General features: G+C 44.5%; 10 protein-coding genes across 13 annotated transcripts; 8 read left to right on the forward strand and 2 right to left on the reverse strand.

The window, feature by feature from the left end:
• Positions 1–331: 331 nt before the first annotated feature.
• LOC108093756 (putative phosphatidate phosphatase) lies at positions 332–3,708 on the reverse strand. The gene is made up of 6 exons (XM_017194024.2): positions 2,706–3,708; positions 1,364–1,515; positions 1,079–1,303; positions 842–1,021; positions 608–784; positions 332–547 (listed from the first exon to the last, which is right to left on the reverse strand). Exons 1-6 carry the CDS (start codon positions 3,031–3,033, stop codon positions 530–532), a joined length of 1,080 nt encoding a protein of 359 aa, XP_017049513.1. The 5' UTR covers positions 3,034–3,708; the 3' UTR covers positions 332–529.
• A 636-nt stretch (positions 3,709–4,344) lies between these two features.
• Positions 4,345–16,565, forward strand: LOC108093755 (putative phosphatidate phosphatase). Of its 2 annotated transcripts, none has more exons than XM_017194023.2 (7): positions 4,345–4,558; positions 8,027–8,507; positions 13,203–13,354; positions 13,715–13,933; positions 14,798–14,977; positions 15,047–15,223; positions 15,406–15,552. In XM_017194023.2, the coding sequence occupies exons 2-7, from the start codon at positions 8,225–8,227 to the stop codon at positions 15,472–15,474; spliced, it is 1,080 nt and encodes a 359-aa protein (XP_017049512.1). In that variant the 5' UTR covers positions 4,345–4,558; positions 8,027–8,224; the 3' UTR covers positions 15,475–15,552. The 2 variants fall into 2 exon arrangements, with proteins under 2 accessions (XP_017049512.1, XP_017049511.1); XM_017194022.2 differs by lacking the exon at positions 15,406–15,552 and adding an exon at positions 16,004–16,565 and having other exon boundaries at positions 4,346–4,558.
• Positions 16,566–17,088: 523 nt separating this feature from the next.
• Positions 17,089–18,014, forward strand: LOC108093757 (probable elongation factor 1-beta). The gene is made up of 2 exons (XM_017194025.2): positions 17,089–17,264; positions 17,374–18,014. Exons 1-2 carry the CDS (start codon positions 17,185–17,187, stop codon positions 17,960–17,962), a joined length of 669 nt encoding a protein of 222 aa, XP_017049514.1. The 5' UTR covers positions 17,089–17,184; the 3' UTR covers positions 17,963–18,014.
• Positions 18,015–18,289: 275 nt separating this feature from the next.
• LOC108093759 (lysozyme) lies at positions 18,290–20,878 on the forward strand. Its single transcript, XM_017194028.1, has 3 exons — positions 18,290–18,496; positions 20,248–20,418; positions 20,497–20,878. Exons 1-3 carry the CDS (start codon positions 18,415–18,417, stop codon positions 20,727–20,729), a joined length of 486 nt encoding a protein of 161 aa, XP_017049517.1. The 5' UTR covers positions 18,290–18,414; the 3' UTR covers positions 20,730–20,878.
• Positions 20,879–21,300: 422 nt separating this feature from the next.
• Positions 21,301–22,014, forward strand: LOC108093760 (lysozyme). The gene is made up of 2 exons (XM_017194029.2): positions 21,301–21,435; positions 21,490–22,014. The coding sequence occupies exons 1-2, from the start codon at positions 21,366–21,368 to the stop codon at positions 21,864–21,866; spliced, it is 447 nt and encodes a 148-aa protein (XP_017049518.2). The 5' UTR covers positions 21,301–21,365; the 3' UTR covers positions 21,867–22,014.
• Positions 22,015–22,067: 53 nt separating this feature from the next.
• LOC108093761 (lysozyme) lies at positions 22,068–22,863 on the forward strand. Its single transcript, XM_017194030.1, has 2 exons — positions 22,068–22,414; positions 22,480–22,863. The coding sequence occupies exons 1-2, from the start codon at positions 22,177–22,179 to the stop codon at positions 22,713–22,715; spliced, it is 474 nt and encodes a 157-aa protein (XP_017049519.1). The 5' UTR covers positions 22,068–22,176; the 3' UTR covers positions 22,716–22,863.
• LOC108093758 (lysozyme) lies at positions 22,864–24,193 on the forward strand. Its single transcript, XM_017194027.2, has 3 exons — positions 22,864–23,008; positions 23,377–23,553; positions 23,610–24,193. The coding sequence occupies exons 1-3, from the start codon at positions 22,942–22,944 to the stop codon at positions 23,864–23,866; spliced, it is 501 nt and encodes a 166-aa protein (XP_017049516.1). The 5' UTR covers positions 22,864–22,941; the 3' UTR covers positions 23,867–24,193.
• On the reverse strand, positions 23,854–45,598 carry LOC108093752 (protein lingerer). 3 transcript variants are annotated; one of them, XM_043208295.1, is made up of 6 exons: positions 45,521–45,598; positions 43,954–44,465; positions 26,270–27,393; positions 25,785–26,206; positions 25,511–25,602; positions 23,854–25,086 (listed from the first exon to the last, which is right to left on the reverse strand). In XM_043208295.1, the coding sequence occupies exons 2-6, from the start codon at positions 44,101–44,103 to the stop codon at positions 24,961–24,963; spliced, it is 1,914 nt and encodes a 637-aa protein (XP_043064230.1). In that variant the 5' UTR covers positions 44,104–44,465; positions 45,521–45,598; the 3' UTR covers positions 23,854–24,960. The 3 variants fall into 3 exon arrangements, with proteins under 3 accessions (XP_043064230.1, XP_017049508.1, XP_017049509.1); XM_017194019.1 differs by having other exon boundaries at positions 45,005–45,585; XM_017194020.1 differs by having other exon boundaries at positions 44,807–45,585.
• Positions 29,934–33,834, forward strand: LOC108093753 (pancreatic lipase-related protein 2). The gene is made up of 6 exons (XM_017194021.2): positions 29,934–30,201; positions 32,142–32,241; positions 32,320–32,474; positions 32,537–33,007; positions 33,151–33,307; positions 33,363–33,834. Exons 1-6 carry the CDS (start codon positions 30,150–30,152, stop codon positions 33,607–33,609), a joined length of 1,182 nt encoding a protein of 393 aa, XP_017049510.1. The 5' UTR covers positions 29,934–30,149; the 3' UTR covers positions 33,610–33,834.
• Positions 45,599–47,947: 2,349 nt separating the features above from the next.
• On the forward strand, positions 47,948–51,326 carry LOC108094050 (protein kinase C, eye isozyme). Its single transcript, XM_017194485.2, has 11 exons — positions 47,948–48,686; positions 48,848–48,879; positions 48,939–49,133; positions 49,193–49,321; positions 49,383–49,539; positions 49,601–49,829; positions 49,885–50,282; positions 50,348–50,549; positions 50,610–50,798; positions 50,854–50,994; positions 51,056–51,326. Exons 1-11 carry the CDS (start codon positions 48,400–48,402, stop codon positions 51,206–51,208), a joined length of 2,112 nt encoding a protein of 703 aa, XP_017049974.1. The 5' UTR covers positions 47,948–48,399; the 3' UTR covers positions 51,209–51,326.
• The last annotated feature ends 451 nt before the right edge of the window (positions 51,327–51,777 follow it).

Here is a 51,777-nt window from a genome sequence, read left to right on the forward strand (position 1 = left end):
GTGTAATTTGATTTAAATTGCTTGTTTTGCTCACATAATTTCGTCATTTCTTACACAGATCATATCAATTGATTTGCATTGGCGCGATCGGCGAGGCCATTAATCGCTGGACCCCCCGATTTCGACATTTGCCAAAGAAACTTGATTCGGGGAGTGTCCTCTCATGAATAATTTGCCATGCAGTTAGGTGCAAAGATTGTGATTTGGAATGCCAACGGTTTTTGTTTACAGATAAGAGTGGCATGTGCAATGCATTTCTCAATATTAGTCTTATGAAATATTACGAGGGAACTCCATGACCCAAATAAAGTGTTGCAATCAACACGGAATGTTAGGGGGAAAACACATTAAACTGAAATTTATTAAGTAAAATCTTTCACACATAGATAAATATATACTTCTTTGCAGACGTGGTCAAAGTTAAAACTAGGATAAAACTGAAAGTTCAGCAGACGAGACATCTTAAAGCGAAAGCAGCTCAGCGCGGTGGGTTGAGGGGTTTACAACCCCTTGAAGTCGGGGATCCCCATTACCACATAGTCGAGGTCTGCAAGGGAAACGCATTAGTTTAAGGGATTTCTTCACAGAGTAAATATTCGAAACCCACCACAATAACCGCGTAGGTGAGCCCGATGCCAGATCCTGCCAAGACATCGGACCAATGGTGTTTGTAGTCGGAGACTCGGGAAAGAGCCGTGTACCAGGCGAACATGAGCAGCAGGAACTGGAAGAGGTGCCGCAGCATTCGCAGGCGATTCCAGTGCATCCTGCGCTGTAAGTAGATCTGGAAGAGATCGGTTGAGTTAGGAGTTCTATTCAAGGCAAGTAGATGCAAACCCACCACTAAGTAGAGCATGGAATAGCAGGCGAAACTAGCATGTCCGCTGGGAAACGAGAGGCGCATGTCCTTCAGTTGCTTCGAAGTTATGTCCATTGCCGCACAGGTGAAATCCTCGATGTAACGTCCAGCATTTATGGGATCACTGCAATTGGTGCTGCCTGGCATAACAGGCTGACAGAGCTGCAATCCGAATTGGAGAAGTTATTTCAAATACTTCAGAGACTTTCAAAGGCTTACAGTGTAGAAGTGCGGCCTTAGTCTGCCAACCGAATACTTTGCTATATTGGTGGTCAGCTGCTCCACGCCCAAGCCGAAGATGAAGATTCCTATTCTGTGATAGCATTCCAGCAGCCAAGTGGGCAACTCGAGATGGCAGAGATGATAGCCACTGCCCAGTCTGTGCTTCTTAAATGGGTCATGCGAACGCTTGTCCTGGGCTCTGAAGAACTCCACCACGAGCATCTAGCGAGGGAAAACCAATTAGTTATTGGAAAAGCAAGCCGAAAAGTAGTGCAAACTTACCACTGAGAAGGGCAGAGCGCCACAGATCAAGTAGAGGACCCAGCTGGGCATGGTGGACTCCTTGTAGGGATGCTTCAGCGAAGAATCATTGCAGAAGAAGCCGCGCCTGAAGGCTTCGCCCCACAGCGAGAAGCCCAGCATAGGAAGGCCCACTGGAAGTGCAGGAAAGTGAGTTACAATGGCAAAGGCTTATCATCTGTGCCCCAGTTTTTTTTCTATTGCAACTCGAGTCGGGCCTTTTGGGTGGCCCAGAACCGCAACGGTGTCCGATTCACATATATATAGTAGGCAAGGTCTGCTGATCCAGCCTAATTGGACTTGTATAAACACAACAATAACAATGGGCAGGCTGAGGCTGCTGGGGAAATGAGTTCAGCACAATCAAATGGAATATTCTCCCCTAACAAAAAGAACTGGCCACAAATTGAATAAAATAAATCAGTCCGAACTCGATGATGCGCGAATAAATATATTTTTGTGTACCATCTCTTTTGGGTGAGAAGTGCTTGTTCATTATTGAAACATTGAAACGCACAACAAAAAGCCACAAAGACCCTGTACATAAACACTGTTGGAAACGTTTTATGGCAATTTGGAAATGTTTTTGTTTGAAAACGAGGCGGGAAAGAGGTGATAGCTCACCTCAGCTAGAAATAAGCAGATATATGTATAGCATTGTATTCACTGCATAGTGGTACCCCCTTTGGAGCACACGATCACAACTGGGCGATGGATCCAGAAGCAGAATGAGCTCACGACTGGCAAGTACAAGAGATCAATTGCTGGCACATGATAACAGATCACAAAACGTGTGAAAGGCCGCCGGGGAAAGTGATAATACTTTTTCCAAACTTTAAAGTGGGGTTGGAAAGGCAACAAGCTCTAAGAAGTGAAGTTGATTTAGATGCATGACTTATTTCGGAATTTGATTAGAAGAGCTACTCTCTACGGTTGAGTGCTGTGAAAATGATAACATTTCCAAAAAATATTCTATTGTTTCATGTTTTTAATAAAAGCATGATACATGTTTTGTTATGAAACTCTCTATTAAAGTTTTGAATTTTTTTATAAAAATTGCCAAACAAAAAACATGTGCTAGTTTTGGTACACGAAATATAAACATTCATCGTTTGTAATAATAACAATTCAAACACATTTTTTTTTTTGGAAATAATACGATTTTGCCTAATCATTTGTGAGGGATTTGAATACTATACGTTTTTATAATTTTAGTTTTGTTGCCTTGTTAGAGTTCAAGTTTTACTAAGTGTAAAACCCAAAGTGATTCACTTGAACTTTGCGGGTCTCCAGTTGCGGATCTAATTGACTTAGCATTACTCACCGCAGCTGAGCAAACAGAGGTCCATGAGAATCCTTCCGAGGATTTGTCGGGGGCCCCGCAACGAGGGCTTGTTGTTGGGGACAATGTACGGGGCTCCGTGGCTCGCGGAGTTGCCAACGAAGGTGGGCAGCTGAAGGTCCAGCTTCACATTGTTGTTGTTGTGGTGGGGATCTTTGTTGGAGGAGGCGGCAGCAGAAGCAGCGGCGGCGGTGGCGGCCAAGATGCAAGAAGCCGTCGGCGAAGAGGGCTCCTCGCCACTGCTGCTCTGGCTCTCGAATCTCTGGAGCGGCGTGGTATCGCAAACGCTGCCCGGCCGAAGGGAGCTCATCGCGGATAAGGGGATAAGGGGACAAGGGGGAACCTCTACGATTTATCTAATGGGGCTTAGTGGTCCGAGCGGACCTGGTCTCAATTTATGGCACTGTTGCACCTGGATGCCACTCGGGTGGTCATCTTATCTGACAGCCGAAACGCACACACAAATATTTGAATAATCCTCGGCAGGGTTTATTTCCTTCTTTTTTAGAATGTGCTAATGGGCGCTCCCTCTTGCGAGGCACTGTGATAAGGCCGCATGTAAATAAGGCCAACAAATCGATACTGCAGTAAAATCACTCGGCGTCGGCGTTTTGTGGGCGGTTCGAAATTGGGTGAGGTAAACGCTATTGCGTAAGCGATAAGCGATCGGCTAAGTCCGAGTCAAAATGTTGCCCGAATACTGCTGGCGACGCACAAAGGTAAATACGAGGTAAAAATCTCTGCCATTATTTGGAATGCATTTTCCACTGCACTTAGTTGTGTTTGTTTTCTTTTCTTTTCGTCACCCCGAAGGTAGTGTTATTATCGTTCTTGCTCTAGTTACTTTCGCACTTCGTTCTGCTTTTCTATTTGCTTCGCATGCGCAGCGCCTGCGAATATGGTAAGAGCCCAAAACCCGGAAAGATCAGCCCCAACCGACGACGACCATCCGCACCGTACGACGCCGAACGAAGAATTGAACGCAGCGTTTAAGAGCAGCATGGCCAAATTTACAGCAACGAATGTGAACAGCTGCGCTCTCTCTCGCTTTTCACTTGAACTCTCACTCGCATTCTCTCTCCCTAGATCTCTATTACTGGATATGGGAACGGAACACGGTTTGATTAGAGATCCCTAAATAGAACATTTCAAATATTGTGCACATTTATTTTAATACAAGAATCAAAAATCAAGAATTTAATAACAAAACATTTAGTTTATGATGTTATCTAAGACCATAAAATAAATTTTACTATTTAAGATAAAGAGGGCAGACCTTTCATACATTTCCAACTACTAAGGCAGCACCATTCTAAATGTCCTTCTGTGAACGCCAAAAAGTAGGCAATTATTTAACAAGCAAGGGATTAAACAGGGGAATAAAACGTATGTGTTTTATTTAATGCCTAAAAATTATTAAAATGCTGAAATAATTATTATAGAAAGCTTTCTGTCTTTGTTGTTTATTTGTTTTTAACTTTTACCGTTAGACGGTCCTTGCTGTGGTCCGATTCCACATTCCCATTCACTCATAGATAACAGAGAGAACTTAATTCTCTCTATATAATTTCGCTCTTTTCAACCGACTCGACTCACAAGCTACATACGTATCTCCTCAGTTGACTTTTTTCAGCAACTGCGTTCGGTTCAGATTCTCGGCGGCGCTCCCTCGGTAGACCAAAACAAAAGTGCGAGTACGGGAATCGGGCGTATATATAGTATAACCCTTACTGTGGAAAGAAGCGTATTTTGCGTAAAAAAAAACAAAGCTATAACAATGACGAAGCAATCAAGGCTTGCCTAAAAAACTTTCGCAACGCCACTACACGGTAAAGGTAAATTAATTAAACAAAGATCGTGTTTATTTGTACTAAAGCAGTGAGCTAATAGCTGTGAACGTATCTTTGCGATTTTATTGATTTGCTTGGCCGGCAAACACAAAGTGTCTGTGGAGCCTCAGCAATTGATGGTCACATAAACAAATGCGAAAAGGCTGCGAGTGTGAATATGTGGGAAAATTCATAAATTATGCAGGTGGAAAGGGAAATTGCGTGGGTGTATTCTGTTTGGTTTAAAATCGATTTCCAATGTGCTCTTCCATGGTCAAGGTTGTTGTTATTGCAGTTGCTGTTACTGGTGCCAAAATTAATTTCTTGGACTTGTCTGAAAAATCAGTCAACGAAGTGGGGTACGCAGCACTCCAACCGATAGCTTATCATTTATTGAAACGTAAAAAGCCGCGCGTTTTGATGGGGGCATTCGTCGGAAACGGAGCATTTGGCTTTTCATGGTTATTGAGCTTTATTGGTTGATCCCACTGTATGGCCCAAGTCCGATATTGCCATTCACGGTAAGAGTTTTCCGCCATTTTCATATATGCCATCCCGGAATTCTGGCTTCTGGCCAAGTTTAGAGCGCTTACAAGACGTTTCCGTGGCCGGCAGTCTTACACATTTGCCGTATTAAATACTTAGCGTTGCTCCTGCCGCATATAAAGTCCATCAATCAACCGCCGACTATTATTCATAGAATTCTGGATGCTTTCGGCGTATAATTTTGCACACATCTTAGGTTGGTTTGTGAATATTTATTGTGCGAATCGTTGTTCTTGAATAGCTTTTTAAAAACGAGCATTTTCAGAGATCCATATACGTTTGTACACTGTACATATTAAAAAAAATTAAATACTTTTCCCAGAACTTTAATCAAAGATACAATTTACAATAGTAGAGTACTTAATAACAGTCTGTACTTAACTTTCTTTTGTGCCCTCTTGCCACTTCGATTTGCCAACACTTTCAGCCAACTCGTATTGGATTTCGTTGTCGAGCGCGTGTAAATGTTGACAAACTTCTGCTGATCTCAGCCGGAATGGAAATGCATTCAATAATAATCGTTAGCAAAGCAAATAACAAGCATTTTACATACACCGCTGGGTTGGTTGAACTGGAGAACCCTGGCAGCGATTCAGGTGTCGACTTTCCTTCCTTTGCGCCGACAAGTTGTCTGCAAGGTGGTTCCCTTGAAACCGAACCCCCACCTTGTATAACGAAATTCGCGCTCCTTTACGAAGTAATGTTTTTCGTTTCTGGAGGGAATCTTTCTCTTTCCATGTTCAAACCGAAATTCTTTGCGTGCACTTGCTGGATTTTTAATGAGGCGGCCTGGCGCCTGTTGTTTATGTAAATTGTAAAGCATTTCATTTACCGATATGCATATTTCGGAATTTTAAATTATTTTTCCATCTCGCATGACCTTAATTCGCGTTGAGATATTCCGAAAATGACATTCGATTGGCGGGGAGGGCGGGCTGCTCAGCTTGTGGTCGTTGCCCGACAAAAGTTAATCGTTCGAGTCTGAAATTAAAGGGATTGGAAGGAGGATTTGGGGGAGATTCATTCAGCTGCCTCGGAGTATCATGATTCCATAATTACTGGTAATGCCGGGGTAAAATGACACGTCCTGTGACATGACAAACTTTTTGAATTAATGGGTTTGCGATGTGTGGTTAGTAATGAGCTCGAGATTAAAAACAAAACTGCAAACTTATTTATATGAGGGGTTAAAAACAAAAATAAATCTTTTTTTTATTTATTCATAAAATTTATTTATGAGTTTTATTTTTAGATGGAATTATAAGTACAAATATTTCAAATGAGTCAAAGAAAATAAAGTTGAAAATTAGGTTGTTTCAACTACAAAGTAACCCATTGTGCCTCAAAAAAAAAACACATTTGTTATGTTGTCAAATCAAGTCACACCTTATGACTAAAGTGTTTCCCAATCGAATAAAATTTGTTAGTCATAAATTCTTTTGTCACTTTATATGGCGCTGCGATATCAACGCTGGCCATCTATATCTTTTTATCGCATTCACAGCTAAATGCTCGCGATAAGATAATGCAAAGATTTGCAGATACGAAAGCAAGATTAATCGTTCATTAATGGGTCAACATGTTCGACGCCCCTGCAACATGCAGGCTATATTTAGCTTGATTAATGCGCTTTTTATTTCCGGGAGCAGACAATTAAAAATAATCTCAGACCAAACAATCTCAAGTGCGTGGAAGCACGCTCTTCAATCCACATTCGATAATATCGCCGTGTTCTGCACTCGTTTTATTTTTTAATTAAGACGCTGCCTGCTGCGTTGTCATTCGCTGAAAAGGGGGATTTGGGGCTAGAAACGAGGTAAATAACATTCATCAGGAGAGTCGGAATCTCTTGGATTGGGACTCTAGTCCCAGGCAGGCAGTAAACTGCGACGAAGGAGTCGAGGATGGCTCGCTATCTATAAATAGTCTTGGCCCGATCGAATGCATTGGCCCGGTTGCCTTGGCCTGGCCATAATCGAAGCAGACAACTGCAATTTCCTCTCTCTCCTCTGCTTTTTATGTTCCCTGCTCCTTGAGCTCCATCGCTGGTGAAGAATGGCTGAAGTACTGACTGACGTTTGCCACTTCTCGAGTTGTGGCTTTGTCAAATTAAGGCCTTGTTGAACCGCGAGCTGCTTGCCGAATGGCCATACTTGGTCATTATAACGCCCCGTTGATGGTCAAGTTGATTGCACAAAATTATAGAAATTCAACGAGCTCTAGATGGAGTTGCGGCATAAAAGAATTTATGCAAGGATAGATCTACAGTGGAGTTTCTATAGGAAAAACCTAATACAACTTAAGCTGTTTGTAGCCATAATAATAAAGCAATTTAGTTATTACAAATATTTTATATTATGTACTTGTATTTAATGAATAAGTATTTCTCTACGTATGACAAATATTTTAATGATAACACTTACATAGGATTAAACATTACGAATGCCAAAAATATAATATGATATGAATATGAAGTATATTATTACTTAGTTCTCAAAAATTCTGTCTTATTTTGCTTTCTTATTTTAAACAAAATATCAAAGTCACTCCCAATTTATGGTTCATACGAAGTCAGTGTCCAAGCCCAACAAAATAGCGCAGTTGAAGCTACAGAGATTCAACTGTAGATTGTTCATTTAAATGCCATCCAAGGGTAAAACTGGAAAGTTTATTGTTCATTTCAAACGACGTCACTTAACCCGTTTGAGAGTCGTCCGCTATTCACTGCCACTTGAGTGCTAATAAATCATGAGTTCTTCAATCAGCCATTTACGCATCTTCATGAATCAGGGGAAAGGGGAGGGGGATGGCGATACGTCACTACCTTTGTCGGCGTTAATCGGCAGGGAATCCTCAGCTTATTACTCACCCCGAGCATTATTCAACAATTTCTTTTATTAATTTATCTCCCTTGATGTCTCCCCACAGAAGAAGAAGCAGCACGAGCGAAGAGAGGCAATGACGTAGAGAACACACCAAACCAGATTTTCACCTAGCTCAAAAGCTTAGTGCCAAGTTCAGTGCCAAGCACCCAAAAGAGAAAGAAGAGCGAGCGAGCGAAAGCTTGAGATTGGACGTGGAGCTTTTCGCAAAGGCACCTAAAAACGCGGAGACGAGAAATAAATAATGAGAAACGAAACATCAGCCAGTGAAACAACACCGCTGCGGCGGCCGGAGACCGAATCACCCGATAACGTGGCCCAAAACAACCGACAGACAACCGTTAACTTGGTTAACAGCAACAGTAGCAACCACAATAACAACAATAACTACGGGGATTCGGTGGAGGTGCGTTTGCAAGAGGGAGACAGCACACATCAGCAACAACAACAAGAACTTCCTGCCACCATGGATACCAATAAACGAATTCTTTGCCGCGTGGGCTTGGATGTTTTAATATTGCTTTGTGGTAAGTAAAATTTTCAGTGTTCCCCCTTCGAAAAGTACACCTGCTCACCTCCAAATTCAATGCGAAATTTCAATCGCATCATGTTATTTACCTTGCGCTGCGTGTTTATTTTCTGTCGCAATGTTTATTGTTTCTTTTCTGGGCCTCTGTCTCGCTCACTCACACCCCCGGTTTATGTAATTGCGAAAGCTCGTTGGCCTCGGGCTCTTTCTCTCTCTCTTAGACTCTCTTAGAATCTGTATTTGTTTTGAAACAGCATAACTTATGGGTTATGGGTAGTAAGCAAAAAAAAAAACGATTTCCAAAGGCTGACTCAAGCCAATACTACTTTCCGGTTGTTAAAAATAAATTTGTTTATTATTTGTCATGGTACTAAATTTATACAGTTTAAAAAATATTTAACAATTCAACTATTTCAAATGTTGTTGTTAGTATATTCGCTTTTCGTACTTTTTTCCCTTGTCTTATCAAAACATCCCATAATCTCATAATAAGAGTTATAAAGTTATAAAGCTCTTAATCTATCTTATTAGTATTTGCATTATAAAATACAATGTAGTGGATATAAAAATATTTCTCTGTGTAACGCTTTTCACTTTCCTGTTCGCCCTACCTTTATTTTATTTGCTGTGCAAACAAAAGCGGAGACAGTTGAATTGTGTCAGGTAAAGGTGGACAACCTGCAGCGGCTGACTGTTGCATTCGATTGGGGGAGTTGCACAATACTCACAATCAGCATTTTTTCCCCTTTATCAGCATTTCGCTTCTACTACTATAAAGTTCGGAAACAAACAATTGGGAAAAAGCAACATTAAATATGAAAAGAGTTTGGAGCTTAACAGGAGAAAATGTCATTTATATTATTTTCCTGGCAATGTATTTTGACCTTGTACTTATTCCCATCTAATTTCGAGAACACAATTCAGTATACTATATGCAGTATATAGCTGATAGTGAGCTATTTTTTCAGTTTCCGCAGACGTTCTTGATTTAAGAACCTTTATCTGGCTTTTTCCCCCGCAAGTTCAAAAACAACCGTCAATAGCTTGCATTGTAGCGGAACCGGTTTACTTGAGAGTGTTCATTATTAAGCTTTGCCAATCAGATTACCTGGGTGACTCATGGCACCACCTTATTTTACCAGTGGCATTTGTGGATTTTTGCAATTCTCACTGCTGGAAAAACAATCTTGAGTCGCCGTGTTTGATCAACAGATATGTGCTAATGCCATAAATAGTTGAGTGTTTAGTTTTGCCAATCATCCAAAGACGTCGAACGGAGCTTACTACTACCATTTCAGTTTCTTATTATGAACATGGTGCCATTTTCCCGAGGAGACATGCTATCGGGATATTTTCACTTCCTTAGCATAAAAGTGTGACACATAATTAAAGCCAGGTAGTCAACTTTCGCATTGAGTCACGAAAGGCACCTTTAAAATCCAGGTATTAAATCCAAAACCCCATATGAATCACCGGCAAAAGCCCCTTTAATAAAAACAATAAAAATCAGATGAGAATAGATTAAACCACAAGAAGTACTCCTGATATAAACAGATAAGAGAAAATAATAAATATGAAAAACTCGTGGCGTGCGCACATTGCAAGTTCCCATAATGAAAAAGTTTGTATCGATTTGTCAACAAAATATAGTGAAAGCCTCTTTGGAGTTCCTTGAATATATTAAATCGCCCAGACAAAATATCGATCTGTTCCCCGAATAATTTCCAATTAGTTAAATCTGTTACAAAATGCCGTAGGAGAGTATCTGACAAAGGAATCGTAGAATGCGTTTTGAAAGCCATTTAAGATTCTTGTTTTTAGTGGGTCGCGATTAGTTTACCCGACTGCATCTATCGGATGCATCTGATGGCCTTTCCGCCGTGTGAGCTCGTCTGTCGTCGACTAATTTTTGGGTGTAAATTACTCTTGACGCTAGACAAACGCTGATAAAGTGATTTCGGGGCAGAAGGGGGTGACGAGAGTGTCGGTGGCACTTAACCAAACGAATGCCCCGACCTCCGAGGAAACCACAACTTCAGGCTGAAACTCCGTTTGACGTTAATTGAATGCGAAGGAGCTGCGGCACAGACTTCTGACTTCTTCTGCGTTCCTCCGCTTCTTTCACCTTTCTCCTTGAGGTGGAGTCATTAAACCCATAAAAGATATACAGAAATGCATATCGGGGGTCGTCTCCCAGATACTTCCCCGCCACGCCAGCTCTCCAATAATTTATCGAGCGTGATTGCGTGCGCGTGTTTGCTTTTGGGGGAAGGAACTCTGCCATTCAGTTTGACCAAAACTAAGTAGAAAGAACAATATTTATGCAATGCATTTTGGGCATGAGGCAATTGTTGGCTCATTGTTGTTGTTTACCTTCCACCCAACAACAAACATCGACCGAAAACAGATATAGCTACAGATACAGATACAGCTACAGATATGTGGCCACAATAGATGGAAGCGAAAAAGATACATCTTCTGGCAAGATGGATGTTGATTTTCCATGTGTTTTTTGCGCTACAATTCCTGGGACAAAAGTAATGAACATTTAATTGCCAGCAGCTCATGACTCATGACCTGTCAGAGAAAGGTTCGAATCGGATTGGGAATCGAAATCAGAATCGTTACCTGTGCGACACCTTTGTTTTTTTGAAAAATCTAGATGCGGGCGACCTGGGAGGATTCCTGGTAATAATTTTCGATTTCTGGGCAGGCATGAAATTGCCAAAACCCACATCAATAATCTTCGTTTTTTAACGGACTGTGTCTGATCGTGTGGCCTCTGTCCTTCGTCGATCGATTCAATTGAAGAGGTTCAAAGTTTGCCTTGGTCGGCCAGTCATCCTTAATCTCCGCCGAACGGCGGAGTTGTCTTTTAGTTCGCTTCTCGGCACTAATTGCCTTTAATTTGACTTCCGTCATGTGTAATTAATGCGGCAAGTGCAAGTCAGACGCTTTTAATTAGACGCTGGCCCGTATTTGAGGTCAGATTTGAGAAGAGACTCTTCTGTTCTTTCAGCCCGGCAAATAGACACTCGGATAACAAGAGATAAACTGCTAAAGGCAAACATTTGGTCACTTGAAAGCACCCGAAAGATACAAAGATACATCTGCCGCGTATGCCGGTGGCTTTGAGCCGGGGAAATGGCCGAAGAAAGCGGCGGCGGCAAGGCAGTGATCTTCCCGAGAAATCTGATTGTTGAGGGGGCTGAAGTGGGCGCGTTTACCTCTTTGTTTAACAAACAATTTGTTTATGTTGCCCTCTTCGCTGTTGGTTCCATTTCACTACGGCTACAGTGAGCATCTGGCGGCGTCTTTATTATTGAAATGAACTTGACACCAAACGGACAGCTTTTCGTTCGCTATGAAAGTGCGGCATAGGTGCGTTACAATTCGCTCGAATGCAGTCCCCTCCTAAACATTAAATTAAACATTTCCGCCGCTGGCACAGTAATTTTTAAACTGCTTATGTCACCCCCATGAAAAGACAGAAACACGCACAAAATCATCAACAGAATGGTTAAATTTCGTGCTGCCATTTAACACAGTTTTTCCATATTCACTTTGTCCATTTTTCCATTTTCCCATTTCACTTTATCACCGTGAAGTTCGCTGTAGTTAATCTCTTGCTTATGAAGATCAGACTAAATCTTTCCATAGGGGAGACACTTTCGTTTTCCATGCCGCAAAGTCATAAAAACATTTTAGTGCTACCGGGTGGCTGGCAGGGGATTAGGATCGAAAAAAGAGAGGACTCCGACGACCAACAATGGGCCACTTGCTGTTTGTAATATGACGCTAATCTCAGCCAGAATTCCCTCTCTATAACTTTCCCAGCCTCAAACGAACCAGTCGGCGATCGTTAAACATCGCCAGACAATGCCACTGATCTAGATTTTGGGACCTGATGCAGCTGCAGCCCGAAGGAAAGAAAGGAATACCCAGGGAGAGAGGTCTTGGGATCGAAAGACGCGGCATTGTGTCACCCACCTTTGTGGGATCCGAAGATCACCCTATTCACTCTGCAAAAAATGTAATTACTCTAGGGAGACAAGTCGCCATCGAGTGCTGGCTATGCACTTCACTTTCAGATACACACACTCTCCATTTTTCTAGCCTAATGAGCACTCCAGAACTCAGAACTCAAAACTTTCCCAATTCTCCACGGCTCGCTGACTTGGGCCAGTTCATCGACATGCAGAGTTCCTTTCCGCCTGCAGGTAGCACGGCTCATTGCAGAACGGCAATTAGGCAAACTGGAGCGTTGGAGCCAGGGCTAATGCAGTTTTAATTATCCACTAGATAAATGTGCTGCACAGCAAAACAAATAAGGGGACAGGCAATCCATCAGCGCGTACGCATCACAATTCCCATTCGTTATTCGTTATTATTAATGGCAGCGAATTTTTAATTAGACAGCGAAGACAGCGAAGAAGTCGCTGACAGATTTCCCTGGGCGGAATTACTTTATGAGCCCCAATTGAGACCCCGCACACGTTCGCCTGTCGGTGGAAATCTTATCGGCGGCTTAGACATATCATAAGTCAATAGGGAGGGTTCTGTCATTCCCCTCGCAGATAATGTCACAGCCCCCCGATGACCCACTAAGATGAGGGGGGAACCACATAGAGTATATATTGATAAATGAGTGCTTTCTATAATGCCCCTTCTAATTCGAATTCTCTGCTTTCAGCTGGCTTTCCCATACTGCTCTTCTTCCTGCTCGGCGATCCCTACAAGCGGGGGTTCTTCTGCGACGACGAGAGTCTGAAGCACCCGTTTCACGACTCCACGGTCCGGAATTGGATGCTGTACTTCATTGGAGCGGTGATTCCAGTTGGCGTGGTAAGTGGGTGGAGTGGGTGTAATGGGTGGGTGGTTTGATGGACAGCCAGAAATTGTGTCAAGCAGCTGTTGGATACTCGAGCGAAGATTGCGCAATCGCCTCAAGTTCAGTTGTCGCCACTTTGGGCTGTGAGGCAAGACGGCATTCCACATGCGTGTTCCACTGTCCACATGTCGGCAATTAAAACTAGAGCAGCATGTGTCTGTCTGTCCCTAATGGGCCTAGAAAAGACGTTCGGCCCATTTGGGATACTCTAAATATTTGCATGCGGGGCCCTAATTGCTTCCAGAGAAAAGGGTTTTACGAGCTGCGAACTCACGGAACTCACTCCCATTTCCCTCCTGTTTTCCCACCCTCAGATCGTCGCCGTAGAGGTGATAATTTCCCAGAACAAGGCCAAGCAGGACAACGGCAATGCCACCAGCCGGAGGTACGTCTTCATGAACTACGACCTGCCCGACTGGCTGATCGAGTGCTACAAGAAGGTCGGCATCTACGCATTCGGCGCGGTGGTCAGCCAGTTGACCACGGACATAGCCAAGTACTCCATCGGCCGGCTGCGTCCCCATTTCATCGCGGTAAGTGAATGTCTGCGTGTTCGCGGTCGTGGTCGGCGGTATCCCCGTTCTGACATTGCCAATTAATTTTAATCTGCAACATGTGCAGCAAGACAGGCGACACTGACAGCGACAACGAAGACAAATCCAAAGTCGAAGTAGGAGACGCAGACTGGGGCGGAATTGTGCATTGGAGACAATGTCAAAAACACAAACGATGTGGGGATAGGTTATTAATAGTATCGGGCCGAAAGCAATGCTTGGTTGGCAGTTGGTTGCAAGGCGAGTTCACTTTCCAGAGATGAATTGATCTGGAGACAATAATATTCATATTCATAAATAAGTGCAAAGGTTATTAGGAACTTTAAAACTATTTTTTACCACTTAACAATGAACTTAAATCCAAATCCATTAGACAAGAAGGCTGCTTTCTATTCCAAGCAAAGCAAAACTATTTGTTTGTTTACAGTTTGTGAGGGTATTTCGGATTCCAATCAACCCCGAATTCCCAGACCAGTTGCTTTGTTTATTTATGATATTTTGACTGGATGTCAGACAATTTCATAAATATTCGCGGCGGCAAGTGGCTTGTTAGCTGGTTATCGTGCGCATCATTTGGGGAGATGGAATAGGGATCGGCACGGCTATAGGGATCACTTTCGAAGGGGAGCCGGAGCACAGAGTCGCCCCATTGTTTAGTGAAGCTGCTGAAGTGCGGCAACGGGGCAGAGGAGGCAATGCAACTGCAGCTGTTGCAACTCCTCTAATTTGCGCCCATGTGGCGGGGATGCCAGCGGAAGCTCAAGAAACAAGCCCTAAGCGGCTTAAGACCAAGTCATCGTGTTGCTCATGGCACCATCTCAATACCTTCTTTACCGCCCACAGGTGTGCCAGCCCCAGATGCCGGACGGCACCACCTGCGACGATGCCAGCAACCTGGGCAAGTACATCATGGACTTCAAGTGCAAGGGAGAGGGCTCGTCGGCGCGCATGCTCAAAGAAATGCGCCTCTCCTTCCCCAGCGGCCACTCCAGCTTCACCTTCTTCGCCATGGTCTATCTGGCGGTAAGTCCATTGTTATGTCCCCCCAATCCGATCAATGTCTCATTGTCTTGCTTCCTCCTTCCTTCACAGCTCTACCTGCAGGCACGCATGACCTGGCGTGGCTCCAAGCTGCTGCGTCACCTTCTCCAGTTCTTGTTCATCATGGTGGCCTGGTACACGGCTCTTTCCCGAGTGTCCGACTACAAACACCATTGGTCCGACGTGCTGGCAGGATCGCTCATTGGCTCCATCTGCGCCTTGGTGGTGGTGAGTAAAGCCTTTTGTAATATCTATCAGGTTTTTAGTTACTGTTCCTTTAGCTGAAGTATTAGAAAGCATTAGAAAGCTATCCCAATCTACCTGCTTTTTACGCATGCTTTGTCACTTGAGTAGGATTTGATTCTTGTTTGTCAGACATTCATATGCAACCCATTCCATCGTCTTTTTAGAGCCACGGTTTGCCTAAGAGTTGGTTCAATTTTCAAACAGTTTGGCCCGCCAAAAGCAAGGCCAAGTGACTGAGGAGCACACGGGTATCACTATCGGCTAATAACATTGTAAAGAAGATTAGCAATTAAAGCGCCACAAACTCTGCATACCCCGACTATTCATTATTAACCTGGTGGTGGCCATTAGCCTTAATTGAACTGCGGGATCCGCTCTCCGGATTGGCAGAACTCAACACCTAGACGCGGTGCCTCTGTCGTTGCGTGTGGTGCCAATCAATGCCGCTCCGCAGCACGGAACCTTGTTTCCAGGTCGGGCTGGCTCTTTTCACCCAGCTGGCCATGCAGCTGGCCAGTTGCAATTTCACGCTTCACTTGGGCGAGGGGCTATTTTTTGAGGGGGAGACCCATCATATTCCTCGGCGATTCAATTAGAAAGATATGAAGGGGGTAAGGAAACACCGACGCATACTTTTAGGAGCAGCTGTTAATCGTTGCAAGTGCGGCATGTTGATCGGAGTCGATAGTTACCTTAGAAACATTTAATGGAATTTCCATCCCATGTGCATTTAATAAACAAAACATTTTCTTTCCTTTGCAGGCCAACTACGTCTCTGACTTGTTTCAAAAGGACAACAAAAAGCCCTACTTGGCGCGAACAGTGCAAGACATGAATGCACCACCGGCGCAGGGAATTACGATTACCACAAACTAACCCGGAGGAGGAGTGCTCCATGGTTACCACAAGCTCCACAATTTATAGTCGAAGCTGGAACCTTCAGCTGAGAATTCTTTCTGATTTCTTGATCGAGACAATGAAGCAAAGCTTCGCGTGACTCATTTTAATTTATTCCTGTACTTGCATTTTATGAGCTCTGTTTGAGTTTGTGTGCGTGTTAGTTGCAAGTGCACTTAAGTGTCTTTCTTAGTTCTAAGCTAGAGCAATTGAGCGATGTCTTTAGGATGTCAATTAGTGTATTATATACTACGATTTTAAGGTGACGTTACTATTTCCGCAAAATAAGTGACCTTCGAAACAGAGATGCACAAAAGAGAATGGCAGCAATAAGTATTATGTAGCTTAAGGATAAGCCTTGGATACGAAGAGATATTTAATTACTTTTTAAGAAGACCATTAAATACAAATTCAAATTGTATCAGAATTCCTTGAGAGTTTTTTTTACGCTGAACGTTTTTAATGCAAATCAAACACAAAAACTTTTGAATTTGTTTTATATAAGTACTATCTAATTTAAGCTAATAAAAAAAAATAAAATTGACGATAAAAAGGCTTTAAATCTGAAAATAAAAAAGATGTTGCTTAAACTATTTCGGGGAAAATGTTATATATGGACATAATACATTTCATTCAAATGTATTTAACGGGTTTGTATTAATTCAAATCTGGCGCCAAAAATCGAATGTTTTGCAACACTACATTGAGATACTATATTTCAAGAAAGCATTACCACTACTATTAGCGGTGCCACCTCTGGCTCTTCAGATCTTAGGTTTTCCATTTGAATATATTTACATTTATAATAATAATAAAATTTCATTTTATTTTAAGAGACTTTATCAAGCGTATTGTTTAAATACCAGTTTTTGGCTATTTCTAGCTTTTTTCAACGACCCAAAGAAGCAACACTCATTAGCGCTGCCAACTTTTCCGCTAGTTTCAAGAATCGACTTTTGTTCCATCTCTTTTTCGTCGGCAACGTTGCGCAGCGCACGGCTTTAGATTGTTTAAACGCGAATTTACCCCAGGAAAACGCATTTAAAATGGCTTTCGGTGATGTTAAGACCCCGCAGGGACTCAAGGAGTTGAACAACTTCCTGGCCGACAACAGCTACATCAGCGGGTAAGCACGCGGCGTCAAAGTGAGGTTAAGCACGGCCCCACCACGTCGGCAGACTACAAAATTTCAAATTGCTGCAGTGATTAATTAAAACTTTTATTCAAACCTGTAGATATACGCCCAGCAAGGCCGATCTGTCCGTGTTCGAGGCTCTGGGCAAGGCCCCATCCGCCGACAATGTGAACGTTGCCCGTTGGTACCGCCACATCGCTTCCTTCGAGGCCTCGGAGCGCGCCGCCTGGGGAGGTGCTCCTCTGCCCCAGTTGGCCGGCGGTAAGCCCACCGTGGCTGCTCCCGCCAAGCCCGCCGCCGATGATGATGATGATGTGGATCTTTTCGGATCCGACGAGGAGGAGGACGCCGAGGCCGAGCGCATCAAGCAGGAGCGTGTTGCCGCCTACGCCGCCAAGAAGTCGAAGAAGCCCGCCCTCATTGCCAAGTCATCGGTGCTTTTGGACGTGAAGCCCTGGGACGACGAGACCGACATGAAGGAGATGGAGAACAACGTGCGCACCATCGAGATGGACGGTCTGCTGTGGGGCGCCTCCAAACTGGTCCCTGTGGGCTACGGCATCAACAAGCTGCAGATCATGTGCGTCATCGAGGATGACAAGGTGTCCATCGATCTGCTCCAGGAGAAGATCGAGGAGTTCGAGGACTTTGTTCAGTCCGTCGACATTGCTGCCTTCAACAAGATCTAAACATCTGAGATTTTAATATTCTAAATAAACTCGAGCAAAGTGAAATAACAAAGACATCGACGTTGATTTTAGTAACACAATAATCTTTTTAGACTGCCGAACATTTTTTCAGCAAAAAACATAGAAATACATAGCTCTAATTTGTAGTGCCGGCAACGCAAATCTTGTTGATGTTGCATAGTGTCACTGGAGCGCCTGAATGTATACTTTAAAAATTAACTCAATACTTATAAAATAATGACATCGCTCACCGGAGTTCTCAGCTTAAGTCTTTCGTTTTTGAGCTTTGGGTGAGCTTTAGTCAACAAAAAAGCGAAGCTCATCGCAGTCCCAGCTCAGTTGATCGGGCAGCTCCAAAGACTTCGGTTCTATATACTATCTTGAAATACTGCTGTGCGGTTTTTGAATTGCATTTCAAAACAAATATTTTTCGGACAAAAGTACTTCTAATAATGGCTGCCAACAAATTGTGCTGCACCTTGGCCATTTCGGCTCTATTGTGTCTGGGATTCGCTGCTCTTATTCAAGCCAACGGTGAGTTAAATAATTTTGAAATATATTATCTACATGGGAACAATTTCGTTCTTGTTATTTTGTTCGCGAAACGAATTAGTTACGCATTGGTTGAGCTTAGCCTTTAACACGAAATACAAATACCTGATCGTCTGCATTCATTAACATTAATTAGCAATTGTATAGATAGATATTTGCTTCTTTTGTTCTGCGCCAAGACATGTTTCGTTCTTAAACGGATTTCCCAGATACATTTATCCATATTGTTTGTCCGACGTTGTCATTTGCATACAACAAGTATCTGGAATTTGACAAACGTCCATTAATGCTCGGGGGTTTCGGATCAGCCTTAGATTCGATAATCGCGCATCTGTCAATTTGAGACACGGGCCGTTGACTGCGTTGCTTTTCAATAACGCAACATTGCCAATGAAATTACTTCCGATTTTATTTGCTCATTACATAAAGCGGAAATTAATTGGTAGTGTCTTTGAAAATTATCTATTAATAACTGGCAGTTACTTGTGACCAGTGAGCTCATAGGATTTCTGTTTAATAAACTAATTGCTTAAATAGGTAATTAACCAATTCGTTATATTTGCTTTCTTCATGAAAAGGATGTAGTTTTATTAAAAATTTCCCCGAATCCGGAATCGAATTTTGTTGGCCAATTCGGTAATCCATTGTTTAGCTTAGCAAAAATCCCACCTTCGTGACAATTTGTTTCGATGACGTCTGCTTATGAACGAAAAGTTTGCATTATCTCCGCCTGCGTGTGGGTTATCTTAGGGCATATTATGAATCAATTATACAAGGCAAAAAACATTAGTGCTTATTAATTTTAAATACTGAATAATAATTTAGTTTAGATGATAGGAAAGCATAAATAACAAATAGTTGTTTTTTTTTTTTGATTTTGCGGTAGCGTTCTAAAGCATTTTTAATCTTGACCCAATTCTGGAGTCTTTTAAGATTTTTTGCATAGGTCATTGAACTCAAAAAACCTTCAAGATTTAAGAGTGTGGGCGAGGCAGAAGGCTGGAAGACATGCTGTGCCTGAGTGCTAGCCAATCTTCTCGGCTTTGCAAATTGCCGATACTCGTTAAAAATACAAAATTTAATTACAAGAACAAGGTCTTGATAACGCCGATTTATTGACTCATCTTCGCCTACGGTCTGCCGGATTTGTTCTACGAAGATGTTTCAATGTTGCCATTGAAAGTTGCAAAACTAGTTCGGTAAAAAATGAGATGGGGAATTGAGGCTGACAGATTCAACGGCACGTATTCTCAGGTTCATGGGCGTGCAACCAGCGGAATTGTTTTTGGTTCCTTGGATATATATTTAATTTTAATTATGGATTATTGAAAATTTTACGAACTTGACTAGCCGAGGAAAACACAAGAAATAATCAAAGAATTTATTGCCCAAAGTAATATCAATATAAAGTAAGACTTGCTTATATTGGCTTCTTTTTAATAAACACAGTTTAAAAATACATTTCCAAGAAGCTAATGTTAATTTTCGTAAATAATTTTCCGTTGTTTTTCTTGCTAATTATTCTTAACGTGTTTCTGAAGCATTAAATATTTTAACTTGTTATAACTCTCAAAAATCAAAACATTACCTAATGCCCAGAATTAAGCGATGACATGATCTGGGAAAAATGTGTGACACAATTCCAGTTTTGACTGGCCATGTTTACGTTTGTGGAGCTAATCACAAATCTGAGCTGAACTGATTCGATTTGGCTGATCTTTACCCCTCGACAGATAAGCCGGTGACTGATGTGTGCCTGGGATGCATCTGCGAGGCCATCAGCGGATGCAACCAAACCCATTACTGCGGCGGCGGAGTCTGCGGCCTGTTTCGCATCACCTGGGCGTACTGGTCCGATGGCGGCAAGCTGACCTTGGGGAACGAGAGTCCCCAGTCGGAAGAAGGTGAGTTGCCATTCCTATTTCGTATTTTTTAGTTTATTCCTTTTATTTTGTATAATCATTAATCTCTCCCTGCATCAGCTTATGCCAACTGCGTGAACGATCCTTACTGCGCGGCCAACACGATCCAGAATTACATGACCAAGTTCGGGCAGGACTGCAATGGAGATAATTCCGTCGATTGCTACGACTTCGCGGCCATCCACAAGCTGGGAGGATACGGGTGCAAGGGCGAGCTGAGCTATCAGTACCAGACTCAGCTGAACAACTGCCTCAATTCGTTCCAGCACATCGATGTTCGCTCTAGCAAATAATCCCATAATCTTGCTAAATTTATGTTCTAATTAAATCTTAATAATTTAATGATTAATAATTTATGGCAATGCATTTGAATTCGAATAAGATTGCACCTTTGAGATTGATTGAGATAATAAACGACTTTCCAACAAGGGTATAAATATAAGGCCCGGCTTTCAAATAGGTTTTATAGCTTATATTTACGGGTTTCGCCTTACAATCTGCCTTAAATATTTTTGCTTTCTTGTATTGCATACTTTTTCCTTTCCGTTTTTTAATCTCAAGACTTTGAACTGTGTATTATTTCAAATAACTTGCGGATGCTTTGAGAGGTATAAGCTACAAGTATTTAAAAAGAAAATCCTTTATGAGGACATAAAATAAAATGTTATTATGTACCACGTTGCACGAGGGCGTTCAACTTATAAAAGTTTACGAGCCAAAGACAATTAATTACATTTATTAGCCGCTGTTAATAGATTAATAGTAACTGGTTAGGGGTGGAGATTGCTAACGGCTTGTATTAGCCCTAGAAACCGGTATTACCCACTAGTTTGATTTACCGGGCAAGTACTCATTCACTGGATTCTCTATCCCCATTTGCGATTTCAAGTGCAGAGGTGTTAGATGCATTTATTTCTACAAGCCGGAGAATGAGAGTTTTACTGGGACTTTTTCCTTTTCTATTTCTGGTGATATCGCCTTCTTTGGTGCTAGGACAAGGTGAGTTATCTTTAAATTTGTTAAAGATATGGGGCTAATCAATTTTACGGGCAGGTCATGTATTGGACAAACCCGTAACGGAGCTGTGTCTCAACTGTCTATGTGAGGCAATGAGCGGCTGCAATGCCACGTCAATATGCATCAATCCGGAGAAGGGATCCTGCGGCATCTTCCGGATCACCTGGGCCTACTGGGTGGATGCTGGGAAGCTGACCGTCAATGGAGAGAGTCCCGACTCGGATAGGGCCTTTATCAACTGCGCCAACGATCCGCACTGCGCCGCCGATTCAGTGCAGAATTACATGAAGAAATTCAACCAAGACTGCAACGACGATGGCGAAATGGATTGCATGGATTATGTTAAAATCCACAAATTGGGGGGCTTATGGCTGTCAGGCCGACCTGACCTACAATTTCCTTATCACTTTTGAGGAGTGCATCCAAAAATACAGGGATCAGGGATTTTAGTGATTTAAAACTCTTCAACCAGTTTTGAAATTCTCACAGCAAACATTATGTTTATAAACTGCTTTTGTGGCAAATAAATAACGACCGGGAATCACCCGAGATTGAAAAATAGACTGCATCGTTTCCTATAACTGCAATTAGTTACTTTGGCAGCAGTTGATTCTGAGTTCAGTGCTTAATAAAAATCAGCAGTCGCACCTGAAAACGATTCAGTGGCTGAACAATCGCGGAACGCATCGAATCGGAAGTGAATTCAGATACTGCAGCTCAGATATGCATAATATATTCGTGTTGTTAGTGAGCCTAACGATTTGTGGGGCGCTTCTGGAACCCGGGAGCCCGAAACCGATCACAGAAACATGTCTGGTCTGTATGTGTGAGGCCCTAAGTGGCTGCAACGCCACGGCTGTGTGTGTGAATGGGGCATGTGGCATCTTCAGGCTCACCTGGGATCAGTGGGTGGATTCAGGCAGAATAACAATACCTGGCGACTCACCCTTGACGGACAGCTGTAAGAATAAACTATAAACTAAACAATTTATATACTTTAGATCTGTTCATTTGTCGTATCTTCAGCTTTCACCAACTGCGCCAACGATCCCTATTGTGCAGCCGACACTTTGCAGAGCTATATGACCAAGTACGGTCAGGATTGCAACGATGATGAGAAGGAGGACTGCTACGATTATGGGGCCATTCACTACATGGGTCCCTTCAATTGCAAGGCGGACATGCCCTTTACCTTCGCAAATATCTTCCAACGCTGCTTGGGAAAAGCTATTCGGGAGGGGAAGAGTCAGCAGCCCAGCTAATCTTTGGGCAATGCATTTAAACTAGTATTTAAACTAGCATTCAGTGTCTAACTTATGGGGAAGAGCCCGCGTAATTTATGTGCGAGTACTGCATTGTTAATATAGGCGTAAATTTTATTTAATAAACAAGTGGCTGTAAGCCAACTAAGATCAGTTGTGTGGTCAACACGGCAGCAGCAGGTCGGGTTCTCGATTATTGATTCTCGATCAGAGTCAAAGCTCAGATATGCTTCGTTTACTCGTCGGCTTTGCCTGTTTGTGGCTGTTAGTGCACAGTGGTTCCAGCTATGAGGGTAAGTGGTTTCCGCCCATAAAAGTTAACGACCGCAAAGGCATTTTGAGTGCCAAGCCACTGTGCCATTTGAGGCTTAGTACGTAGTAGAGAATGCTCTATAATTATGGTAATCCATTTAAGTTCGCTGAAAAGCCAGTTTGTCGGAATAGCTTTATACTATACAGGCTGTAACATCCGTCCAATTTCACTTCCCTCTTGAAATACGAAAACCAAACAAGAGTTAAAGTCAAAAAAATCATTTTCAGACCAAATTTTAGATAAAATACAATAAACACCATGTAACTGATAACAAGTTTTATGTTAAAATCTCCAGTTAATATTGAGAAACATTCAGAGGGATTACTAAATTTTTGTCTGTGTACTTAGTGGGAAACAAACCCGTCACGGAAGATTGCCTGGACTGTCTGTGCGAAACAATGAGTGGCTGCAACGCATCCGCAATTTGCGTGAATGGGGCCTGCGGAATATTCCGGATCACCTGGGCCTACTGGGTGGAGGCGGGCAAGCTGACTCTGCCATCGGAATCAGACCTCTCCGATGGCGGTAAGTCCACGATCTGCCATTTGATTATCCAACTGAGTGCGGTATCCCCCGTTTAGCCTTCACCAACTGCGTGAACGATCCCTACTGCGCAGCCAACACGGTCCAGAACTACATGGCTAAGTTCGGCCAGGACTGCAACGGAGATGACCACGTGGACTGCCTGGACTTCGGAGCCATGCACAAGCTGGGGAATCTCGGGTGTCGGGGAGAGCTGCCCAACTTGTTCGCCAGGGTCTTCAACCAGTGCCTGAAGGCCAAGCAGCGATTGGCAGAGGAGGAAATCATCAAGGGGCAAGCGGCTCCTTCAACATAATTGATTCTTTATTGGGTTTCTTTGCTCCCCTTCTGCGGGGCTTTTCTTTCTGTTTTTAAAACAATCCTGGTAACACATACATATACACATACATACATCGAAACATTGCTTATGTTTGCCGCTTGAACAGTTTCCAATATAGGCATGGAATCTATAGATTTAGTTACAGATACAGATATATATATAATATATATAGAGGGGTATATGAAAACTACTTTAATATGCACTAATTTTTGTAATTTGTTAGTCAACATGTTAACATACTGGTAGCATATATTTATTAATATATCCGGATTCGGGCTCACGGTTGCTAAAGCTTTGCTCTAACTCTGGTTGCCTTTGAGTGGTCATGGTTCTATATCTCGATTGAGGTTCTCTCTATTTAAGGGTATCTTGTTAGTAGTATTCGGAAACTTGAAGGTAAAAAGGTCTAGTACGGATATTTCTATCAGAATCTGTTCAAATCGAAATCGTTTCAACAACCTTTAAATTGGTAATGAGAAAGGTGAGCTGAGACTGAGGCAATGTCGAACCAAAGGCAGCGATATATATTCTTATCATATCTCTAGACGGTGAAGAGTTATGAAAGTGGTAAGTAAACTAAGGGAAACTAAGTGGAAGTTTCTGCTTAAAACTAAGAATACATTTAATGCGAGAAAAGTGAGTAAATAAGTGGCTGCCAAGTTTTTATCGTTCATACAAAGTTTTGGCATTTTGGTTTCTCTTTTGAATAGCCAAACCAATTACATATTTAAATAATTTTAAATAAAATATATACAGAGTCTCGTTTTAAGGTATCAATAATGTTGATTAATGATGTTTAGGATAATATTTGGCTTTGCTCTTTTCTGCTTTCTGTTTTGGTAGGAAACTTATAGAAACGATTTATGGCTAACTGACAAAATCCTAAGAATACAATCAAGCTCGTCTTATGTGTTTCGGTGTGAGTTATGGCTATATGATTCGATCCGTTCCGATCCGGGTTGATATAGTACGGTTTCGGGTACTTTGTGATGTCCTTACGTCTAAAATTGCAACTGGAAATATGCGTTTTTGCTGGCTAATTGGGCTCCTTCCGTTCACTTCGCCTTTCCTCATTTCTTGCTGTTTCCATCGTTGGCCAACAGCAGCTCCTTGGCCTCCTTCTTGCCCCGCTTCTTCTCCTCCTTGGCATGCTGCTTGGCCAGGCGCTCCTCCTCCTTGGCCAGTCGCTTCTCCTCCTGCGAAATGCAGAATGCAAAATGAATAACTTTGTTTGCATGCAGTGCAAATCATAAACAAGAAATTCGGAATTGCCTGCGCTTTATGAGGCTCCCGTGCTCATAAGTTTGCAAATTTATGCTTTGCCGGCACAAAAGGCTTGCTATATCCCCCTCCTCCTCCCCCACCCACTTCCCTTTCCCCTTTCCTTCGCCACCCACTTCCGTAAGTCCTTTCGCCCGCGATTAATGAAAAACTTTTCCGAAACAGTTGGCAGAAAGAAAAAGGGGAACGAGGCCAATTACAAACAATACAAGTACGTACAGCCCGTTTTCCGGGGCTCTGAGGGGGAAAACAATGCATCTGCCAAACAAAGCGGAAACCGGTGTTCCCCGAATTCTCTGCAATTCCCTGCAAATTTCACCCTGTCACCCTATCACCCACCTTCCTGGCTTCCTTCTCAGCCTTCAGCTTGAGCTTCTCCTCCTTCTTCTTGCGCTCAACGGACTCGTTCTTCTTATTGTCAGCCTTCTCTCCTGGAACACGAAAGTAATGGAATTAAGTTTGAGTATGATTATTATTAAGGCACCATTATTAGGTTTTAAGATATCTAAAGAAATTTCAAGAGATTCTTTACGTATAATCCATGTATCGTATCATTTAAATGTATTTTTTCGGATTTAGTTAAAGCTTACAAGTTTCTTAAATAATTACTCACTCTGATTGCTGGCGGCGGAGAAAAGCGGAAAACTGCGACTGGAAGAGCTTGACGTGGGCTTGGCGTTGCTGGCCGATCCGGATCCTGTTGATCCTGAACTGGCGGCAGCACATCCTGCAGAGGCCCTCGAGCAGCTGGCTCCCTGGGGAGTTGACTTGGCGGCAGTTCCAGTGGCTTTCCCCTGCGGAGCAGAAGCTGGCTGCTTCTTGTCCTTGGGCATTACGTAAGCGTTTTTCGGCAGCGAGTTCTTCGAGGTCAGCGGGCAGATCTTTGCCCCGCCCGCCTTCAAAGGGGGCGGGGCCAGTGCGGAGCAGCTCAGCTGGATGTTCATGGGACTGGGCCGCCGTGGCTGAGGTGGCGATCCCGAGTCCCGCAGCAGAGGAGCCAGCTCGTGGGCACTGGACTTGGTGTAAGTGGAGTAGCTGTACGGAATTCATTATAGATTTATTTTTATCATAAGTTTTTGATATCATAGATCTACTCACCGGAATCTGGGATTGCTGACGTGCACGGGTGAGGGATGCGGCACCTTGGCCGGACTGCGGAACTCCTTGATGGGCGGCAGGCGGTTCTGGATGTCCATCAGTCGGTTCTTCACGTGCCGGCGACCCGGATAAGTGTGCGTGGGCGTCATCATTCCGCTGGCTCCGCGCTCAGCCACTCCAGCTCCTCCTCCTCCTCCGCCGCCACTGTTGCCACTTCCGCTGGAGGAGGAACCGGAACCAGAACCGGAACCTGAACCGGAAGCGGGAGCGGAGGAGCAGTTGGTCAGCGTGTGGAGCGGTTTCCTTGGCACGGCGCCGGAGCAGCCACTGGGACAGCCGCCGTGGTGCGAGTGCGAGTGCGAGGTAACGTTCTCCCGCGGCGAGAGCGAGCTGCCCGAGGATCCCGAGGGAGTAGGCGAGGCCAGGCCGTGCGGGTGGTGCGTGTGGTGCGTGTGGCTGGTGTGGCTGGTGGGCGAGGGCGGGGCCAGGTGATGGGAGCTGGAAGCCACGGCCGGCAGCGCCGGGGAGCAGGGACCGCTGCTCGATATGGAAGACGTCTTGGAGTAGTGCGAGTAGCCGGAGGCCGACGAGGCCGCCGATCCCGTCGAGCTCATCGAGTAGAGGCTGTCCGACTGCGAGACCCGTCCGTGGGTGGTGCCGGTGCTACCGCGGGGGGCGGGGTAGTGGTTCGGGTGGTGCGGGTGGTGCCGCCCCACCGCCGACTTGTGCAGCGTGGGCTGGTGGAACGAGTGGTGGCCGCTGTGCGCGTCGTTCATCGAGTAGGAGCTGGCCGAGGGCACCACCCCGCCGGCGGCCACTCCGGCGGAGGCCCAGCTCTTGGCGCCCATCGAGTAGCTGCTGGCCGACTCCTGGATGCGCCAGGTGCCCGAGGACGAGGTCAGCCGGTTCACCCGCGCCCGGCAGATCACGCAGCGGAGCGGCAGCAGCCGCTGGGCCACCGCGCTCTGTATGGTCTTCACGAAGCACCGCCGGCAGACGACGCGGTGGCCACACGGGGAGGTCTGCATGGTGGCGCGGGCGTTGATGCAGATCACACACTCGTCCTCCTGCGAGGTGGGCGGGTCCGGCTCGCTCTCCTCCTCCAGCTTGCTCAGCAGCTTGTCCTGGAACGAACAAGATAAATGTAATCTGATTAAATCTTTGTGAGCCTTTAAAAGCGCTACGAATTGTGTCTTTAAATTTTCTGTGTTTCTCAGCCATAAAGTATGCTCGTAATCGGTGATGAAAAGTTTAGCTGCAGATTAAAATGGTTATTAACCGGAAAGAACCTTTATTCGTTTTGTTTTAATTGCTTAAGCAAGCGCGAGGTAGTAAAGATATACTTAGTCGTATCAGTCCTGTATGTTTGGCATTAACTTTCCTAAAAAGAACCGCTCGAAGTGTTTGCCATTAAAAAAAAGATGGCTTAGAAAATTATATTTTAATAGGAAGAAGTTAATTTTGTAAGAGTTTGAATTGTACATTAGTTGATAATTACGAAACAAGTAAATTTTTGTTTTTTATGCCAGTCGACTGTTAAAAATTCTTTGAACTTCGTTTTTATGAAGTATTTATTGGTGATAATTCGAATACTTGGTTTTTTAACAGCTTTCTAGTGCTGTCTTCTTAGAATTGGCAGTTAATAAAAACATTCCCATGAGTATCCCATAAATTTCATTTACCACCATCGATTCCCAAGCAAAAGGGTAGAATCAATTGGCCAATTAGTAGGTTTATATTAACCTGGCCCATTGTCAACTCAGCTCACAGCTACTTAGCTGTAAATTATAACATCGTGTTGACATTGACTGAAGGTCTTTGCCAGAAGCAGAAGCCGTTTGACCTGTTCATAAAGATCGGACAAAGTATCTTTCGCAGACGACACTTTAAGTAATATAAATGAAATTTTAAATATGCTAGATTATCGGTCGATTGCAATCTGCGCAGTGCCTAACGGTCCAATTCCGCACCAAATCAACGAGTGATTATGCAAATCGGAGATGAGCTCAGATGTGTTTAGTTTGTATCTCCAATCTCAGTATCTGCATAGACGCCTTCTGAGGTCAGGTTGGGTGTTCGACCTCAGACTGGCGGATCGCTGAACATATGATGCTTGTTATTGATACCGAATCTTTCCATTTATAAGAACTGCCATTGTTGACCGACCCCTCGGGCAATTAATTTAGTGACTCAGTAGCTTTTAAAGCGTTGATTGAATGAACTGGTTTACGATCGCATTAAGCTATTAATAGTACTTATGGCTATTTTTGGGTGCTGCTCCCTTTGTTGCAGAGCCAATCGTATTTACTTTTTGCAAACCATTAAATCGGCTCGAGGAAGTTGTAAAGTATTTTTCGCAGTTCATATTTCCATTTTCCTTGTTTGCACAACTTCAAGTGTGAGTGCGAATAATGAGTTTGTTCTTGAGGTAGAACCTAGAACATATGTGAATTTCCTTGACTGGGTGGCTTTGAAGTGGAGCCCTTGCACTTGGTGGCCATTCAATGTCTCATCCAATAACGTGAAAATTGTTCGCCACTCAAGGCTTCTGCGGCTTAATTGCACGTTTGCAAGGTATACATTTAATTGGCATTTGGTGGGTTATGCAAGCAATGGCAAATCAATCAAGTGTTCGGTTGCTAACCGCAAATGTCCCAAGAATCTTTGTGCAATTATCTTGGGCCATCTGTATCAACGGCTGAGGAATCACCGGTTGAGTGGTCATCGATGTGGCGACCATGGAAGTACTGCCAATGGATTCGATGTATTTATCGACAGCTGAGAAAACAGCAAGCCAACCGAAAAATCGCACGCCCGCATTGAAATGATTCAAGAAATGATAGGACCGAAGTTTCAATGCCCTGACTGAAAGGTATTTACGCCATTATATTTCATTTGATTAATGTGCATCTCAGCGGCGTACTAATTGACCTACAGAAAGCCAAGATAGGTGATCTTCAGAGGATAGGTCAGAAAAGACAAAACTAAAACCAAAGTTCCACTCTGACCTTAAGAGAAGTAACTTTTTTATTCGAAATAACCGTTGCTTATAGGAAATAAGAAATAAATGTATTCTGAAGGTGAGAGAATGTCGAACGTAGGTTCTACTTTAAGCTTTCGAAATACTTTGTATCTTACCATAAACATTTAACTGCTTGTTCTCGACTACCTAAGCCAACGATCCAATACGTATCTGCCCCTTTATGTCTGTCGGATGTTGGATGCGATTGAGGGGCGATAAGTGAATCGAAACGGAAAGTCTCATCTGGTCAAGGTGAGCTGCCTGTCAGATGGATCCGGCTGAACTTTAGGCTGCCTTCTTCCAGGCGAGATCGCCTGGGTGGGCTGCTCATTTCGAATGCCCGGCGTGGAGTGGGCGAGTGGGTGGTGTGGGTGGTGTGGGTGTTGGACGCACGACTATCAGGAAACTGAAAACTACTTAACGATCTTGGCCGGCTTTGCATGCCTGATTAACTCATTTAAATACGGAACGCATTACGGCTTACAGACGCGCTAAAGTTTGTTGCCTCAGTCTTTCGTTTTAGGGCCTCGCGAATTCTGTGTATCAGATCGACGGAGACGCGGGCAGCGGCGTCGACTGAGGCAGAGAGTCTAGCTCGACGGATCGGGAGTTCCGATCGTTCAGTCAGTATTCGCCGCTCGTCGAGAACAGAGCGTTTTCCCTATCGATCGTAATCGCGATTTGCGTTAGCTAAGCCAACAATAGCGAATAAATGAACAAGACAAGGCGGAAACCGATTTGAATGTTGATTTTCGCGTACGGGAGTGAATTGAAACTGCACGCCCAAATCGGGGGTTCATCGTACGCAAACCGTCGTAGAACTTGAGCCAATATTTAAACTATTTTATCGTTTTCGCCATGGTGTTGCCGGCCGCCTCGACATTATGCAACGTATTTACATTTCTGCTCGGTAAGTCGAGACGTCGCGACTGGAAGCGGCGGCTGAGACCGAAAGTGGCATCTATTAGCATTGATTCTGCCTCAATGTCAGCTGGGAAATCGTGTCCCAAGTGGGCGGAGGGGGCGGTACTGTGCACATAAGTTCAAGGCGGCGTGGCTGTAAGCCAAACAAGTTGGCGTCTTTGTTGATACGCGCACTCAAAAGATTCAATTGTTGACCATCGGCAATATTTGTTTTGGGGTAGGTCAGATGGCCAAGTGGTTAGATAGTTGGATGGCCAGTGAGCTATCACAGAGGGTGGAACAATGGGATGTCTCGAGAGATGTTTGCTGGCCAAACAAATCATCTGTGTATCGCATATCACTTGAAAAGTCCCCTCTCCGCCTTCCCATTTACACCACTTAAGTAGATCATTACGAGCCACACTTTATCACACTCTTAATGGCGTAAACCACACCGATTTAAACGATTTCAATGTCAGTCGGGGAACCACTTGGCTAGAAGCATAAAGCCGGTACCCGTAAAGTTCTGAGTGCAAGCATAACGATCCCCATGGCTTGAAGCCGCTAATTAACTGCCAGCCAAACGTACCTTTAAACTAAAGCCAGCAGCATGATAATTAAAACCGAAATACGAATTAAATGCACGGCATGATGTCGCGAAACAACGTGGAAACAGAGCCATGCAAAGCAAAACAAAGAATACGAAAACTAAAATGGCAACACCGCCATCAACCACTGAACATTCCTCATAAATAAGCGCGACAAACTCTTCCGCCCTGCAGCCAAAAAAAAAAATAAATAAAACGAACACAGCCACCACATTTACATAAATAAAAGATATTTAAGCCACATACATAAAATTTGGAGTATGGTTAAAGCCATAAAAAGGATCACGGAAATCGAAGTGGAGATACACTAACTTGTAATTAGATTTTTAATAAGTGGTTTTGATTGCTGGTATCTTGACTTTGAAACTATTTTCCTTCTTTGTTTGAAAATTTATAATTAAATAATTTTTCTATCAAAGTAGAATAATAATTATCAAAAGACCATTTAAAAGTTGATATAGTTTTCGGAGAGAGAAATCGGAAGGTGATAAGTGGACGGAATTGCAAATGAATCCGGCATTGGCTAAGGTCGTCGTCATTGTTAGTTGGCATCTAATCAAGCGAGTTATCCGTTTGCATTCGCAGCTGGCGATGAAAATGTGTAGCAAAACAAAGAGAGCGAAAACAGAAGAAGGCAGCGTCATGGACATCCCAATGTGGTTGACCCACTGACAGTGGTGGTGCTGCCTCCTCAACCACCCACCCACCGATCGATCTGATTAAATTCTTGGCCGTGCGAACATCGAAAACCTGATGGAAATGAAAACTTGTTTTCGTTTATTTTTTTTTCTGTTTTTTTTTTTTTTTGTGCTTGCCCCTGCTACGTAACACGCGGCGTATGCGTCACGTGCTGTCTTTGTGGCCACAGACACTTGTACATCGGTTGGCCAATTCCACGCCACTGCATACCATTCCACTCGATTCGTTTCGTTTCTTTTCAGTTTACTCCCCTCAAGTTCACGGCCAAGTCGCTCTTCGTTAGGCCAGTTTCGTTTTCTTTGCCACTGTTTTTGTTTGGGCTTGTCGCTGCTGCCACTGTTTGTTATTGTTGTGTTATGGTTATGGCTACCTGGCATTTCGGCGCGTTGCCAGCCAGCTAATGAAGCTAATGAATCAATTAGTTTTGTATTCCGAGCTCTAAATAAATTTGCTCGCGTTTTGCACTTGACAAATTCGATTTCCGCCTAAAGTTTGAGCGGATGTTGTAAGAACGTATTTAAGGTGTACCGTTTTGTTTATAAACTTTGAATAATTGGTTGCTTTATCAGCTCTTCCTTCAGGAAATTGCGTGATGGTTCTTATATTTTTCGTGATCCTAATGGTTATTTTTACTCCCCAGCTGGCTCCCCAATCTTCTACAGCGCCGCTCCGCGTGGATCCTGCTCGACGTGCTGTGCGATTAAGGAGCGCGAGGACATCAAGTTCATGCTGTACACCAGGTAAGCCCGCTATTGGCCTGTCCTCCGATCCCAGCTCATGCATATTGAGGGGCCATCAAAACTGGTCCTCCCTTGCAGCCGGAACCGCAATGCCGCCCAAATGCTCCACCTGAGCGACGAGGCCCGGCTGGCGCAGAGCAATTTCAATTTCAATTACCCGCTGGCCATCTATCTGCACGGTTTTTCGGAATCGGCCACCGGCGAACGGCAGAGCAGCCAGGAGCTGAAGGACGGTGAGTGGAACAGCAGGGCATCTCTGTCTGAAAACCTATCCTGACCATCTCCCCACGGACAGCCTTCCTGCGGAGGGGCAACTACAACGTCATCCTCATCGACTGGAGCGCGATGACGGCGGTGCCCTGGTACTCGAATGCCGTGGAGAACCTCCCGGTGACGGCCCGCTACCTGGCCAGGTTCCTGCGCTTCCTGGTGGACAGGGGCTATCCCGCCAAGTACATCCACCTGATTGGCTTCAGCCTGGGCGCCGAGGTGGCCGGGTTCGCCGGCAAGCAGCTGCAGGAGTGGGGCATCAAGCTGCCCCGGATCACGGCCCTCGATCCCGCCCTGCCGCTCTTCGAGGGCAACAGCTCCAACCGGCGGCTGAGTCCCAGCGACGCCAGGTTCGTGGACGTCATCCACACGGACGGAGGCCTCCTGGGCAACCCGGCGCCCATGGGGCATGCGGACTTCTATCCCAACGGAGGGAGGCCACTGCAGCCGGGTTGTGCCAAGCAGAATATTGCCAACAACTGGTTGGGGATAATTGGTAAGCTCGTGATTACAGGGAAGATGAACAAATGAAATGCTTGAAGCCTCTTCAACAAGATTTTAAGAGCACAAATTTCGAGAGTATAGTGTTTAGTCCTGGGCTTCTTTTTCTTAAACCAACTTTTCCGATTTCCCTTGCAGTTGGTTGCAGCCACCAGCGAGCGTGGGAGTACTTTGTGGAGAGTGTGGCGCAACCCCGAGGCTTCCCCGCCCAGCGCTGCGAGCCCTCCGAAATGTTTGGCATTTGCCGGGAGCCGGGAAAAGGCCCCGCCCTCATGGGCCTGGGGGCGGATCCCAGGTGAGTTGGAAACCATTCAATCCCGGCGAATCCATCTGAAAAAGCCCGCTTGCAGGATTCGTGGCAAGTTCTTTCTGGATACGAACGACGCCAAGCCGTTTGGACGGAGCAGCCGGACGAGGGCAACTGCCTCGTTGGCTCCTCGGCTGCCCATTGCCTACAAATTGCCACCTAATGCCACCAGACAGCCATCTGTCAGTCGGTGGCTTTCGGGCCAGCAGGAGCGGGACGAAGGACGCGAGGAGGCGGACGAGGACAACAACACTCTGAGCAACAACATTGACAGGTTCTCACTGACGTGACGAAATTCGGTTGGTTCTCGAAGAATGCTCGAGTGGGGCAATTTCCCCTTCCCCAGAGTGTCCTCCAGCATTGGATGAGATTTATGTGGGCGCTTGACTCCCCAACCCCACCCACGATTCAGCTCCATGTTGCATTTGCAGGCAACAGTTCTTGTGATCTTCCTTTTAAGTATTTCTAGCACGTAATCAGGGCATTTGTAAGCCGTTTGAATAAATATTCCTAAGTATAAACCGTGACAACGGGGTGCTTTATGATAGAAAGGAAATTGGCAGGAATGCTCAAAGTGGCCTGCAATCGTGACAGCGCAGATGTATACTAAACGATTTTGGAAGAACTATAATCTTTGACATTGTGTTTAATAGAACAAAAAAAGAAATGTTATAAACCTTCAGAGAAAGCTGCTTAAATTCTGCTTACAATTTTTAAAGCCACACACAAGTATGTTTAACAAAATCTATACCGCATATCTTTCCCTCTTTAAACCTCATCACAAATTCAGGTATCCAACGCAACAATCAGCAAAACCTTCGTCATACCCGAAAAAACTGGAAAAAGGCAGCGGAGGAGGAGACCCAATTTGCACACTTTTAGCCGTGACTCATCATGACAATCGCTCTAAAAGGCAAGTAATTTAATTTAGTTGGCCCAAACCCCGCCGAAAGGACCCCCCTGGAGAGCAGAGGGACATGCAAAGTGGATACGCCTATGACGCAAGGGGAAACCTTAGAAGAGCACCCGAAATATATACAGCGAAATATTAAGTATACGCACCGCGGGCATTAAGTTAGAGCAACAAAAAGCGAAACAAAAGTTGGCTCGAAGTTGAGCTATTGCGCGCGCAATTAAAAAGTAATTAATGAATAAGAGGAGCACAAGGAGGCGCCTTCGCCACATGGAGTGCAAATTGTTTATTAACTTGGTTGCAGCCGCCGTCTGTAATTATGCAAGGACTGGAAAAAACTGGTCTGAAAAGCGGCAACAGAAGCCATACAGGACGTGGGCCATAATGTGCAATGAGCGTCGGAGCTCATTTCACGAGCCATCGCCTAACGAGCGGCGGAAGTCGCGGCGAGTTGGTAAGTTGGGTAGCTGGGGATGTTGGGGAAGTGGAAGTTGGTGTGGCCAGCCGGAAGGGTAAATGGGCCTCGGTTTGGGAAAATGAAGAGCCCCGTACGCCGGCTGCATTATTAATGAGCCAGGCTCTCGGGCAACCGAATGCAGATGCAATTTCCCCATCGCTCATGCACCTCCACGCCGAACCGTTCAATGATTTGTGAGTTTTAGTTTCGGGCCTCCTGGCACAGGTCCCCAGTCGAGTGGCTTTTTGGGTCAACTGCAGATGGCCGACTGCCTGTCGAATTTATATTTAATGGCCGCCAGGTCTTGATGAGCGGACACATCTAAATGGTTTCGGTCGAATCGATAAAGAGTTGCACAATCCCAGGGGCACAAAATGGGAGGAGCACCGACGAAAGTCCATGTTTAAGGTTTGAGTAATTGGTTGTAAAACTTAATCTTTTTTTACGACTCTATTAGAGTCATCAAATCGGCATTTCTTGTCAAGATTGTCGGGTTAAATGGGCAGTAAATATGTTTGTCATTAAAAGATGGAGGTTCGAAGGTAGTCAAGCTTGTCAACGAAAGATCATAACTGGTTAGCTTCTTAAAAAGGTTCATTAGTTTGTATATGCTTAAAATAACTACCTTTTCTTTATATAATAGTCATTAGCTATTTACATTGTAAGTTATTTAAGGCGCCATCTGAAAGGAATAACCCATTTCCCTTTCGAAAGAAAAACGAGGTAAACCGACCTACGAATTCATATAAATACCATTCAATTTGCCTATTGAGCAATCAAATAAATTCTCCGTGATTGTGCATTCACTTATTTCCCTTCGTAATTTCCAGCGTATTTCAGACCGACTGTCAATTATGGACGTCTTCGCGGTGGGCGGCCAGGTAAAGTAGGCCAATAATGAAAACACTCCTTAGCCTTGGTTAACCCCTCGCTGCCCCCTGTCCTGGAATTCGCCCCTCTATGGCTGCTAGGCATGCCATGGAAAACCAGACGACAACTGCTGGAGACACGTGCGAACGACTCGCTGCTGACTCACAAAAATGCGGTGGCTAATGAGGTTTAGAAGGAACAATCGGGGGGTTAAGGATATGGGGGGTTGATTTCAAGGAAGGGGAGGAATTCCTGGAGCTGTCAATGAGCGCTTGCTGATTGATTGAGGTTGGAATTGATTATTAATACCGTGACTGTTCTCTATTCTTGTTTGCTCTAACTTAAACACATGTGTGCTTTTCGTGGTAAAGCGGGTGGAAAACGGTGGCCGTTTTCTTTCGGCTGAATAAACAAGGTGGGGTCAGAACAAGGGACTAGCTCTCTAATCTAACAATGATCTAAAGCAGCTGTAAACACGCCACTTGAAACCGAAACAAAAGCGGCTTAAATAAAAGAGTGCTGAATGAAGTGTATATTTATAAGGATACCTGATTTTTCAAACTCAAATTCTTCGTTTTAGTGGGAAAACTTCAACTTTTTTCTCTATTTTACACATCCAACAATAAGCTTTTTTTTTCGCACTTAAACCAAATCTGTTGCCACACTTGTTTTAACCACTTGAGGCACTTTGACACCTGAAAGTAGGTGACCTCATCTAACACAATCCCCTACAACAGCTTGCATGTACTGCAATCAGTCAGTCAGTCAGTCAATCTTTCAGTTTTCGGCACCTGCTGCTGGCTTTAAAGGAAAGGAAAATTAATTAAATCGATATAGAGCTTTGTGTTCCCCCCGCTTTCCCCCTTTCACCCCCAACGATTCTGTGGGAAAGTGCTGGCATATGACTTTCCTGCTGATGTTTCTGTTGTTCTATATTATCGCGCCGCTGCACTTTGCTTTTCATGCACCGATTATTGCGAAGTGGGGGCAACAATTCCATTAAGGGCTGAACAACGACCTACCCCACTTTCAACGGCGGCCCCTCTTCACATTTTTCTTACCACTCCCACACCCCGAGTTTCCACCCACACCCCGATTTTCCACCCCTCCCCGCAGCTCTTGACTTCTTTATTTGAGGCATGCTCGCCTGGAAAACATTGTCATGAAGAAATATTGCAGTTGTATCAGGCGTCGTTCACGTGTCAGTGAGTTTTTCTCTTGCTCATGCTGCCGCTAAGTGAATTTATTGCATTTAATATGGCGGAGCGTAAATCAAGCGATTTTATGTAGACAACTTTATGGCGGCCACCGGAGGAAGTGTCGCTGGTATATGGGCAATTAAATCTTTAAGATGGTCCACTTCCCGCGCTGCCTCCTAATTACCGGCCACATTAAAAACCAATTATAAACCATAAAAGTCAAATCAAACAATATGTGTGCGCGGGGAGAAATGGCTTGTCGACAACTAAACTAATTGGGGACAGGCAATCTACTCCGGGGCCTGTGTGGGTTTCCCGGGAGGAGCGGGGCTCGTCCTCCGCCTGCCATCAATTGTCAGGCTCTGGGCTAATTGCGAAACTCTGGCCAACACAAACAGGCAGCACACACCCGTGAGTGCAGCTGCTGTGCCCCAGCCACAATAGCAACAACAACACGACAGGAGCATAGAGCCACTTGGCCAAAGTGCACGGTGAAAAATAATCAATAATTCGGATGACAAGTTCGATGAAAAGGCTTTCTAAGTTTGGAACCCTTAAGTGAATTTCAAAGAATATAAAATAATGTGTTTGCTTATTAATTTGTAATGTTATTCCTACATATTAAATTAAGTACTCTAAATTATAGATATTTAAAGTAATCGTTAAGTCACTGGATATTCTTGGGTAAAATATAGGCGATGTTAAAAGGTAACAACAGCTCCCTTGTTTTTTTCTGTACATCATAGTTGTTTGCCAGCCATACAAAATTATGAGAAAAGTGTCAAATTTGCCAACTAGACACATGTGGGCCAGGATGTGTGGGCGTGGCTGATGGGCGGTAGGTAGACAGCTGCTGAGAGTGTAATTAGGGCTTTTAACACAGAAGTGCAAAGTGAAACCGAAGCGATGCCATTTTCGGATGGGAACTCATTGAAATCAAAATGACAAGAAGAGAGAGGGGAAATGGGAAATGGGAAAGCGGCGATGCAGTTGGGCAGGTGAAAAGCCAGCGATTGTGAGGCGGAGAGGGAATTCCTTTGAAAGTTTCACTTTGGTTATTTATATTTCCCGGCTGCTTTCAGGGCAGCTCATGTGTGGAACAAGTTCTTTTCGTTTTTCCTCCCTTAATTTTTGTTTTTGTAAATGTTCACTGGCCATGGTGGGATCCCCCTTTAGCCCTTTCAGGATATTGAGACGAGTTCCCAGATGAAGTGTTGGGCTGTAAAGCGATTTTCCCACGAATATATACACATATATAGTATAACGGAGGGGCTTTATTGAGTGGCGAGTGTTTAGTAACAGTTGAAAGCCGATTGTTTTTTAAGAGGGTAGACCGCAAAAACAAATGCATTCGGCGCCATTTAAAAATAAATCTCGCATTACAATTTATTATTATTTTTCAATTTATTCCGCTTTCGTTTTGGCACAAACAATAAATTTTAATTGAAATCTGGCCTTGGGCTAAAACCGAAACGCATCGCCCGAGGCGGGAGTTTCTCTGTGCTGGTGGGTGGGCGTGGTCGGTTGTGGGTGTGTGTGTGTGTGTGTGCGTGTAGTCGCCATTGTGTTGGTGCAGTGGGCGCAGTTCCAATTTCGCATCCGCCCCCTGCGTTCCCCCATTTGCAATATATTGTACTTTTTGCAGCCGGTTCTTTTTGCTGTCCCTGCCATTTTTTATTATCTTGCCTGAATTTTTATTTATTCTTGGTGGCATCGAAGCCGCTCGGCAGGGGATAAAACTTTTTTGCGGGCTTATCTCTACTGGCGCGTAATGAAATGTGACAATGGTTAAAGCAAAGAGTTCGGGAAATCCATAAACGAGGGCTTGTGCAACCGGTCAGAGACATAGAACAAAGTGGTTTGGCCTTAGCCCATTTGGCTCGCTTGAAATTAAACCAATTTTTAACGTTAAGAGTTTTATTGCATGCTTTACAAATTTATTTTGTTTTTTATATTTAATAAGTAATATTTTTGTTTAAGAAAGTTAAGTCCTTCGTGATGAATAGCAGGGATATGAAAATCAAAGTTGCCTTCATCTTGGGCGGCACTGGCTTCAGAATTGCCAGCTCAAAAACCGTGAAGAGCTTATATACTCACGACACAAATGTGGAAAAATTGAATTTGTGATGGTCAATTAAATGAAGCGTAATCTAATTACCATTTCAATTACTAAGTATCAAGCAGAATATAATAAATAATTTAATGATACCATTTCCAGAGAGGGGTTTCTGCTTTTGTATGTTGAATAACGAAGATGATTAAAATAATAGCAGTTTAAAAATATGCAAATGTTTCCTACTATGCACGTAATTACGGCCCTAATGCGCGACTCGAAAACCTTCGAAAATAATTACAACACATATCGTATCGCATATCGTATCGTGTTCCACATCGGCTAGCCACTCTAAATGCTCCAATCAATGCAATTAAGGTACGGGTAAACGTCTGCTGACTACATTGAAAATTCCCCCTCATAAATATACCATATACCCCGATTTCAGCTGCTCCTCCGTGTACGTTCGGGTGTACATGCCATATAGTATATAGTATAGTGGTGCAGACATCGCGTGACCTGCGCTAATGCATTGCCGCGCCCCAAAAGTCGGTGGAAGAAGTCGGGGGGACTGGGCGGAGTAACAGGGGACCCTTCGCAACCCTTTTTCGGTGCAGCACGTGATGGCCCAAGGAAATCTGGCAGCGACAAAGGGAACAACAAACCCCATGCGTAAACACTAAAGTTTAATGCACTCTAATTGCAGGGGGATCGCTGGGGGAAAGGAAAGGCGGAAGTTCGCAGACGACAAAGGGAGCACTCGCTGACATTTTCGCATACAAAGCTGGACGCTTTCAAGGAGTCGGAGGACGGAGGGGCGTCACTCGCGTCGCTTGCCATTATCCTGCGGAAAGTTGCGTGTCTGCCGCGACACAAAAGTTCAATTACTCCTTGGAAAGGGGGAGGTGGATAGCCGCCCAGCGGATATCCGGCTCCTGCATTGCGTGCCAAGTCCAGGGACCTCCGCGCTCTTTAATGACCATTTCCCGCTAAACGGCAATGGCTCAGCTGCCATCGAATTGACTAATGCCCGATCTTAATGATTTATTTCGAGTGTCCGCCATGGAAAGCGCCTGCGACAAGGGGAAGGCGGCCAGGTGCCAGTAGCAGCTTCTGCTCTGATTGGCTTTGTGCAAGGTAACCCGATCCAAATGACACCCAAGGCGAGCACACAGCAAGCGGCAATCGGCAAGCGGACACTCAAAATGGAATTACTTTCAAATGCTTTTGTGCCTGATTTATGGTCAGGCGATTCCTGGCGGGTGGAGAGCTGCAATGGCAAATATTTGTGCTGCTGACCACAAAGAAGCGGAAACGAAAGGCAAGGCATTGGAGAAAGGTGCAAATTAATGAAGGACCGGTCTTTGGATACCCTTCGTCTACATTAAGCAGTTTTTAAAATACAATCGGGAAAATTCGTAGCTTGCCCAAATTAGTTACCAAAAATATGGTATTGTAAACCCAATAAATGCTTGTTAATTTTAATTATTGAATTTTGCAGCTGTCTGGTAAGTGTGGCTGAAGCAAATACCATCATTAACTAAATTTGTTAAAACTTATGATTTTTTTTTCAATTCTATTGTATTGTATGTACAATAATTAAACCCTTGTCTGACCATTACTCCCTTTGAAAGTTCAGCCAATGCCAAGGCAACTCAGAAAGGACCCCAAAAGAGAGCCATAGACCAAAGCCAAGCCCAAAAGTGCAGGCCAAAGCAACTGTTTTGGCATTTGGATGACTAAGCTGGATTTTTTTTTTTTTTTTATTTTTTGTGTGCACGTTGCAAGTGCCAAGTCAAATTGTGCGGTCATTTATTGCTAAAGACTCACTAGAGAAGGGGCGAGGGGGGAGGAGGCGGTGGCGGTTGGCGAGAGGTCAAACGGCAGCTGGGAAAGGAGCGGAGAAAAATGCAGAGGACACTCGACTGCAGGAACTGCAGCGGCTAATAATCGTGTATCAGCTTGCCTATATTTCAATTTAGGCCGAAACGAACGGGGGAAATACCACCAGCAAAGGCCAGAGCTTGACCTTTGTGGCAGACCGGTCCTTCATTAATTTGCACCTTTCTCCAATGCCGCGCCAGGTGACAACTTCCGTTCGCCGTCCTTTCTGCAAAGTAAATTATAAATTTTATTTTCTATTTCTATTGCCTGACCGAAAATGTCCAGTTAGAGGTCCTTCCTTGAGGTCTCGCTCTGGGCTTTTCGGCTTTTGTGTTTTTTCCTGCTGATGTTGGATAGTCACGCGACTCCTTTTCCAGGGGCAGAGTTCAAGTTTTGACAGCGTTTTCCTTTTAACCGCCAAAGGATTGTCTGCCTAGCCCCATCCCATTTTCGGCACATTTCCAGCTTATTCCCCGCGCGCTCGGCTAATCAACTTGTTATATATTATGCGTATTTGCATTAATAACATATCGCGAAAGACCCGCTCCTTGGCCGAGGTTTAGGCGCGCTTTTCCGGTTCTCCGCTTCTCGCAGCACGAAGTAAATGACAATTTTGTCGCTGCATACTTTTGGGGATTACGAAACGACACGAAGTGTGCGTGTGTGTGTGAGTTCGCGAGGTTGTGTGGGTGTGTGGGTGCGGGCTCCTCCCCTTTCGGGATTACACGGCCTTAACACAGCTTAGCTCAGCTGGAAATCTTGAGTCGTATGTGTAGGGTTTTAAAGGGCGAGTTTATGGCCAGGATCTGAGGCTTATTTGGCATAACCTATCGAAAATATAGGGTATACTCCGCGGTCTAATCTAAGCTTGCAGTGAAAATATAAAAAATTTATTATAATTGTTGCTTTTGCTTGACGAACTTTTCAAAATAAAAAACAGAATTGGGTTACTCCCAAGTTTAATCGCATGCTTTACAAACTTCTTTTCTTTTTATAATCAAAAAATCTTTTCATTCTTTCATATCATACTTATCGGCTACTCGGATGAACAGCAGGGCTAATAGAATTGGAGTTGTCTTCATCTTGGGCGGTACTGGCTTGAGAATTGTCAGCTCAATAACCGCGTAGAGCTTATATACTAACGAGACAAGTGTGGAAAAATCGAATTGGTGATGGTTAATAATATTGTGTTTATAAATTTCCATTTAAATGTCAATGTTTTCTGCTATTTGTACTGAAACATTTTATTTTAAAACCAATCAATTGGTTTCAGATAGGATGTAAAAAGTTGATAATAACAATTCTTGGATAACGAATACAACGTGACATTATGACTAGACAAAAATAAGGGACAATAATAATGTAATGGCTTTTCCTATTTAAATGGTTTGATGTTTCATTTCGGTAGTTCAGCTTTAAAGGACTTTCAGCATAATTAGTATGACTCAGAAATGTATTCCCAATTCCCTGATAAACTAGCCAAAAGTGGACGGAAAGTGCCGGCCAAGGGCCATTTATTTGTAAAAGCATTTTTCGAAAGGCAGTCTGGTCGGGCTTTTGTGAATTTTAATGTTGCATAAAAGCATTTCTCGTGTGTTTGGCCTTTTTGGCCAATGTATAGGTGGTGTGTAGTGTGCGTGTGGCAGTGTGTTAGCTGCTTCTCAAGGTCGCCGTAGAGAAATTACAGTCACGCGTCAGATTTTATGCAAAGCAGTTGAGCCCGGCTCACTGCTGCCAGCGTTTTTTCTTCCTGCTTGTGCACTTTGCAATTGTTGTTGCTGCCTCTTCTACTCTCCTTATACGAGTACAAGTGCCCAAGTGCGGACAAGAGAGTGCGGATGTGTGTGTGCGGCAAGTGGGCGTGGCCGTCTATGGCTTTGAAAGCCATAAATTTCAAGCAAGTCTCGCAAAATCCCAAGTGAACTTGGCACTTTGCAGTCGGCCGCGTTGCACATTTTGGTCCTGCAACAAATGCAAATGAGCCGAGTTTTATAACTGTTTTTCATTAAAATGCCATATATGACTGATGCTCTCCGGTAGATTTGCTAACAGTTTTATAAGGCGTTTAACGGGTAAAAGTGTCTAAAGCACAGTTAACATTAGGAAGACCAAATTCCCAAAATCTGTATATGCTAAAATAACTTTTACTTACAAAAAATTAAGAACATACATATTATATTTACCCGACTTTGACAGTTTATCAGTAATCGCCTTACTGCTTTCTTTTGGTGGCTAAGATCAAAGACTGTACGTCGTAAAAATAGGCAAATGCCACGGCAAATGGCCAAAGAAATCTCGATTCTAAAACTTTTTGTCTCTGTCTTCCTGCTCTTACACTTTTTATTGACCCTTAAAATGCAAATAAGTTTAGAGCGAAACACACATGCGAACTACGGCACAAGTTATGGCGTTTTTTATTGCCTGCTTTTGCGGGCCATGACAAACCGAGCTAAGCCGAGCAGAGCCTCACCTTGTTTTGATGTGTTTGATGGGTTGTGTGTGGCTTTTATTTTTACAACTATTTGCCAGCTGTAAATGTGAGAGGCCGGAGCAAAAGCAAACAGAAGGCAGGATGGGCGGCACTTTAAAAGGCTCAAGAGCAGTGCTGTTTTTTTGTTCCCCCTGACTGCCGCTGCCCCACGCGGCTAATGATGCCCGACTTTCGCCCGACTTTCACCCGACTTTCGCATGCTTTGATGAACGTCCGCCTCTGTTTTGCCGATTCGCCTCTTTTATTGCGTTACGTTTTATGGATGACAGGGAAGCAGGGGGGAAGACGCCAAAAGAACCCAACTGGTACATAAACAAAAAGAGAAGAAAAACCAAGCAGAACGAAGTCCTTAATGCCCTGTTTTGAAATGGAATTAGGATGGCCACTTAAATATTTTGTTTCTTTTTTGTATATTTTTGTATAAAATAATATTGTATAATATATTTAATTTTTATTCTAACAAAAGGTTATTAAAATCTTAACGAATGTTAGTCTGTTAATCCCATACCACAATTTTATGCTTTTGGCATTACTTCTGCACCCAATTTGAGTCCTATAAATACTACTCATTAGTGTAACTGTTTGCCGGCAAAGTAATTATATCTACACGAAACGCAGAACTCGTGAAATACCTCCCGTGGGTGATAAACATAAATCCTTTTCGGGGGCGAAAGCAACCGCCACCGAACGAGTATTCCCACCCGCTGGCGAGTAAAAATGACTTTGTTTCCCTATGCCCGATGCCCGCCGCTTGTAGTTGTACTCACGATTTTATGGTGCAGCGCCGAGAGTTCGCGCTCGGTGACCCGTCGGCTGGCAGCCTCCCGGCGGCGCTGGCGGAACTGGCTGTACTTGTAGGCGAGCATCACGCCGGGAAGGGCGAGCGCCTCCAGCGGGGACTTGCGACCGAAGGGCATCCTCCGGCTGCCTTGGCTGCCTGCCTCCTGCCTCCTGAGTCCTGCGTCCTTCTGTTTGCCTTCTGCTTCGGCTTGCGTTCTTGCGACTTGCGGCTTGCGGCGAGTTGAGATATTGCTGGCTGGCTTTCACACACTGGGAACTTGGGAGCTTCTCCTTTGACTTTGACTTTCAGCAACGTCTCATTATGTAATCACAACATGGACACGAACAGCACGGCACTGGCAGCAGCATTTCGTACGGCACTATTGGCACTAAAGTCGGATTGTTTTCCTGGTCGCTATCACTACACTTTTCTTTTTCCTTCGCATGCTGCACTCTGTTTTTCAAGTGGCTCCTGATGAGCAGCAATCAGTTCTGCATTCTGAAAGGGAAGTTCTGTGATGCTTACTTCGGTGTAAACAGAAGCTGGGAATAAGCCATTTTCTTGCCACCCCAAAGGCTGGATTTTGATTACTTCAAAATGAATGATCATAAAAGAAGGTGCAATGGCTTCCTGAGTTTTCAATAGCAAACAAAGGTATAGAATACAAACAAAATTTAGTAGACACTGGAAAACAATTGCTAGCCTCTGCTTAGAACATTTATTGTTCCGAGGTCCTCCTCACTTGTTATATAAATAAATAAATCAGTGCCCAGGGGAGCTGCTCCCACTTGATTCTCAAAGGAAAACGTGGCACATTTTCCCCGGACAATACTTCACACCTGGCTGTCACACAGCAATTTGTGAGATGCGTTTCGCTAAACTGTGAGTGATATTTGCCCCTGGGGCGAGGCTTTAATAAAGCAAAGTGCCGGGACTCCTTCAAGATTCAAGCTTCAGGGCAGAACATCAGAGTTATAATCGCACTGCGAAACCGGAATTACGGAGACATCCGCACAATGATCATTAATTTCAATTACACGGTTGAAAGTTGCACAAAGGCCGAATCACAGGGCCCGACACGCACTGGAGAACGCAGAACAGAGAACGGAGAACGGGGAGATTGGCTGGCTGATTACAAGCTGCCTCTGGGTTATTTATGGTAGATTGTGGCACTCAGTAGTCTCAGTTGTGGTAGTGGTGGTCCGCCTTCGATGCTGAGGCTTAATAGCACCGTAGCTGGGCCAGCCCACGTGCAACGGGGGCCAACTCAGAACGGTGAATGTCGCCAGGCAGCAGCGCCAGCTTCCCACGAAACCATCATGGAAGCTGCGTGCGCCTGACGCAACTTCCAGCCAGAGCCGTGGAGCACTGGAGCGTGCTTCCAGTGCTTCGGACACGTTTTGTTTACGCCAAGTGTTCTTGCAGCAAATCAAACAACTCTGACCCGAAAAACAGGTGAGTCAGCCGCTCGGCGAGGGGCTCTAATTGATCAGGAGCGGCGCGAGGACAGCGGCGATTGTTAAACGGCAGCCTTGCACCTTCACTCGACTCACGAAAGAATCTTGTCCTTTTCCACGTTACGTATACGCCGCGTGTGCTGCCGTATCGAACAACCTGCCCCGTGGCGCCTGCGAGTGCGACTGCCAGCAAGGATTTTCCAGACTCGCTTTTGGGATAGTTTTCCCACTCGTTGGACGGCGCAGGCGCTCTTCAACGCTTGCCGGCGACTTTTCCGTATAACAGATTGCGTATACGACCCGTACTCCGTCTCCGCTTTCAGCACGTTGCCAATTTGTTGTTTGGTCCGCCACTCTGGCTGTTCTGTTCCTGGACTCTCCCGCCTCGAAGGGCCAAACGTCACGACATCGCTGAGAGCCGTATAAACAAATCACGAAGTTCGGACCAGCTTTGCCAGCTTGGACAGCTTGGCCAGCTCATAGCCACTGGCCAGTGGATATTGCCCGGTTTGTCGTCTGTTGTGGTTTTGTCAGCTCGCACATTTGTGTTCGCTCGACTTTATTTGCCACTGTTAATTATGGTTGGCCATTTGGGCCTTGTTCGGCTAATTGCTGCGGTTTTACCACGCTTCACGTGCATGTACGGCTCGTAACTTAGGTGGATATTTGCGTTTGGAGGGTCAGATATTGCATTGTTTAGAGAATAATTGGCAGAGTTGGCTATTAAAATGTTATCTGCATTTCCTAACAACCCAATTTGAAATGGCCATTAATTTTATTAACCTTTTTTATATCGAAAATTGGATTTGTATTGCAGTATAAGTTGGTAAGAATTATAAACAACAAATATGGGTTAATAATAATTATTAATAAATATTAAATGTTACAGCTACTTTGAGACTGTTAATCTTTATTACATTGGCTACTTTTATTCAATATTTTTTACAATCCAGAAGAATCGATCGCACTTGCGATCATGAAAGCCAAGTTCTGAAGGTGCCTATCCAGTTGGTCACCCACGACAGGTGCTCTGCAGATCAATAGGTGTTGAGGGCGCAGGTCAAAAACAAGACGGTCGGCTAACAAGTAGCAGGGCGGAACTGCCAAATGTTGAAATGGCGAAAACAAAGCGTGGGCCAAAGGCAAACGAAAGCAGAGCAAAGTAGGGCCAAAGTAAATAACTGGAAGTAAAGCCAAACAAGAGGTGTTATACGCGGAGAGCCGGCTCTCTGGCGCTTTTGTGGCTTGGCCTGCTTTTGTGAAACGGCGACGGCGGGAGAGCAGAGGGGGGAAATTGTTTGGCGACGCCATGGAAATGATGACGTAAATTGAAGCCCCAAGCTGCCACGGCAACGGAATCTATTTGCGATTCCGCCCCCGATGCAGGCCCCCTTTCGATCCCTTTCAACCGACAGGTGTGCAGTTGTCCTGGCAATCTCCGAGTGCATATTTGTCGACTCACTGAGTGCACTCCTGAGATACAGATACGCGTGCCGCTGCAGATCCAGATACTTTCACTTGGACCCGCTCTAATGACATTTTTGCCTGACAATGCTTTCCCATTTCCGCTCAAATGCATTTTCCGACCCATTTCACCTTGCTCCTCATCATCTTTTCGGCTTGGATTTCAGCTAACCGCTTTCGGTTTGTTTGCCTTGCCAGCGTGTGTCCTTCTGTGTCCTGTGTGCACTTTGTGCTCAATTCTGCGTTTTCTATTTCTATTTTTAGCCCTGCACTACAAGCCAGCTGTGAACCAGTGGCGGCGGAAAGGGGGTTGGGGTTGGGAGGTGCTTTTACGGCAAACATGCCTCGCCAGCAATTGCATAAATTAATCACAACTGCCACAGAGTATAAATACTCGATCGACAATTGGCACACCACAACTTAACCCAACCCCGCCCCCTCGACTTCGCCCCCTTTTATCCTCCCTTGTGCATTGACGTCACTGCTGCAGTTGTCCGGAGCGATGCCTCCGATGATGGTGACGATGATTGTGTTTGTCCTCTGGCCAGGTAAGCACCTTCTTGACCTTCCCCAAGCTGTTTACACTTATCGCTGGCGAGGCCCGCAGACGAGAGTTCTTGGCCCCCGGGCTTCAGGCTGCCACTCTTGGATTCTTGGTCCTCCGTTCGATTGACGGCTTGCCGTTGAGTGGCTTGCCCGGGGGACAATTCGGAGGGGGCCATCTGATGGGGCTAACAGAATCGGAGTGGACCTACGGTGGATAGGTGCTGATTACCTCGGAGGGGAGGGTCTTCCCTATTCATTTACACCAGACCTTAGGGATAGTGGAATACTAGTTAAGTCTTTGAGGTCAAGGAACTTTCCTATAGTGTTACTCAGCAAATTCCTTTATCGTAAAATATAAATGATAGACTTTAGCTGTCCCTATGCCAACAAATTGTATTATTAAAATTATGTGTATGTAAACTTCTTACAGGACAAGCCACACACAACAATTGCCACGATTTTTAGTTCTGTGAATACCAAAATTAATTATGTAAACCACTAATTAAACCAAAATAAAATTACGAGTATGTTAAATGGTCTCTTAAATGAGCTCAGTTATATAATGTTTTATACATGCGCGGAGTTGATTAATGCGTTTTTGAACTTTTAACGTAATGAATTATTGAAGTGCTTATAAATATTTAAGTCTGAAACTGCTATTTATGATCTGTTTTAATTTGGTTGCCAGCTTATTTCAATTGAACATTTTTTTTAGATACATTTTATAATTTTCAGTTTTTTCTTTTTTTCTTTCTTTACACTAGTTAGTAATTTTTTACATTACAGAACAATCCCACTTTTTGCCTCTAGGTGAAATTGTCTCGTCTTCTATTGTGGGTGCGCACTTTGTTGGCTGCCCGATGTCTTGATACGGGGTCTCCACCTGACCGACCGGGTCAGTTATTCCACGGGCTTGAAGGCGAGCGGTTCCAGTTACCCCGCAATCCACTAGGTTGAAACTATCGATGGCTGCTGCTGCTGTTGCCACTCCGGGGGCCACGACGCTCCCCCCATCGGGACCCGCTGCTCCCCAAGGAGCGAAGGCTCCTGCGACTGGAGCCGGGACGGCGGGGAAGGGCCCTGCAAATCTGCTGGAGATCACGGGAGAGGCCAACATTGTCAACTACATGAAGAATCGACTGCGGAAGGGTGCTATGAAGCGCAAGGGTCTCGAGATGGTCAACGGCCACAAGTTCGGAGTGAGGTTCTTCAAGAATCCCACCTACTGCGGTCACTGCAGGGATTTCATCTGGTGAGGAAGTCAGGCTTCGATTTTCCAGCTGGCCTTCTAGCATAACCATCGTTAATTTAATTAGCCATTTCGCTGACACACTTTCCGCTGTTTTTCCTTTGTTTTATTTTTGCTGGTCTCCGTTTCAAATTGTTGCATTCGCGGATTCGTGCCGGCATTAGGGGCTTTGGCAAGCAAGGTTTTCAGTGCGAGGGTAGGTTCAAAGTTCTGTCTTCTATTTTGAATTCTGTAATTAAAAATATTTCACTGCAGAATGCCGCTTCAATATCCACCAGAAGTGCTGCAAGTTCGTGGTGTTCAAGTGTCCTGGAAAGGACACGGACTTCGACGCAGACTGTGCCAAGGTGAAGCACGGGTGGATCTCCACCACCTACACCACGCCCACTTTCTGCGACGAGTGCGGCCTGCTGCTCCATGGAGTGGCCCATCAGGGCCTCAAGTGCGAGAGTAAGTTGCGAAATAAGCTGCCGCCTGTTTATCCTATGCTGTTTACCCGACCGCTTCAGATTGCAACCTCAATGTGCACCACTCGTGCAAGGAGACCGTGCCACCGATGTGTGGCGCGGATATCAGCGAGGTGCGCGGCAAGCTGCTGCTCTACGTGGAGCTCAAGGGCAACAACCTGAAAGTGGACAGTGAGTTGCTGGGGAAGTGTTCGATTGAACGGGGAGTGTAAGTCCTGTTTGTCTTCCGCAGTCAAGGAGGCGGCCAACCTTATTCCCATGGATACAAATGGCTTCAGCGATCCCTACATCGCAGTGCAAATGCATCCGGATCGTTCGGGTCGCACCAAAAAGAAGACCAAGACCATTCAGAAGAACCTCAACCCGGTCTTCAACGAGACCTTTACCTTGTAACCTATTTTGAATCCCTATTTAAGTAGTTTTGAAATGATTTACACTCTGATTCCTCAGTGAATTGCAGCAGCAGGATCGCGACAAGCGCTTGCTCATCGAGGTCTGGGATTGGGATCGAACTTCCCGTAATGACTTCATGGGCTCCTTCTCCTTCAGTCTGGAGGAGCTGCAAAAGGAGCCCGTTGACGGATGGTACAAGTTCCTCTCCCAAGTGGAGGGCGAGCACTACAACATTCCCTGTGTGGATGCCTTCAACGACATAGCTCGCCTACGCGATGAAGTCAAGGTATGGAGCTATATATATTTTAATCATATTAAATTATAATTTTCCGATTCCCCAGCATGATCGACGTCCCAATGACAAGCGCCGAATGGACAACAAGGACATGCCGCATAACATGAGCAAACGCGACATGATTCGAGCAGCTGACTTCAACTTTGTCAAGACAATTGGCAAGGGATCCTTTGGCAAAGTCCTGTTGGCCGAGCGTCGTGGCACTGACGAGCTGTATGCCGTGAAGGTCCTGCGCAAGGATGTCATCATTCAAACGGACGATATGGAGCTGCCCATGAATGAGAAGAGGATCCTGGCTCTCTCCGGTCGTCCCCCATTCCTTGTTTCCATGCACTCCTGTTTCCAAACTATGGACCGATTGTTCTTCGTAATGGAGTACTGCAAAGGCGGGGATCTCATGTATCATATGCAGCAGTACGGAAGGTTCAAGGAGTCAGTGGCTATGTGAGTAGAAATACCTAATAATATATTATTAATAGTACAAATACCATAATAACATTTGTGTTTAGTTTCTACGCTGTGGAGATAGCCATAGCTTTGTTTTTCTTGCACGAGCGTGACATTATCTACAGGGATCTGAAGCTGGACAATATTTTACTGGATGGCGAGGGACATGTGAAACTAGTGGACTTTGGCCTGAGCAAGGAGGGGGTGACTGAGCGTCAGGCTACACGCACTTTTTGTGGCACTCCCAACTACATGGCACCTGAAGTAAGTAATCTAACTAACTATGTAATTGAATAACTTTAATGGTTTTTCCTAAAATTACAGATCGTTAGCTATGATGCTTACTCCACCGCCGCTGATTGGTGGTCTTTCGGAGTTCTGCTTTTTGAATTCATGGCAGGTCAGGCTCCTTTTGAAGGCGATGATGACAATGCCGTCTTCAGGAATATTAAGGAGAAGAAGGCCGTCTTCCCGAAGCACTTTACTGCAGAGGCCATGGATATAATAACCAGCGTAAGTACAATATCGAAAATCCTTGAACTATAATTAAATGAGTATTTTTATCTAGTTCTTGACCAAGAAGCCCAACAATCGCTTGGGCGCCGGACGTTATGCCAGACAGGAAATCACCACGCATCCTTTCTTCGCAAGTATCGACTGGGAAAAAGCAGAGGCTGGAGAAATGGATCCCCCCATCAAACCTAAAATTGTATGCTTAATCTAAACTTCACACTGAATAACTATTTAATTTGGTTTTGGATTTATTTCAGAAACATCGCAAGGACATTAGCAACTTTGATGACGCCTTCACCAAGGAGAAGACGGATTTGACACCCACAGACAAGCTTTTCATGATGAACTTGGACCAGAACGATTTTATTGGATTTTCCTTCATGAATCCCGAGTTCATAACCATTATTTAAGAGCGATCTAAAAAGCTCTAAATGAAATCCTGGAAAACTACAGGCTCTATGCTTAATATAATAAACTTTATTTTGTCCTGAGGTTGAATCCTAATAAAGTTTACTCGAAAGCTCTAAAGTTTGTGTGCTTTACTTTCGTGTTTATACATCTACGTGGTTGGTTTTCCTTGAGCTTTTCTCTAAAAATATTAAACTTTTCCTTTCTCTCTTCAAATGTTAACATTAACATTCCACGTGAAGCCCAGATAGTAAAAGAAAACAGAGAAAGTTCAGGCCCAGCTGCTGAGTGGAAAGTCTCTCCCTCAGTCGCTTTCTCCCTTTCACTCTCCGTTCGCACATCTCTTTCCCTTTCGCGGAGGGGAAAGTTGGAAAATCTCACCACTCGAGAGCACCTGAATTCGTTACGCATACGCCGCGTGTGCACCACTTAAGGAAACCCTGACAGGAAGTTTCAAGACTGCCAGCGGCCTAACTAGCCAACTTCGCTTAAAATCTAAACTCATCAACAGGCTTCAAGTTTCCAGTTGTGTATGCCGCAGTCAAAAGTTACCCATAAAGCCAAAAACTTG

Source organism: Drosophila ficusphila, unplaced genomic scaffold, assembly GCF_018152265.1.
Source record: "Drosophila ficusphila isolate 14025-0441.05 unplaced genomic scaffold, ASM1815226v1 contig_414, whole genome shotgun sequence".
Lineage (NCBI taxonomy): Eukaryota > Metazoa > Arthropoda > Insecta > Diptera > Drosophilidae > Drosophila > Drosophila ficusphila.

Excerpts from the sequence above, each read along its gene's own strand:
- LOC108093758 (XM_017194027.2), top strand. The coding sequence starts at position 22,942 with ATGCTTCGTTTACTCGTCGGCTTTGCCTGTTTGTGGCTGTTAGTGCAC. Across the intron at positions 23,009-23,376 it reads CAGTGGTTCCAGCTATGAGG|TGGGAAACAAACCCGTCACG; the intron begins GTAAGTGGTTTC and ends CTGTGTACTTAG. Across the intron at positions 23,554-23,609 it reads ATCAGACCTCTCCGATGGCG|CCTTCACCAACTGCGTGAAC; the intron begins GTAAGTCCACGA and ends TCCCCCGTTTAG.
- LOC108093755 (XM_017194022.2), top strand. The coding sequence starts at position 8,225 with ATGAGAAACGAAACATCAGCCAGTGAAACAACACCGCTGCGGCGGCCG. Across the intron at positions 13,934-14,797 it reads TGCGTCCCCATTTCATCGCG|GTGTGCCAGCCCCAGATGCC; the intron begins GTAAGTGAATGT and ends TACCGCCCACAG. Across the intron at positions 15,224-16,003 it reads CCATCTGCGCCTTGGTGGTG|GCCAACTACGTCTCTGACTT; the intron begins GTGAGTAAAGCC and ends TTTCCTTTGCAG.
- LOC108093757 (XM_017194025.2), top strand. The coding sequence starts at position 17,185 with ATGGCTTTCGGTGATGTTAAGACCCCGCAGGGACTCAAGGAGTTGAAC. Across the intron at positions 17,265-17,373 it reads GACAACAGCTACATCAGCGG|ATATACGCCCAGCAAGGCCG; the intron begins GTAAGCACGCGG and ends TCAAACCTGTAG.
- LOC108094050 (XM_017194485.2), top strand. The coding sequence starts at position 48,400 with ATGGCTGCTGCTGCTGTTGCCACTCCGGGGGCCACGACGCTCCCCCCA. Across the intron at positions 48,687-48,847 it reads CACTGCAGGGATTTCATCTG|GGGCTTTGGCAAGCAAGGTT; the intron begins GTGAGGAAGTCA and ends TGCCGGCATTAG. Across the intron at positions 50,283-50,347 it reads TTCAAGGAGTCAGTGGCTAT|TTTCTACGCTGTGGAGATAG; the intron begins GTGAGTAGAAAT and ends ATTTGTGTTTAG.
- LOC108093756 (XM_017194024.2), bottom strand. The coding sequence starts at position 3,033 with ATGAGCTCCCTTCGGCCGGGCAGCGTTTGCGATACCACGCCGCTCCAG. Across the intron at positions 1,516-2,705 it reads CCTCTGTTTGCTCAGCTGCG|TGGGCCTTCCTATGCTGGGC; the intron begins GTGAGTAATGCT and ends CTGCACTTCCAG. Across the intron at positions 1,022-1,078 it reads TAAGGCCGCACTTCTACACT|CTCTGTCAGCCTGTTATGCC; the intron begins GTAAGCCTTTGA and ends TTCGGATTGCAG.
- LOC108093752 (XM_043208295.1), bottom strand. The coding sequence starts at position 44,103 with ATGCCCTTCGGTCGCAAGTCCCCGCTGGAGGCGCTCGCCCTTCCCGGC. Across the intron at positions 27,394-43,953 it reads CGGCGCTGCACCATAAAATC|GACAAGCTGCTGAGCAAGCT; the intron begins GTGAGTACAACT and ends TGTTCGTTCCAG. Across the intron at positions 25,087-25,510 it reads CTGAGAAGGAAGCCAGGAAG|GAGGAGAAGCGACTGGCCAA; the intron begins GTGGGTGATAGG and ends TGCATTTCGCAG.
- LOC108093753 (XM_017194021.2), top strand. The coding sequence starts at position 30,150 with ATGGTGTTGCCGGCCGCCTCGACATTATGCAACGTATTTACATTTCTG. Across the intron at positions 32,475-32,536 it reads CAGCCAGGAGCTGAAGGACG|CCTTCCTGCGGAGGGGCAAC; the intron begins GTGAGTGGAACA and ends CCCCACGGACAG. Across the intron at positions 33,308-33,362 it reads GGCCTGGGGGCGGATCCCAG|GATTCGTGGCAAGTTCTTTC; the intron begins GTGAGTTGGAAA and ends GCCCGCTTGCAG.
- LOC108093761 (XM_017194030.1), top strand. The coding sequence starts at position 22,177 with ATGCATAATATATTCGTGTTGTTAGTGAGCCTAACGATTTGTGGGGCG. Across the intron at positions 22,415-22,479 it reads CTCACCCTTGACGGACAGCT|CTTTCACCAACTGCGCCAAC; the intron begins GTAAGAATAAAC and ends TCGTATCTTCAG.
- LOC108093759 (XM_017194028.1), top strand. The coding sequence starts at position 18,415 with ATGGCTGCCAACAAATTGTGCTGCACCTTGGCCATTTCGGCTCTATTG. Across the intron at positions 18,497-20,247 it reads TGCTCTTATTCAAGCCAACG|ATAAGCCGGTGACTGATGTG; the intron begins GTGAGTTAAATA and ends ACCCCTCGACAG. Across the intron at positions 20,419-20,496 it reads GAGTCCCCAGTCGGAAGAAG|CTTATGCCAACTGCGTGAAC; the intron begins GTGAGTTGCCAT and ends TCCCTGCATCAG.
- LOC108093760 (XM_017194029.2), top strand. The coding sequence starts at position 21,366 with ATGAGAGTTTTACTGGGACTTTTTCCTTTTCTATTTCTGGTGATATCG. Across the intron at positions 21,436-21,489 it reads TTCTTTGGTGCTAGGACAAG|GTCATGTATTGGACAAACCC; the intron begins GTGAGTTATCTT and ends TTTTACGGGCAG.